Source organism: Brachycentrus maculatus, unplaced genomic scaffold, assembly GCF_059751285.1.
Source record: "Brachycentrus maculatus isolate JH-2025_06_01 unplaced genomic scaffold, ASM5975128v1 h1tg000040l, whole genome shotgun sequence".
Taxonomy (NCBI): Eukaryota; Metazoa; Arthropoda; class Insecta; order Trichoptera; family Brachycentridae; genus Brachycentrus; species Brachycentrus maculatus.
The window spans coordinates 880,115-952,203 of NW_028280794.1; the positions used below are offsets into that span (position 1 = coordinate 880,115).

General features: G+C 30.5%; 1 protein-coding gene across 1 annotated transcript; it reads left to right on the top strand.

Moving 5' to 3' along the window:
• Nucleotides 1–5,751: 5,751 nt before the first annotated feature.
• LOC148312442 (ethanolamine-phosphate phospho-lyase-like) lies at nt 5,752–38,879 on the top strand. Its single transcript, XM_088277285.1, has 10 exons — nt 5,752–5,813; nt 6,861–7,160; nt 8,200–8,318; nt 20,724–20,958; nt 23,514–23,607; nt 25,243–25,457; nt 26,463–26,682; nt 33,720–33,964; nt 34,849–35,038; nt 38,741–38,879. The coding sequence occupies exons 2-10, from the start codon at nt 7,099–7,101 to the stop codon at nt 38,819–38,821; spliced, it is 1,461 nt and encodes a 486-aa protein (XP_088133411.1). The 5' UTR covers nt 5,752–5,813; nt 6,861–7,098; the 3' UTR covers nt 38,822–38,879.
• Nucleotides 38,880–72,089: the final 33,210 nt, after the last annotated feature.

Sequence of the window (72,089 nt, forward strand, 5' to 3'; positions counted from 1 at the left end):
ATATCAACATAGATGGAAGTAGTATATGGAAGTCTATGACATGTCATAGGTTGGTTAAGTGATCACTTTACACACGTGTAACATTCACCATTCTACCCATGATTGACAAGAACACTACTCAAAATTTTCATGACTCATGGAACTCCTTCATGACAAAATCACTTAGTCCAATCGTCGATATATGTATGTATTTACAAATTGATGATGAAAAAACAAATAAATGTATATAATTTAAAATGTAAGTATTAGTTTGTTACAAATCTTAAACCTTCCAGAGCTTTTCACCGATTGCTTTGAAATTTTGCCGCATCGTTGCATTTGAATATGCGCGTGTTTTTATATGCTACTTTCTTTTCTTTTTCTTCATTAAACTAGACTGAGCCACAGCAACGCGTGGCCTTAATGTTTTAGAATTTAATAAACCCTGATGATGACAAGGATCATGTCGAAACCGGTAGGTTAAAGTGTACTAATAATAAAAAAGTGGTTAAAACAAAATTGTTTAGTTTTATAAAGTTTATAAAATGTGCCACAAAGTATCTGCGAAAAACATTCAAGAAAACAAACATAATTTATTCATTTAGAAAAATAAATAATCGAAACATCTTCTTCGTTTTTCGGTACCATGACCGTATTCAGATACTGTCGTGACCCAAGTGCTATGTTTTCGAGTTTTTTATTTGTATTTTTTTATATATTTTTATTTATGGATATTAAAGCTATGAACAGCCTGAATTATTTGTATCACACTTATCGCAGCTATCATACCCCGAAATTTTTGTAATGTAGATTATGAATCAATGGAATTTGTCAAATAAAAGAAATATTTTATTTTTTACTAGAGATTTTATTCAATTAAATTCCACATAACCATTTTCTAATCCTAAAATGATGTAATAGTCAACAAATGCAAATCTAAAAAGTTTCACTTCAAAAAAATATGCGTAAGACTTTAACCCTCCCTTCCCGGTGTTGTGTACCTTGTACACATTGCTTCTAATAACCATAATATCTCAATAAATATAATAAATACAAGGCTAAGATTTTAGGTATTCGTCCTTAATATATTTACGCATTGATTTAAAAAATAATATCAATAATAATCTTAGATGTACAAACCATTCCTCAATGTGAATGTATATTTTTGTAAACTAGTTTACGTGGAAAAAAATAGAGGCACGCATAGATATATAATATAAAGATACAAGACTCAAAATAATGGCTCTTAAAACTAGTCTTGTTTAGATTAATATACTCAAAAATGGTCTTACACAAGTGTTTTATTTTTAAATATTTCAATCAGGGCTGTTCATACTGGATACGATCCTGGACCAATCCAGAGAATTAAATAGATTGGAGGGCCGCAAAAACAAAAACAGGAAGTCATTGTTACAATACGAATAATTAATTAGAAAAATAAGATCATTAATAAATCTGGAATGATATAAAATAAAATGTTCTACAAAATAAATTTTCTTAAAGGAAAATTTTCATGTTGACATATCAACATAGATGGAAGTAGTATATGGAAGTCTATGACATGTCATAGGTTGGTTAAGTGATCACTTTACACACGTGTAACATTCACCATTCTACCCATGATTGACAAGAACACTACTCAAAATTTTCATGACTCATGGAACTCCTTCATGACAAAATCACTTAGTCCAATCGTCGATATATGTATGTATTTACAAATTGATGATGAAAAAACAAATAAATGTATATAATTTAAAATGTAAGTATTAGTTTGTTACAAATCTTAAACCTTCCAGAGCTTTTCACCGATTGCTTTGAAATTTTGCCGCATCGTTGCATTTGAATATGCGCGTGTTTTTATATGCTACTTTCTTTTCTTTTTCTTCATTAAACTAGACTGAGCCACAGCAACGCGTGGCCTTAATGTTTTAGAATTTAATAAACCCTGATGATGACAAGGATCATGTCGAAACCGGTAGGTTAAAGTGTACTAATAATAAAAAAGTGGTTAAAACAAAATTGTTTAGTTTTATAAAGTTTATAAAATGTGCCACAAAGTATCTGCGAAAAACATTCAAGAAAACAAACATAATTTATTCATTTAGAAAAATAAATAATCGAAACATCTTCTTCGTTTTTCGGTACCATGACCGTATTCAGATACTGTCGTGACCCAAGTGCTATGTTTTCGAGTTTTTTATTTGTATTTTTTTATATATTTTTATTTATGGATATTAAAGCTATGAACAGCCTGAATTATTTGTATCACACTTATCGCAGCTATCATACCCCGAAATTTTTGTAATGTAGATTATGAATCAATGGAATTTGTCAAATAAAAGAAATATTTTATTTTTTACTAGAGATTTTATTCAATTAAATTCCACATAACCATTTTCTAATCCTAAAATGATGTAATAGTCAACAAATGCAAATCTAAAAAGTTTCACTTCAAAAAAATATGCGTAAGACTTTAACCCTCCCTTCCCGGTGTTGTGTACCTTGTACACATTGCTTCTAATAACCATAATATCTCAATAAATATAATAAATACAAGGCTAAGATTTTAGGTATTCGTCCTTAATATATTTACGCATTGATTTAAAAAATAATATCAATAATAATCTTAGATGTACAAACCATTCCTCAATGTGAATGTATATTTTTGTAAACTAGTTTACGTGGAAAAAAATAGAGGCACGCATAGATATATAATATAAAGATACAAGACTCAAAATAATGGCTCTTAAAACTAGTCTTGTTTAGATTAATATACTCAAAAATGGTCTTACACAAGTGTTTTATTTTTAAATATTTCAATCAGGGCTGTTCATACTGGATACGATCCTGGACCAATCCAGAGAATTAAATAGATTGGAGGGCCGCAAAAACAAAAACAGGAAGTCATTGTTACAATACGAATAATTAATTAGAAAAATAAGATCATTAATAAATCTGGAATGATATAAAATAAAATGTTCTACAAAATAAATTTTCTTAAAGGAAAATTTTCATGTTGACATATCAACATAGATGGAAGTAGTATATGGAAGTCTATGACATGTCATAGGTTGGTTAAGTGATCACTTTACACACGTGTAACATTCACCATTCTACCCATGATTGACAAGAACACTACTCAAAATTTTCATGACTCATGGAACTCCTTCATGACAAAATCACTTAGTCCAATCGTCGATATATGTATGTATTTACAAATTGATGATGAAAAAACAAATAAATGTATATAATTTAAAATGTAAGTATTAGTTTGTTACAAATCTTAAACCTTCCAGAGCTTTTCACCGATTGCTTTGAAATTTTGCCGCATCGTTGCATTTGAATATGCGCGTGTTTTTATATGCTACTTTCTTTTCTTTTTCTTCATTAAACTAGACTGAGCCACAGCAACGCGTGGCCTTAATGTTTTAGAATTTAATAAACCCTGATGATGACAAGGATCATGTCGAAACCGGTAGGTTAAAGTGTACTAATAATAAAAAAGTGGTTAAAACAAAATTGTTTAGTTTTATAAAGTTTATAAAATGTGCCACAAAGTATCTGCGAAAAACATTCAAGAAAACAAACATAATTTATTCATTTAGAAAAATAAATAATCGAAACATCTTCTTCGTTTTTCGGTACCATGACCGTATTCAGATACTGTCGTGACCCAAGTGCTATGTTTTCGAGTTTTTTATTTGTATTTTTTTATATATTTTTATTTATGGATATTAAAGCTATGAACAGCCTGAATTATTTGTATCACACTTATCGCAGCTATCATACCCCGAAATTTTTGTAATGTAGATTATGAATCAATGGAATTTGTCAAATAAAAGAAATATTTTATTTTTTACTAGAGATTTTATTCAATTAAATTCCACATAACCATTTTCTAATCCTAAAATGATGTAATAGTCAACAAATGCAAATCTAAAAAGTTTCACTTCAAAAAAATATGCGTAAGACTTTAACCCTCCCTTCCCGGTGTTGTGTACCTTGTACACATTGCTTCTAATAACCATAATATCTCAATAAATATAATAAATACAAGGCTAAGATTTTAGGTATTCGTCCTTAATATATTTACGCATTGATTTAAAAAATAATATCAATAATAATCACAATTAATCGGGTACATCGGAGGTATTTTGTGAATATCGGAAACAAATTCGCGCATAAACAGCGCGTGAAGAGTGTACGGGAACCGCGACACTATTTTCGCATCTCACTCTTGCATACATTGTGTAAGCGTGAGGAGCTCAAAGCTCAATATTCTCTGGCTAGCTAGCGAGTTAGCGGCAGTCGCTCTTGAGCTTTCGACAAGAGTGGACCTATGCTTGTTCCGTGAGCGTTGCCAGATGTGTTTTTTTTTAATGTTTTCAGCAAATAAATCTAAATTATTTTTATTTTTTACTTCATTTATAATTAATTAAGGGGATTAGTTATGAATGGCCGTATTTTTTCAATTTAAAATCGTTTTTTATATTATTGTGTAGTGACTGCCCAACACCGGGACGCGCGTTTTATTTTAGCACCGGAAGGGAAAGGTAGCAATGACTGAGTAATTTATCATAATGATTAAAGAAAACACTTGTTTTGTACCACTTGAGTTTTATTAAAGACTACATGATAAACATAAACTTCCATCATTCAGGCATGTATAATAACTAAAATATAAAATATAATAGAGTAATATATCCATTATGCAAAATGGACAACACATAGGTACAAAGCATTTGAGGTATCGAAGCCAAATCCTTGGTGACAGACAAAAAGGTAATATATTACTTAGTTTTATGAATGCACCACTAGATATTTCTATCTTTGCAATAATTGTTTTAAAATACAATAGAAAAAACTGTTTTTTTTAAATCCATTCATTTACAGGGAAAATGTCAAATGAAAAAAATTGATCCTAAACATAACTATTAGTACTACTGACTCTTATCTTCACGTATTGGTGCTAAAGGCACTGCATCTAATGAATGCAATATTAAGATGGTCGTCAATTATATGAAGGCGGGTAACCAGTTCGGCGTCACAGATACCAGTCCAAGGTAATATTAAATAAACAATAGAGTGAAAAAACCCAAATACATATATTAAGGATGACCGAGGAAAAATAGGCATGATCGAATATTTCAAATACTTGAAAGTTATCAGCTCAGGACTCGGAATAATCGGCGTCTACATGATGTATGAGAAAATGTATGAATGTAGAAAAGGCGAAGCTTGTGTCCAAAAACAGATTGGTGTGGCGTTGTATTCTCTCTGCTTAACCCCGTCGGGAAGCGGCGTGATGGTTATTTAGTCAGTTATTTTAAGATAATAAAAAAATGCATAATGAATTTAAATAAAAAGAGAATATGTATTCAATAAATTGTGTATTCAGAGTATGTGATAATTCGATATCCCTCCTGACTGATTTTCGCAAAAAAATATGTTCGCTTCTATGGTATGTATGTTACATAATTCGTCATTTTATCCAGCCAACATTTCGGCAGTGCGTGCTTGTATTATTCCACGACATTTTTTTGTTCTGTTGTGTATCTATGCAAAAACGTATTTTTCCATTAACACCGCATGACGCACTCGAATGTACGAAAATGATTGGTCAATTTTTACTGACCCCCGCTGTCCACAATTTTCCTCGGCGCGCTCTGATTGGCTGCCGCGCGTGACGTAATTGGCACGAATATTTTCTCGAGCTGTTGTGGCGAGCAGTATAGGTACTGTCAATTAGTTGGCTCAGTGTTCGGAGTTGTCATAGCTCATAGCACAAGCAGCGAGAGAAGTTCTTATCAACGGCAGCTTCAAGTCACAGTAAGGTGAGAAATTGTTATTGAAATTTTCCCGCTATTTTCACACATTCGAATCGATTCGAATCACATTCCTCCAGTTCTAAATTTGTATTTTTGTTTACCACTTTTCACATTCGAAATGATTACTTTTTAGTAATTTGGCGGAAGTTGTAAATATATTTACGTATCACGAGTTGAAATATTTTTATTTTCAACGCTATAAGCATCCAAAGATCTAACAATAGTTGCGTATTTCAACCGGGATTACGTTATGTATCAATGAAATATAAATGACAATGTCAAAGGAAGGAGAAAATTGGCGGGAGATTTCCCGCTCTAAATTCAATCTAAGGCAAACGGTTTTTGTAAATAAAATATTTTTATCATAAAAAAAGTAATCCCGTTATTTAAAAAAAGTGTTCACGTATTCGGAAAATAAAAAATATTTATATAAATACTTATTTCATTAATATTTAAACGAGTAGAGTAGAGTAGGCTTTAGTGGTGGTTAGCACGTTTAATTATCATTACAGAGCCCTGAACTAAATTCTTAAATAATTTGACACAATATTTTAAATTTGATTGAATTTTTGTTTGCAAAGTTTACATTATATTGGCAATTGAAGCGCAAGATTGGCGAATTTTCGTTTATTTATTTATAACTAAGAAAGAGGTGCTCTTCCGATGCCATTATAAAAAAAAGATTTTCAATCACTTATATAACAGTTTACTACGCAAAAAACTTAGGTTTTTTTTGTTATTTATTGATTTATTTTTTATCTGATTTAAATTAAGAGAATTATATAACTACAACTTTTTGACTCAGACGTATATAATTAATTATATTCAAGATTTTTCTATCTTAAATTACATATTTATTTATAATATATAAGACCTTACAATACATTTCTAGTTTTCAAAACTATATATTTATTTCGAAGAAAAACTTATTTTTTCAATTCAAAAACGATATTTTAAGTAAAAAATTAATAACGTCAAATGTTACCTGGATTTAAGGATAATTAAGTTGCGATTTATCGTATATTGGGCCTTAAAGACACCCTTTCTTTTCAGAGAGATAACACATCTTCGATTACAAATGCCTTTCAATTGATACTCCCCGTCCGACATCCATCTCAGGTTTTCCCATTTCCTAAAAGAATAGTCCCGTTCGGTCGGAACAGCCGTTTCCGCTCCCGTCTGAAGGTCCTGTTTCCCTAAAAGGGTCCTGCCCCTAGAACCGAGTCCCGTCCGGGAACAACGGAATCCCATTTGCCACTATCCCGAGGGAGCTAAGGAGCCACTCGCCGAGATGACTTCACTGGAACAGATGTCCAAGGATGAGACCATCAAGCTGAGACACGAGCACATCGGGTAAGTGGACCCTCGGCTTAACAGATTAATATAAGGGTACTAGAAACTATTGTTCAGCATCTTACGAAGACAGATTATGGAAGTTAAGACGTAATCCACTTACTATGCAAATTGATTAGATGCTTGAATCATTTGTAACATACTTTTTAATTTAAATTTTGTTTGGCAGTCACCCAGTGAAACGACGTTTCTACCAGTGTTAAGTCTTCATTTTATTTTGAAAAAATCAAAATTAAAAAATAAATAAAAAATCGTAGTTAAAATTCGTTTAGCTTTATCATATTAGAGATTTTAACCGCATCATCACGGCGCTTCTTAGAGAGAATAGAACATCACACAACTCTGTCTTTGCAAACATTCTTTGCCTCTTCCACATTCATGTCATCTCCTCATACATACCATATGATTCCTGATCATCTGTCTAGTTATTAAACGAATGTATGCAAAATTAAAAAAAAGCGTTTTTTAAACTATCCAAATTTACAACATTTCGAGTGTGTGAAAAAGTATTTGGACACACTCAAAATGTTAAATTAATGTTAAAATAAATTAACTGGTCAAATTATAAGCTTAAATAATAAAAATGAAAATGATATTTTCTGGCGTTTCTCATACGTGTGATTACGATCCAGGATTCGGACCTCATACACTGATAAAAGAGTCTCTGCTCAGTAAAATCTTCTTTTTATCTCACCAATAGATGTCTCTAGTGAAGTTTTAATGATTCAAGAACAACGTTTCGGAATTGGTTAATATATATAGAACTTCAAAGAATTTGAGAAGTGTGGTGGTCAATGATGGGTAGATTGGTGAATATTACACGTGTGTATAGTGATCACTTAAACCAGCCCATGACGGTCGTCAGCCCCGTAAATGCCCAGACTTCCATATTCTTCTTCATCTTTGATGAGATGTCAAAAAATACTATCCAAATTTATTATTATTTATATTATTCTTTTGTGTAAGTAATTCTACTCAAATAAAGATTTAAATTACTGTTCATTTTGGTTGTTTTTTAATCATTGTCCTTTTTTTACAGTCGTTCGTGCAAACTTTTCTTCAATTCTTCTCCCCTGAAGATCGTGAGAGCTGCCGGGCAGTTCATGTACGACGAAAATGGTGAAGAATATTTGGACTGCATCAACAATGTCGCTCATGGTATGTAGGACAAGTTATTACCTCCCTTTCAACCATTTATTTGACTTATAATTGCGCAGTGTGAAAAATATGAGGGAAAATAAAATCTATTTTTAAATATACAAATTATTATTTGAATAAATTTATACAGCGAAAAAGAAAATACACCATTTATTTACTTAGTATTAACTTTTTGGAATAATATGATGATTGGAATTGGAAAAATAAACCACTTATTTGAGACCACTTTTGAGTTTATTAATGTAGATACGACTATTTCTTAAATGTTTTTCGCAGATACTTTGTGGCACATTTTATAAACTTTATAAAATTAAACAACTTTGTTTTAACCACTTTTTTATTATTAGTATACTTAAACCTACCGGTTTTGACAAGAAACTTGTCATCATCATGGTTTATTAAATTCTAAAACATTAAAATACTCATAATTAATTTACATTTCCTTACCAAAAAAAGTGTGTGGAAGTTTTTGGTAAGGGAATATAATTAATTATGAGTATTTTAATGTTTTAGAATTTAATAAACCCTAATGATGACAAGGTATTTGTCGAAACCGGTAGGTTACAGTGTACTAATAATAAAAAAGTGGTTAAAACAAAGTTGTCTAATTTTACAATTAAACACGACTAGTTTTAAAAAAAACTATAAGTGTTCTTATCAACAGATGAAAATACAAACTACGTATGTATTTTAACTTTGTGATGAGAACAACAAAGAAAAAGAGCAGAGAAACGACATTAAAATGCAATTCCTTAGACGAATGTGTAGTAAAATCGATGTATGATAGAATCAAAAATGAAAATATTAGAAAAGAATGTATGTAAGTCTGAGTAGGGATAATTGAAAAGATTGAGAGAGACTACTGAATTTGGATATGTGGAGCGAATGGATGACAAAGGTGTGTCTTAGAAAATATATTTGGCAAACGTGAAAGGGAGAACAGAACGAGGACGGTCAAGAAAGACTTTGCATGATCAAATCAATCGGAACATAAAATCTGATTTTCTTAAAAGTCTACATAATATTGTAGTACCACTGGATGTATGAGTGTAGAGGAAACTAGTAGTGCATATCAGGACAGACGAGTATGGCGTTTTATCCTCTCTGCGGAGAAACAGCGTGATGGAAGTAGTAGTTATTATTCTTAACATTTTATATTATATTATTCTTTATTGTTCTTTCACAACATTTCATGAATTTAAGGATTTATTTAATAAGTTTAGGGATTTGACATAATTAAATAAATAAAATGAAAAAATATATACTCGATTTTCGACAAAATATTGCGATGTTTATCGTTATTAAATATAAGTAACATAGAAAAAATATTATAATAATTATATAAAATATCATCAAACGTACTAAGAGGTAAGAAATAATATTTATAATTTAAAATATTTATTTGTCCGCCTCCGTAGTGTAATGGTCAGCAAGCTAGGTTACCGTTCTGGAGGTCCCGGGTTCGATTCCCAGGGGGGGGGGTCAAATAAATGCAATTAATTTTTTCACTCCAATATTTATTCAATATTACCTGAAGCAAAGGGCTGATCACCTTTCCTTCATGTGTTAACGATCAAAATGACACTGCGTTTATATGATGCAGTGCCCTATGCACTATTGGTGTGCGGATAAGGGGTTGAAGAATATTTATTATTTTTACTATGTCAAGAGCATGACGACACGTGTGGATAAAAATACAAACGTGTGATTTTCCAAGTACAATTATCAAGTATCATGTGTTATCGCACACACGATATCGTATAGATTCATTTTCATTTCATTCTTGTACTGAATGAAAAACAAGACAATCTTTGTTTCATTTTAATTAATCGACGTATTGTTTAATATATTGCGATAGAAAAATGACGCATTTGCAGTATTATTTTAAATGGTTAATAATTGTTTCGATCTTAGAAAATGTCGATGGAAAGATCAAAGGGGTCGAATTAAAAATTATATAATTATTTAACCATTAAAGTGCTTTCATAAATATGAACGCTAAAATTGCTGAAGATTTTTTTGCAAAAATGTTCGATATTATATTTGGTGGACATTGTAAGGGCGAAAACAATAGGGTTTTCCAAAAAAACATTTATATTTTTCAATAAAAATTAGTAATTTTTTTTATTAGTGAATACTAATGGACGTTGTAAGTACAAAATCAAAAGGGTTTTCCAAAAAAACATATTTATATTTTTCACTAAAAATTAGTCAATTTGTTTATTCGTGAATACTAATGGACGTTGTGAGGGCAAAAACAAAGGAGTTTTCCAAAAAAACATATTTCTATTTTTCACTATAAATTAGTCGATTTGTTTATTCGTGAATACTAATGGACGTTGTAAGGACAAAAACAATAGCGGTTTCCAAAAAAACATATTTCTGTTTTTCACTAAAAATTAGTCAATTTGTTCATTCGTGAATACTAATGGACGTTGTAAGGGGAAAAACAAAGGGGTTTTCCAAAAAATCATATTTCTATTTTTCACTAAAAATTAGTCAATTTGTTTATTCGAGAATACTTATGATGAATACTAACTTAAGAAAAGGATACACTTCGACACGACACCTCAGGTCGACCGCCAAAATACACTAACGTCATCGTCGGTATATCGACGGCGCGGTTTTGGCAAAGTATACCAAAGTTGATATATCGATTCTTAGAACTTAACGGTTAGTAATATAACAGAATTCGAGAAAAAGAGATAAGTACATGTTTATTCGTAAATCGGCTTATTTTATATATTTTTCTTATAAAATAGATGAATATTTGTGTTGTTATTATTTACTAAAATACTTCAATTTCATACTATTTCTGTGAGCCTAAGCGGCTCATTATTAGAAATAGGTATCAAATTACGATAAAGTGGGTTCGAACCGAGAAACTCTGACTTAAGAGTCCGCGACACTAACCACGGGACCACAACCCGACACTTGGTAAAGAGAAAACGAGATCTTGACACGAATAAATCAGATTTTTTAAACTATTCGTGAAGAGGGTAAAAAATATAAATCAAATAAAATCAAAACAAGTAGGTACCAGTATTATCAATAGAAAAAAAAAGTACATATATACATTTTATCATGTAATAAATTGGAGTACTTTTCATTACTATTATCGCTACGGAAACGCGATACAATAATAGTTTTATTATTTTGTGTTCAAATAGTTAAAGGCTTGCGTGGGAGTCTAGATAATAAGTTCAATTTATGGCAACATCTTTTCCGGCGTGAAAAACAGAACGGAGTAAAAAGTATAATTTTAATACAAAAACAACACTAGTTATTTCTAACAAATTTATATTTTGTCATCCCTTTTTAAGGCCTTTGTCAAAACCAACATTTCTTAACAAGATAAACTGAAAGATTTAAATATTAAAATTAAACACTTGAATAAGACCACTTTTAAGTTTATTAATATAAACACAACTAGTTTCAAAAATTGCAGGTGAAAACACAAACGAAAAAAGATTGCATTTTTATCTATTGATGAGAACATGTGTAGTTCTTGAAACAATAAATTAAAAATTAAATAGTGGGTCTTATTCAAGTGTTTTATTGATATATTCAAATCAACATATTACTTAACAAAATGAATGCCAAATCAACGAATAATGCCATATGATACATTTTCAAAATAAAAATAAGACTGAAATCAAGGCTGGCCTTTTGCCAACGTTTTTAATAGTTTTTAATTAATTTAACTTTATAATATTCACGTCAAAAAATTATTGTAATTTTAACATTTTTTTCATTGAATCCAGCTCAAATTTTGCGGTGTTTACAACTTTTGAGGGTGTTGTAATAAGAAACAATGTATGAGCAATTATATTTATGGAAACCACGAACGGTAGACTTACTAACGTCAACATATATTTATCGTTTGACAGTCCACAAAAATTTATGATTTTAAATTAAAATTACACTTAGAATATATTACAATTTCTTAAAGTCTATTGCGAAATGTGTTTCAAAACATTCCGCATCACTTTGAAAATCGGTAGATGAAAAGTTGATTATTTTGCATCTCTATAAGAGATAACAGTATCCCTTATAAGTGTCTACAATATGTTAAAGAAATACAATTATAATGTAATGTTTTTAGAAGATGCGTGATCAATATACATTTAAAAATATATTTTGAGATAACAGATCTCATATTTTCGTTTAGAATTTGGTCCCGGGTCGTGACGACATTTTGTTTAATTTCATAAGTATTGTATTTTCATAAAACTTATTATTATGTACGAAATTGCTAAGATAATATCCAACATATGAAAGTAAATAAACCAGTTGATGTAATAAATTTATCTTTGTTGAGTAAATAATGATGTTTTATTAAATATTTGTTCTTTATCAAACAAAAGTCATGTCAAATTTAGTTTGTACCGGAATAATCTGGAATTTGAGAAGTTCGCTTTATATTACAATCAACAGCTGTGTATTGTTTTTGGATAATAAACATAAATTTCTCGTATATCCATTAGAATCGACTTGAACAGAGCATCAACACAGACGAATCGCTTTTACAAGGAGTGTCAAAAACTTATAACTTGTATAAAATAAACAGGCGTGTTTATATTGTACATAGGAATAACAAATTGAGATGAATCATGTATCGTTTTTTTTTAAATGAAAAAAGATGGGGAAGTCCGAGCATCCCAGGGCTTACGATCTGGCATTATACTGGCTTAAGTGATCACTTTATGCACTTGTGTAACGTTCACCATTCGTGGCGAGTTAATGTTTTTGTCTTCTTTTACGGCCCGAGTAACTTCAATTAATATTAATGATATCGTAAACTGAATACAAAGTAACTACTATTCTTCCTCCATTTCCTTTTTTCGTATTACAGAAGTGCCCTTTCTCCTGAGATAATATAATTAGGTCACTTGTATCCTAACAATTAAATAAATAAAAAAATTACATTTTATTTTATTCTACACGTCTTGATCATTTTCTTTTGAAGGTTTTATTCTGCCATTTTTTGGTGCTACATTGAATAATAATGAAACAACATCCATTTCTTTTCCACTTTTGTTTTATTTGACCACCGACCGGGTATCGTCGTTACCGACATTCTTAAGGCGTTTGTCCACTACACGGGATTTTACCGTCCGGCACGTCAGTTAGCGTTTTAAAACGATGATTTGCTTGGTTGGCTTGTGCTTTTGTCCGTCTTTTTTCGGATCGGTGCGTGGACACGTTGCACGTAAATTCGATCACGCTAAACTGTCGTAGTCGCTTTCATTTTTCAAAACCGTACTGCCGGACGGTAAAATTCCGTGTAGTGTACAAACGCCCTTATTGTTCACTCTTGTAACCATCAACTCTTCATTTTGGGTGAAGCGGGTATCATAGTTGTGTACTAGAGTATTTTTATACTTACTAACTATGATATCCATCATATTCCAAGTACTGGAAGTGACTTCATATGGTTATATATATATATATATATATATATATATATATATATATATATATATATATATATATATATATATATATATATATATATATATATATATATATATATATATATATATATATATATATATATATATATATATTGTGCATATACACTCATACGTTTTACGTTTTTATTATTTTCTAAGAGATACTCAAAACTGGGTAGCAACCGTTTTGATTCAACTCTAAATAATACTAAAATTTCAACTTTATCTTTTTGCAAAAATTATGACAATAAAAGAATACATATATGATACGATAACATTTTTATGCCTAGTCATTATTTTCTTTATCACAATAAAAATAGCTATAATTTATAATGTGTGAATTTAATTTGTTTAATTTAAAAAGAAATAAACTCATAGATAACGTTAAGTGCAGAAAACACTGATTTACAATCGCTATCTGAATAATATTTGAATAGTTTAAATTTCATAGTAATGTTATATTTTTATTTTATCTTTGGGTAGTGATACGATTTTTAAAGATTGCGTTATATATAAAATCGCTGATGGAAAGACTTTTTTTTATATAAATGTTTTTTTATGATATTATAAGTATTCGCTTACGTAATTATAAAAATAATAATTTGGATAGATTACAAAAATACTTTTTAAAGTCTAAATTTTATTTAATTTTTAATTTTTTTGATATTTTTATTATTATTTGGGTTAACAACAGCAACATATGTAAAACAAAACAATTAAAAGAAATACATTAAACAAGCCAATTACAGTTAACCACAGAAACATAAAGATTAGTACAAAATATTTAGTCAAAATATTTATTTATTTACAAACTAATTACTGAACGTTGGAGATATTTTAACTAAGGAAATATTTCTACAAGGAATGGTTTGTTTTTTTCTGCGATTAGTTGCTTTTAAATATTTACCATTCAGCCTAAATATCGAATCTGCCAAATTTTAAAATTATTTTAAATACGGCTCTGAAGATGGCATTTAAGAAATCTTTTTTAAATCTGGCTTTGATTAATACTACAGCTGACCCTTATCTGCACCCACTGGTGCATAGGGTACTGCATCAACTTGGTGTCATGTTGATTTGATCGTTTATTACATGAACGTAAGGAGAAGGCAATCAGTCCTACCCTTCAAGTACCAGTTCAAAGTATATTGAATAAATATTAGAGTGAAAAAACACTCATATTTATTTTGACCCCCTGGGAATTGAACCCAGAACTTCCAACTGTTCTCGCCACTAATTTATGGAGGCGGACAATGTCTAGTTAAAAAATCAAATTTTCGTTTTATGAATATTTTTTAATTTTGTAAATTGATTCTGCAGTCATTTTATGGTAATTAATATAAATCCATTTTTAACATTAATTTCACTGTTTCTTAGAACCTATGGTTACTCGTGTTTCGATTTTTTTCAAATACCGAGATACGGTTTTTGAAAATGATACGGAATGCATTAAAACACAATGGATTTTAAGAAATAGTGATATTTACCAAATGAAGTTAAAATTTAAAATATGGTTTAATTTTAAAAAAATGAGTCATTTGTTAATTTGGTATTTGAATGTGATGCGAGATGCATCAAAACACAATAGATTTTAAGAAATAATGACATTTAACAAGTGAAATTTAGAATGTTTTTAAAAGTTAAGTACAGGAATTTGTAAATTCATTTGTAAATTAGAAAATGATACAGGATGCGTCGAAACACAATAGATTTTTGATGTTTACGAAGTGAAATTTTAATGAAAAATTATTTTTAAAGTTAAAAAAGTAGTGGCACTTGTAAATTCGGTATTTGAAAATGATGCGTGATGCGTCGAACGCATTAGATTTTTGATATTAACGAAGTGAAATTTAAGTTAAAAATTATTTTTAAAGTTAAAAAAGTAGAGGCACTTGTAAATTCAGTATTTGAAAATGATATGGGATACGTCAAAACACAATAGATTTTTGATGTTTACGAAGTGAAATTTAAATGAAAAATTATTTATAAAGTTAAAAAGTAGTGGCACTTGTAAATTCGGTATTTGAAAATGATGTGGGATGCGTCACAACACAATAGATTTTAAGTAATAGTGATATTTGCCAAAGAAATTCAAATCAAACATATTTCAAAAGGTCAAAAAACAGAAGCATTTGTAAATTCGGTATTTGAAAATGATGCGTGATGCGTCGAACGCAATAGATTTTTGATATTAACGAAGTGAAATTTAAATTAAAAATTAATTTTTAAGTTTAAAAAGTAGAGGCACTTGTAAATTCGGTATTTGAAAATGATGTAGGATTCAGCAAAACACAATAGATTTAAAAAAAGAAGTGATATTTACCAACTGAAATTTAAAATATTTTTAAAGGTTAAAAAAGTAGAGGCACTCGTGAATTCGGTATTTGAAGCAGAATCCATCAAAACACAATGGATTTTAAGAAATAGTGATATTTACCCAGTCAGATTTAAAATATTTTTCAAGGTTAAAAATCTAGAGACAAATGCGTAAGAATACTTTGGAGATACTGATAAAACACGTTACGCATAAAAATAACAAAAATATTTTTCAGTGTCTAATTGGTATTTAGTATGCTTTAATCCTTTGTGTATCTATAAAAAGTAAAAATAGGCAGAGGTTTCGCGAACAAACAGGGTAATCTTGCATACACAATATTATCACGGTGCTTGGCACTTGGCGGTAGTATAAATAGACTTGTATAAAATCTGGTAAGCGGGATCACAATGTTTGAACGTACTTTCAGAATCAACACACCGCTACCTAACTGTAAGCAGTAACTATGCAGAATTCTTATAAGTATGTGCTGGAATAATATTTATTTTCAGAATATTCTCTATAATTTATTATGTTTTGCTGACAACGTATTTAATGTATTCTTGTTTATAAAAGCTTAAAACAACTTGATGTACTCTTATTGTGTAGATATAATATATTATGCAAACATGTTTAGGACCCGGCGCCTTAGTACAGTTATATTTATTTATTTATGCAATTTTGTCCGCCTCCGTAGTGTAATGGTCAGCACGCTCGGCTACCGTTCTGGAGGACCCGGGTTCGATTCACAGGGGGGGTAAGAATAAATATAAGTGATTTTTTCACTGTAATATTTATTCAATATTACCCTGGACTGGTACTTGAAGCGGGGGGCTGATCACCTTTCCTTCATGCGTAAACGATCAAGATAACGCTGCGTTTATATGACGCAGTGCCCTATGCACCATTGGGGTGCGGATAAGGGTTTTATTATTATATATATATATATATATATATATATATATATATATATATATATATATATATATATATATATATATATACATATATATATATACATATAGATATATATATATATATATATACATATACATATATATATATATATATATATATATATATATATATATATATATATATATATATATATATATATATATATATACATATATATTTATATATTTATATATATATATATATATACATATACTCGTATATATCCTTTTACATCAAATATAATAAATAATTAAATGCATTTTCAGTTTTTCAATTTCATTTGCAAAAAGTTTTCACAAAATCATGCAGGATAGTGTACACATTTACATATAATAAGCTTTCTAAATTTATACTACAAGTTTCGCGAGTTTACACGTTTTAGGGTTGTAAGTTATACTTATATCGTTCAGAAATAAAATATGCTTGTATAATTTTTTAATAAGAATAAAACTAACTTCGTAAGGTAAGTTCTGCAATCTTCTTGTATGTTTTCCAACAGGATTCTGGTGTTTAGTCGTAAGTCTGTACATTTAGTAAACTAATTAATTTTTTTATTTTACAAAAATCCATTTAGTTTTTTATTATTATTATTCATGTGAATTATCGTTCAATCGAATCAGATAACACATTATTTTAAGTAATGGATACTTCATTTATATGCATTTAGATTAAGATGCATTTAGAAACATAAAGAAAACATATAAATCGGCTTGCCTTTACATACGATGTTTGATAATGATATTGAATGCAACAAAACTCGTATTGTAACAGATTTAAAGAATAAGTGAAATGTACAATGATTAAATTTAAATAAAAAAATGATCGATATTACTACAAAGTGACTGCCAAATCAATATATACTAACATAATCTTTTTAAACCTAATGAGTAATAAAAGGTATATATTTTTTATTATTCTGGCATTAAATTCGTAGCGTAAATAGATGATTTAAATATATTAAACACTTGTATAAAACCATTCTCGATTTCATTATAAACACGACTACTTTAATTAAAATTTACCATTTTAAAACACTTTGGAATGAAAAGAAATATGGATATGAAAAAAAATATTTTAAGAAATATGTAGTGATATTTACAAAGTGAAATCGAAATATGATATTAACCAAGTGAAAAAATAAATAGATATTACCACAAAGTGACTGCCAAATCAATCAAATGAAATTAAACATGTCTAGTTTCCAAAACAACATATATTCTTATTAACCGGTAAAATACAATCTTAATTTGTATTTTCACCATTCAAAATATTAAGTTCTCAAAACTTGAAGTTTTTAAAATAGTAAACTCAAAAGTGATCTTATGCAAGTGATTTATATTTGTATTTAATAAAAAGAAGGTAAACTAGGGTTTACCTATAATATCTTTGTAGGCAAAGATATTATAGTTAACACAAACATATGTAGATAGTTATTTGTTAATGACAAAACACAAATTCAATTAACATTTATGGTATGTAAAACATAATAATGCTTTTGCGTCAGTAGGCTTTGTATAATAATATAACAATGTCATCACACCGATATTAAATAATAACATAACAATAGATAACACTTTATTATTGTAACAGCGTAAGCAGGTCAGTATAAAGCTATGATCATAAAGAAAATCGACTTGTGTCGTTTCACTAAATTAAAATGTAATAGTCACTTCAATAACAAGATCATTTTATGGGAGCAATTTAACCTCAGATTTAACATAAATTCTGAAAGTGCAGTTACCTTCGTAACGATTTAATTCCTTAGAAACCTGAATGAATGAATTACCGGTATTGTATAAGACCAACCATCGATTATGTAAGTACATATCTAAGTATATATATTTACATATTTATATATGTACCTATATATATATATATATATATATATATATATATATATATATATATATATATATATATATATATATATATATATATATATATATATATATATATATTTATATATATATATATATATATATATATATATATATATATATATATATATATATATATATATATATATATATATATATATATATATATATATATATATATATATATATATATATATATATATATATATATATATATATATATATATATATATATATATATATATATATATATATAAATATAGGAGTTTAAAAAACTAAGTACTATGGTTGTCAATCATGGGTAGAACAGTGAATGTTACACGTGTGTAAAGTGATCACGTGAATCAGCCTATGACAGGTCATAAGCCCAGTAAATACTCAGACATCCATATTCTTCCTCATTTAAGTTGAGATGTCAAAACCTTTTACATTATTAACCTAATCAGAGCTTATAATTTGATCGCACTTGTCCAAGATTTAATTTCACGTTCGCCATTATTCTATTGGCCAATAGTGCTGCGTAATTTCACTCTTAGCCGTCAGAACATGCGATGTACCGAACTGTCGGAACGGGAAGCTGCAGTAGGTATTTGGAATTGATGTCGCAGGAAGGGATCAATGAGATGAGTAGTGATGACGCCATCCCAACACATAAAGCGCTGAGGGGTGGACAAATCAATCTATTGTCTTGGATTGGGGATATGGATGATTGGAGTATACCCAACACTGATTTGTGGACCGACAATTCTCGGGTATTTGCAACTGTGTATAGTGAATAATAGCCTGTTTTGAAAGATGCTTGATGCCTATTCAACAAGTCTGATAATAATTTACAACGTTATCAGCATATTTAATGCAATAGTTGTATCCTTTTTTAGGATTTTTCGTGATATTGATTTAAGTATTGAATACATCTAAATCTATTTAGGCTTGTATGGTTATATATTAAAAAAAAAATCACATTTATAATACCACTTAATTGTATAATATCACTCATTAAGTGGTATTACACAAGTGTTATATTTAAAAAAAATAATCATCATGCCATTCCACAAAGTTTATGCCGAATCAATAAATAATATATATTATTATATGAAATTCTAAAAATTGGGACTGACCGGAGCATTTCGTCGTAACGTAACATTCGCGGAAAGCATCCGACGTAACGTGTTACTTTACGACGAAATGCTCTGGTCAGTCCCCACCTTTAAACTATCTTTTAACACCTATATCTACGATATATTTCCAAATATTTTTATAGAAGTGAATGTTTACACATTTTTTCTTGTTGCTTTGATTTATCTAAGCTTTGATTTATCAAGCTTTGATTTATCCACATTAATTTTTATTATACTCTTTTTTTTCAAGCTTTGATTTATCCACATTAATTTTTATTATACTCTATTACAGTATTATAATATGTATTCATCTTCGACAAGTACAAAGTATTTGTCGAAACCGGTTTGAATAAAAGTACCAAATATAAAAATGGTTAAAACAAAGTTTGTCTTTTATAATTTTTTAATGTTCATATAATATGCGAAAGAGTATCAGCGAAAAAAAATTGAAACATCAAATAAAAATAAAAATGTATTTGCTTAAAGATAATCAACTTGCGGAAGAACTTAAAAAAATCCCATCAAGAGAACAACTACACATTTTAAGAATTGGGTTAGATAATTCAAAGTGCATGTAGCAATAGAAGTGATCATCATCCTAAACCTTGAGAGTCGTGAATCAAAGAATTAGTCTTAGGCATGTGTTTTTTTTCAGTAATCTAATTAAATCCTTTTATTTGCAGTTGGACATTGCCATCCTCGCGTCGTCGAGGCTGGATGCCGTCAGATGTCGCTCTTATCCACCAACAACCGCTTTCTGCACGATCAAATGGTGGTCCTCGCCCAACGTCTGGTCGCCACCATGCCCGAGAGTCTTTCCGTCTGCTATTTCGTAAACTCGGGGTCCGAAGCCAATGATTTGGCTCTCAGGCTCGCCAAGACCCACACTGGCCACAAAGAAATCATAACCCTGGACCAGTGAGTAATTTTATAAGTCATTTTTTGTATTTTTAATCTAGGGTCGAGATCGAAACCTTTGGGAACACCAAACGACACTTGGACAACCTAGGTATTTTGATTGTTTATGCATGTGTGTATGTGTAGATGGTGTTGTGGTGTTGTGGTGTCGCTTTTTTTATTCGCCATTTACAAAATGCAATAAAGCATAAACGTAAATATAAAGTTATACGCTATGTAAAATACGTTTCCATGTCGCATGTTTCACATATAGAAGCTGAACGGCTACATTTTTTCCGTTTTAACAGTATGTATGTATTTTCAATTTATTTTATGATTTAATGGTTAATTTAGTACCTTCATTAAAATCTTCATTTAGTCGTAAACTTTGTTATCCCTCAATTTCAAAACTACGCTAGGTCAAATAAATGACTTATCTTGATTTGGAACTGATGTTTGGTTAATGGTACCCGGATGTTTTTTAATATAAATGTGAAGTAGCTTAATTTGACGTTGCGCGACTAAATGAAGGTTAAAAATAATCAAAGAAATATTGACAAACCTGACTGTAGTAACAGGGTATCATAAAATGGATATATAACAACTAATAATTACCCCTGTTATGTCAAAATCACTTATAATGTTACAAATTAAGTGACATAACTTTGCCCCAATAAAGCATTAATGAACATTTAAAAGTAGGTACGCAGATTACTAAGGCTTGTCATGTTACACTGTTATTAATGATCAATGTGGTTTGTAATCATAATTATGTTTAGTTCTTTAGAAATAAACCAGTGTGGTGTTAAATGTGCAAAATTCATTCCAGTCGATCTAATGGCGTTGTTTTTCCATTTATTTCTTTCAGCCGATAACCTACACATAAACACAAAACATTTGCAACGTTGGAGCCTGCGGAACCAGGTATGGCCTTTAAAAGGGCCGTTGGGCCTTGTAAGGGCTTGTAAGGCCTTGTTAGGGCCTCGGTAGGAGACATCGCCACTACGAGCTTCTCGACATTGATTTAACTTGTATTGCTTTGACCAAAGCAAAAGTATCAGGCCAAGCTTATATCAAAATAAACTAGGCTTCATGTCTAAATGTTATTTTTAAAATATATCCACACCTATTTTACTTTTGCTTGAGTCAATAGCGAACATCTCATCCGAATCTAAAAATGTGAACCATGTTATAATATGAACAGTTGTGTTGTTAGTTGCTTGTGATTAAAATGTGTGTTTAAATATTTCAAATACTTGGTATCAAGAATGAAGAAATCCGTCTACTCAAAATGGTGTCAACAAGAGTGCCGTAGTGCCGTGGTAAAGATAACTAATATTATTTTTCAGTACAACTGCATTATGTGTTATTTATAAGATTATCACTATTATTCTACATACCGTGTGTACAACGTACAAGTGTGATGGCGTCACATATACTTAAAAATCCAAAACCTTTTTTAAAACTATAAACACCAGTTGTTTTAAACTGCCTTCCCCCTTTCCATGAATCGTTTTCCCTTTCGTCCAACACATTAAAATAATGCGATTTCCGGAGATCCATTTTAAATTAACGTTGTTTATTAAAAACCCCGTTTCTTTTGATGTTTTGTACACGTGTGACCCCTTAACGTTCACTGGTAATACATTTCATGATACATTAGGTTCACTTGATTAATTTTATTTCACTAACAATATTTCAAGATTTTACAAGAATAAAATGTTTGTGTTAGTGATATAAATATTTAGCTACTCATCGAGATTTTAATATACCGGCTTAAGGACTCACGCGGCACTTCATCAGAACAATTACAATACCACCATGTAAACAGCACTAATAAGGTCTACTACAGTACTACTCACATACTGACAATTGACTCGGACCGAGGACCAATATGCAATAAGGGTAGCTGTCAAAAGGAGGTCGAGTAATTGTGGGTTAAGGAGAGTGACACTTTTTAAGATCACTTTTTAAGAACTGACGAAGAGATAGATACGTTTTGAGACTATGTAGTTTACTTGAATCTACATAGGTGAGGTGTTGTATACTACAACAACTAACATTTAGTTAAAATGTCTGACCACTAGGATAATGCTTTATTTTTAACATTGTATTCATGTGAACAAACACACACACACACACACACACACACACACACAAACACACACACACACACACACACACACACACATACATTTTTTTGTCAAACTCACCAACATTCCAATTACTTTCAGGGTGAATTTACCGGTATATAATTTCACTATCAATCAACCCGTTTTTGCATATAAAAATCACGAATTATTGCTTGATTGAACACGAAATAGTAATCTATTAAAAAAAACATGAATTAATTTTCCATTATACTCCTCGGAATTTTCAGATTTCAACTGATGGCAGTTTTATGATTCTGAAAATTATTTATATGATTGGGATATCGATAAATGGATTCCTTACAGTTGGATGTTTTTTCCTGATTCTCGGAGGCATCTTATAGACCTGTCAATATTTGTGGATGAGTGGTTTATATATACATGTAGAGATTTAGGGATGGATGCTATCTAAACTATTTGTTGCAGTGCATACCATGGTCATCTTAATACAATGATAGACATCTCTCCATACAAGTTTAAACTTCCTGGAGGTCCACCTCAACAAGACTGGGTTCATGTGGTAAGTAATTCAAAATAATAAATTATTTTCATATTATTTTTATTATTATTATTATTTTATTTTTTTTACATCTCATCAAAGATGAAGAAGAATATGGAAGTCTGGGCATAAACAACCAATGACGAAACCAGCCGATGACGGTCGTCAGCCCCGTAAATGCCCAGACTTCCATATTCTTCTTCATCTTTGATGAGATGTCAAAAAATAATATGAAAATAACTCCTGTAATTGGAGATAATCCAGATTTTGTGAACAAGTATTTGGACACACTCAAAATGTTGTAAATAAATTATTTTACTTTACATTTATTAAAATCTCAACAAAGGCGAAAAATATGTAAGAAGAATATGTAATAAGTCTGGGTATTTACAGGGCTTATGACGTGTCGTAGGCTGGTTAAGATATCACTTTTGCACACGTGATATATTTACCAATTCTACCCATGATTGACAAACACTACAATTTTTTTGGACCTAATAGTTATATTGATCAATTTCATGACACAGTTTGTGTGAGTTCACAACAACCATTTGTGTTGGATGGAGGAAAGTTTTTATTAAGCAAAGACTCTTTTCATTTGTACGCAAGTTCTGAATCCTGGATTATATTCACTCACTGAGGCCCGCCTGAGAACATGATTTTAATAAAAATTTTGTTTTTTAAATTTTTTTTTCTCAAATATTTAGAAAATTTATTTATTAAATTTTCATTTTTTATTTTTATTTTTATACTTTTCACAATTGTGTTAAAGTTTTCACAATTCAAATATTTCATCATAATTTTAAAAAAACAGCAAAAGTAAGAGATTTAGCTTTTCTTTAATTTCTTATTTGAAAATAATCTCTTTAATAATTTTAAGCTGGTATTTTCGCAAATTAAGTGATTCAACTTCTAAACCTTCTAAGGATTATCCGCTAAGATTCTACTTAAAAGGCTTGTAGGTAGGTATCACAATAAAGAAAGGACTGAGAGAATTAGTAAGAAATTAAATCAGGTTTATTTTTTCTTTAAAAAATACCAAATTCTTTAAATCAGGGTCTCAAACATGAATACGTTGATAAGTCTTGTCAAGCTTAACGTACTAGTTTCTGATATCTTAACATGGATGAAAAAATAATTTGGAAATCTGGGTATTTACAGAGCTTACGACCTGTCATAGGCGATTATTTTTCTTTTCCACTAAATCGTATTTCAGGAGTTATTTTGATATTTATTATCTCAACACAGGTAAAGAAGAATATCGAATATAAAATATAATATAATATTCAAGAACAAGGTTTCTAAATCGGTTCATATATATAGAACTTCCAAGTATTTCAGTAGTGTGGTTGTCAATAATTTGTAGAATTGGTGAATGTTACACGTGTGTAAAGTGATCACTTAAACCAGCCTATGACGGTTGACAGCCCCGTAAATGCCCGGACTTCCATATTTTTCTTCATCTTTGATGAGATGTCAAAAAATAATAAGAATATCGAAGTTTGGATAGAGAAAAGAAGTCAGGATTAAGTGACACACAAGGTGGCTTGGTGGGTCTCTGCAAAAATATTTTAAATATGTTTATAATTTCTCTTTTAAATAAGTGTACACAATTTATGTGAATAAAAAAAATAATAAAAGTAAAATATTGTCCAGGCGGCAGTGCCGGACTCGTACCGCGGCAAGTACCGCGCGCCCACTCACGGGCGCTCTGAGCGCGAGCTGAGCGCGCTGTACGCGGGCGACGTGCGCGACCTGTGCGCAGGGCTCTGCATCACCGGGCGCCCCGTGTGCGCCTTCATCGCCGAGAGCCTGCAGAGCTGCGGCGGACAGATCATCCCACCCGAGGGCTACTTCCAGAAGGTGTACGAGTAAGTACCACTAGTCCTCCATCTTCTTCTTTTTTCTGTGCCACTTCTAACGAAGATGGGCGATCATCATGGTTATCTTGAATTTTGATGCTGCAGCTCGGCACAGTGATTTGGTGCTTCCGCCAAACCATTGTCGTAGGTTTTTCAGCCATGATGTCCTTCGGCGTCTTTGAGTTCTTCGCCCCTCAATCTTACCTTGTATGATTAGGTGGAGAAGATGATATTTTTCATTTCTCATGACGTGTCCGAAGTACATCAGCTTTCTCTGCTTGATGGTCCTCCATTTATAACTGCTAATTAGCACAAAAAGGTGTACGAGTGAGTACCTCACTGCAAACTGCTACTCTTCCGTCTGTAACTGCTAGTCAGCACAAAAAGGCACTTGAGATTCTAACTCGAGTTTAACTAACTGCCAAATGTTAGAATTTTCGTAAACTGGACAGAAAAAAAAACTTTGCTCACAGCCTGTGCATCTCTACAAGATAAAGTGCGTCACATCACCATATTGCGAATATGGACAAGATATAGGGGATGCAAACCATACGTTCTTTCACTGTCCGCTCACAACAGAGAAGGAGAACATTCAAAATAGCTTAACGCAGGCAGAAATTCAACTTCCCACCCAAGTATCCACCCTTCTTTCTGGACCTAATTCTAGAATTGCAGTCATAATTTTTAAAATGATAAAGCTAAACGCATTTAAACTATGATTTTTTATTATGAATTGTTATAATTATTTTATTTGTAAATAAACATAAAAAATTAACACCGGCAGAAACATTCTCTAACTAGGTAACTGTTGAGTAAAAAAAAGTAAAGAAAAAACCTTCCGGAAGACTTTCGACATTCTAAGTAAACTACAATAATATCCAGTTTGCCTCCTAATATTTTCACTAATATTTCCATATCAGCACAGGGTGTCAATGAGCTGTGTGCGGCTCAGACACTTCAGTTTGACGGCTTCTAGTTGAGATAAGTTTTTATATGAGAGCTTATAATTCCCAGGTATGTAAGGGCAGCCGGTGGTGTTTGCATCGCTGACGAAGTACAGGTTGGATTTGGCAGAGTTGGTAGTCACATGTGGGCCTTCCAGACTCAGGGAGTCGTGCCAGACATCGTGACTATGGGCAAACCGATGGGCAACGGGCACCCAGTAGCTGCAGTAATCACCACTAAGGCCATCGCTGCCAGCTTCAGGGATACTGGCGTGGAGTACTTCAATACGGTAAGAAAGAAAAAAAAACACCACTTTTAACATAGACTTTATTCTTATTTTTTTCCTTTTTTCTTCTTTGTGTGTCATGTAAGGTGTCCCCGACGTTGACTATCACTTGAGATCATGTGTTTATGTCTTGAGCAGGTCTAAACAGCTCCTCATTTAATGCGGCTGTTCTAATCCTTGTCCAATTTCGTATATTCTAGAGCCAGATCTGCTTTCTGTCCACACCTCGTCGACCCTCTATTTCACCTTTTATGATTAGGTGCAATACTTATACTTCTCTCCTCTTAGCACATGCCCCAGGTAGGACACCTGCCGGACCTTGATATCAGTCAGCAACTGTATCCTTGCTCTAGCTTTTTGGAGAACATTTACGTTGCTGACCGTATTGGTCCATGGGATGTAACATTTTACAATACAAACACATTTCGAATTCGTCTCATAGTGCTGATCTTGAAGGTCTACGATTCAACTCCGGATAAAAGCATGGACCAAACATGGCGACTAATCATTCTTTGCCTCAGATTGAGATTATAATTACAGATTTTTTTCCAGTATTGATTCATAACGTATTGTCGATTTTATTGATATTTCGATTAAATTTCTTCTCCTTACGATCAGATCACCATGAATCAAAATTAATCATATTGCTGCTATAATTTTCATTGAAAAATAATTTTAAACGTTACTGATATTTAAACATCAAATAATGATGGGTTTTCATAAAAAGAATTAATACATAATATATAAATAAAATACAGGATAAGCATATACATTTTTTCTTCCTTTGTCTTTATAATATCAGGCTTCGTTTGAATGTTTTTTATTGATTACTCAAGTACTTAATATGGGTCAGAGTCTATGTAATTAGAGAGATTAATAACTTATCAATTTAATTGATATCGCTAAATTTAATTAAGTTACTTAAAATATAAGGTCAGTAAATACACACATGCACACGTACATACATATATGCCTTTATATCCTGAGTATTCTTATCCGTATGATATACCACTCGTATATGTGTAATAAAAAAGTACGGTATTTATGACATTTTATCCTTCTATTTACTATACTCGAATAGCTCTGCCTATAAAACGATAAAATATTACTGGAGAGCGCCTGTTTGCCAATATAGTAATACGTTTTAAGTACATCAAATATACGTATTTTTGAAGATAAGTAAAGAATATCCAAAGAAATTATTTCAAGTCACACTATGGAGGCGATTTATTTTTCAAATGTTCGTATTATTAATCAAGTTGTGGTGGAGTGGGTTCGAACCTTGAAACTCGGACTCAACAGTCCACGTCACTAACCATAGGACCACAACCTATGTATATTTAATTTATAAAGCGTATATTAAGATTTCATTAATAAATCACATTTTTAATTTAATTTTCACTTGGTAAATACCAATTTTTCTTAACATCTATTGTGAAACATCGCTCACTCCTTTCAACAACGTCAAATATCAAAAATCGTCAATTTCCAGTTGTGCATTTTTTCTGAATGCCCAGAAAATGCACTATATCCCAGCAAAAGTGGCATATTTTTAAATTAATATTTACCCGCTGCAGGGCACAATGTGTTGATTTTGCATTTTGAAGAAAATGTATTGTTTAATTATTTTTTTAAATGGAGAAAAAACATTTAGGTTTTACCTAAAAAGATGTGTTGCATAGTAAAAAGTTAAAAAAGTGGCTTGATATTTATTTTTAATGCATTTTATTATATTCTTCAACTTTGAAAACGATCACCTGAAAAATCAAGTTTTTTGATATACTTATGACGTTGTTGAAGGGAGTGAGCGACATGTTTCGATGCATTCCGCATCATTTTCACACCCCACACAGTGTTTGAAAATGACGTTGAATGCATCAAACACGTGCCATAATAGATTTAAAGAAATAGTGGTATTTGCCAAGTAATTTTTTTATAAAAAACGTATTATATTTAGAGACCATACGCATGTTGGAGTCCAAGATAACCTTTGATATGTAAGTGAGTTAAGTGAACATAATATTGACGCAACGATATTATGATTGTTTTTGCATGCTGAGTGTGCACGATGAATAATTTTACAGGGCCGAATCGAACACAATAAATATGTGACGCCTATTTTAAAAATCCGCCAGATCCAATTTTATAAGATTTTAAAATAAATACTCTATCAGAATGCCGATTGTGGGTTTTATTGTTTAAAATATTTTATACTTGAAAACTCTGCTTAAAAAATACTTAAAAACAGCGTTTTATTTCAAACTCCGCTATATTCATGGAACTTGCCATCTGACCCATATCGGCCAATCAGATAGCGGGGATACGTAAAAAATTAAGATGACTTCATTATCGGTTTGTGTCTCTTGTTTTTTTTTTAAATCTGAAATTTTTTCTACAAAAATAGGAAAATTCTCTAATTCATAATATTTAATCTGAAGATAGACATCTTTTTAACATAAATTTTGCTCGGAGAATTTAGCATTTTTTGTAAAATCGACTCACATGGATCTGGCGGATTTCGAAAGTAGGTGACATAAATATAATATAATATTTTATAGTACGTTCGCCTCCGTGGTGTAATGGTGAGCGTGTTTAGCTATTGTGCTAGAGTTAAATTTATGAGGCGAATATGGTTAATAATAGAAGCAGAGGAAGACCGAGGAAAACTTGGCATGATCAAGTATTTAGTTAGTTTGTTAACTTTATGTTTTCTTAGTTGTGTCTGGATCATAAAGAAATAGTAACACTAAAATTATTTTCTCATTAATTAATTCGGCAGTAGCTTTGTGGTAATATCTATCTTTTTTTATTTAAGTTTTACTTGGTACCAATACTAAATAGTGGTATAAACCAAGTAAAACTTAGATTAAAAATTGTTTTTACCGAAATCATCATAATGCCGCCCGAACTCTAAAGGGCGCTTGTCCACTACCCGGAATTTTACCGTCCGGCAGTCTGGTTTTGAAAAATGAAAGCGACTACGACAGTTTAGCGTGATCGAATTTACGCGCAACGTGTTCACGCACCGATCAAGAGCTCCGATCCGAAGAAAGACGGACAAAAGCACAAGCCAATCCAAGCCAATCATCGTTTTAAAACGCTAACTTACGTGTCGGATGGCGAAATTCCGAGTGATTCCGTGTAGTGGACAAACGCCCAAAGAGTTTAAAATTCTCGGTTTTTTTAAATGAATTTTTCGGCCCAATATCCTCATGTTTTAGAGCCGGCTCTGCGCGCACGCGATCATCACGCCTGTATCCACTAAGTGTCATTAAACTCTGGGTATTGATAAGCATGCAAGGCTGTTTGTTTGTTACTGTTTACTCGGAGATATTCGTATTATTGTGTTGACATGTTCTGTTGCTGACTCAATGTATTCGAATGTTACATATATTGCGATAATTGATGTTATCTCAATTTCATAACGCGTGCTTTTGACAGACCTACATGCACAACGCGTGGGCTCTAGGAGCGCGCATCTCGTGTCGATATATAACATTTGTAATTTTTTCAATTTAAATTATCTCCTACTGATTATTTAAATGAAAAAAATGTGATTGTTATGTTATACTTATATTCTTTAGAAAAAAACATCAAAGTAAATTCTTCTATATCCAAATCCTTCTTTACAATCTGGGTTTCTCCGATTAAGAATTATTTATACATTTTGACATCTCAACAAAGTTTAACAAGAGTATGAAGTCTGAACATTTACAGGGCTTACGACCCATCAAAGTGGCTGGCTTGAGTGATCACTTTAAACATATGTAAAATTCACTATTCAACCCAAGATTGACAACCACTCTACTCAAATTTCAGTAGATTTGTGTGTAAGATCACAACATTACTTTTTTTTTAAAAAGAGAAATATTTTTGTTTTTATTATTTACACAAATATTTCAATTTTATACTATGTGTGTGAGGCTAATTATTAGAATTAGGTATCAAATTGTGGTAGAGTGGGTTCGAACCGAAAAATTCTGACTCGAAAGTGCGCGACACTAACCACGGGTCCACAACCCGACAGTAATTTTATTTAGTTTTATTCCAATTTAAAATCGAGATCTATAGAATGGAAATCATCCTTATAAATATTCTATTATTTAAACTCTACCCTTACCGTTCTGAAAAGGAGGCTAACACCATAAATAATATAACCAGAGCAAACGAAGTTAGTCAGGATAATGCATTAGGTAAAATCTACCGCAAAGATACTTCAAAGTAGGAAAATTCTATTCGTCGCGAAATATTTGAAGATAAATTTACTTTCGCGGGAACTAAAATTAAATCTAAGTTAAAGTTTCCCGCCGGCGCAAAGTAGCCCCTTCGTCAGATCCACCGCTCTTCTGAAATCGCGAAATGCAAATATGAAATAATGAAGTATGCAAGTTTATTGTAATGAAGCCTTGGCAGGGTTCTCGCTAATTGCTTTGTTCAATCCCACCCTTGGGGATGCATGGGACTGCTATGTCGGTGTGAGCTTTATACTTCGTTCCTGCGATGCGAGCGGCTGAAACGCGAATTCAAGAACGCTGATTTTTTTATTGTCGAGTTTTGTATTTGTCTTCATGGCGTCGTTTTAATTTTTCGCGTCAGTGTTATTTGTGTTCATTAACATGTAAACTGTTATACTGCTATGAAGTTTTAATTATCCATGAAAACAGTATTTATATAGGTATATATTGTATATATATATATATATATATATATATATATATATATATATATATATATATATATATATATATATATATATATATATATATATATATTTATATATACATATATATATATATATGTATATGTATATATATATATATATATATATATATATATATATATATATATATATATATATATATATATATATATATATATATATATATATATATATATATATATATATATATATATATATATATATATATATATATATAAATATATATGTGTGTGTGTGTGTGTGTGTATAGATATTTATGTTAATATATTTACCAAGTAAGCTTTAATTAAAAATGCAAAGTTTATTATCACAAAGTGACTGCCGAATCAATTAATGACAAACAATTTTACAACATTTTGAGTGTGTCCAAATACTTGTTCACAAAATCTGGATTATCTCCAATTACAGGAGTTATTTTCATATTTTTTTTACCGTAAATGCCCAGACTTCCATATTCTTCTTCATCTTTGATGAGATGTCAAAAAATAATACAAACAATTTTAGTATTAATATTTGTGCATGATCCAGATAAAATTTACAAACTAACTAACTATCACGTTGCTTCTTTGCTGGGGTAGACAAAGAGTTTAGAACGCCAAACCAATCTGTCTTTGCAAACAACCTTTGCTTCTTCCACATTCATGTATCTCTTCATACATACCCTTCGAATATTCCGACTCCTGACCTGACCACTTTCAAATATTTGAAATACTCGATCATGCCTTATAATCCTTTTCCTTATAATCCTCTTCTTCTTTTACCAACCACACTCACCTTATAACTTTGTTCAACTATTCTTTATTCACTTATTTTATTCACATGTCCAAACCATTTCAACACACCATATATTACCACCCTCTCGGTAATTATTTTAATCAATTACGGATAAAATGGACATGCTCAAACAATGTTGAATCCTTAACATAGCCAATAATTGTCAATATCAATTATCAATTCAAGTGCCTGTCCACTTAGACTCTGATCAATATACCAATTTGACATACGTTAGCTGGTGAATTCTAAAGGCAATCCAGAGAACGTTTCACAAAGTGTTTGTGGGATATTGAACGACAACAATACGACGAAACAGACGTCATTAGAAAAGCTAAAATTGGTTTGATGAGAACACATTGAAAGCTCCGTATTCCAGGATTTGATACAGAAGCTCTCAGCTCTTTGTCAGACCATTTACTTATATTTTTTTCATGAACTTATTAGCAATATTATAAGAAAGTATCAAACAAAAATTTCTCCCGATTTAACTGTGGATTTACATTTAACAGCTTTCAATGTCCTTGTTACTAGCAATCTAAATAAATACAAATTTTTAAAACTACCACCAAGTTTCTAGAAGTGCCCACGTATAGGTGGAGAGTGGGATTACTACATTATTGTAGTTAGTAAGTTCAATAAGTCAGCTAGATCTAAGTTCCAACCCGACGGTAGGTTCCAAGGCATTTGCAGAAAATGTTCAGTTATCGCATTTACCACTCGACTATTACTCTCCGGCATTCTATGACAGATCCCTTTAAAAAGTTTTTTTATCGGAAGAGTAGGGAGAGAGAATAGAACGCCACACCACTCAAATACTTTTCAAACATTCTTCACCTCTTCCACATTTACGCATCTCCTTATACATACCCGCCGATTATTCCAACTCCTGACCTGACCGAATTGAATTATTTGACGTACTGGATCATGTCAAGTTTTCCTTGGTCTTCTTCTGCTCTAAAATTTGTTTAACTATTCTTTCTTCACTCATTTGTTCTACACCACTCTTTTATCGGCAATACTTATTTTAAGTTTTTCATTCTTTCCTTATTTCACCATTCCAACATCGTACACCTTTTTGCCGCACATTTGTCTGTGAGAATGGCATTTCGATTGCGATCAGTCCATTTCTATCCTTATTATGCCAATTTGATGCTTCACTTCCATAAATATTTTTTTCATGAAATAAGAACACCTGATGTGTGTTTATTAGGTTAAAATCTTTTAAAAAAAATGTATTAAAAAAGAACTCCACCGACAAGACACACAAGGTGGCTTGGTGGGTCTCTGTAAAAAAAAAGTTCTAAATATGTAAAAAATTGTGATTTAAATAAATGTATACAAATAAAAAAAATAAACACATAATCACGAACCTAATATACTTTTGAAATCACAACCCTAATTCACAACCTTGTACAATATATTTACTACGACATAGAAAGACAACAACACAATGAAGACCTTATGTAAACAAAATACCCTTATTATGCACCGCAGTAAAGCAAGCAATAAAAACAATTATTAAAAAGATAAACTATTTATTTTTCAGTATGGCGGTAATCCAGTGTCATGCGCCATTGCGAACGCAGTTTTAGACGTCATCGAAGACGAGCAGTTATTAGACCACGCCCAGAGGGTTGGAGGATACTTGCTGCGCGCTCTAGAAGTACTGGGGACTAGGCATCCGCTGGTGGGTGACGTCAGAGGACTAGGGTTGTTCTCTGGAGTCGAGCTGGTGCTAGATCGGGAAGAGAGGACGCCTGCCACGCAGATAGCACAACATGTCGTGGCAAGGTAAGTTAACATTTATTTTTATTTTTTAAAAATCAAAAATTTACCCTAAAAGAAAGGTATTAAGATGATATACATAATACATGGTCCAGAGAAACAAGGCATTGCCAGCATGTTAGTTACATCTGTCGAGTAGTGAGAAGATTTGTCTTTGCTGTAGAAACAAGTTAGATTACTAAAATAAGACATGTAATAGACCACTTTTTGGAGTTTATTAGTACAAACACGACTAGTTTCGAGAACTACAGATTTTCTCAATAACACCTGAAAATAATATTTTCACCCATTAATGAGAACATTTTACAATGTCGAAATAGTCGTGTTTACATTTATAAACTCAAAAAAGTGTTATTAAGCAACTGTTTTATTTTGTATTTAAATCATCATGTTATTATACAAATGTAATACCATGCTATAACTTTCAGTCGTTAAACTATACATTTGGTCGTAGAGAAAAGGAAGTGTTTTTTGTTGATGTAAACACCACTAGTTTCGAGAATTGGGGAAATAAATTACGAACTGTATTTTCAGCTGTTTACATGAATAAACTCAAAAATGGTATGAAATTAGTGTTTTATTTTTAAATTTAAACCATCATATTTTACACAAAGTTTGTTTCGAAAAAAATATATGTTTGATTGCATGTAAAATAGCTTATTTTAATTTAATTTTTACAAATAAAAGTAATAGTAGATACAAAATGTATTTTCCCCTGTTGATGATAATATCTGAAGTTCTCGAAACTCGTCGTGTTTACATAAATTTACTTAAAAGTGATCTTAAACGAGTGTTTTATTTCTATTTTGGAATCAAAAACTTGAAAATTATAAGAGTAAAATACTCGTAAAATGTTCAGATTTTTTTTATCTCTTTTCTAATTTGAACAGGATGAAGCAAGAGCGCATACTAATCAGCAACGATGGACCAGACTGCAATGTGCTGAAGTTCAAGCCTCCCATGGTTTTCTCCGAGCGAGACGTGGACAGGCTGATATCGCTGCTGGATTCCATTCTTGAGGAAGTCGAGATGGAGATTGGGATGCGGGAAAGAGTGGAGCCAACGCGACTCACACTTGAAGTAAGGCCTTGCTCAATAATGCTAATAATATTATAAATAACTGAGACAGGTGCTCGGCTGTTCAAAACACAGTTAGGGACATTTTTTATAGTACGTTTTTTTTTGCATTTTTGGACTAAGTAGAATCTACTTAGTCCAAAAATAAATAAAAAAACGTACTACAAAAAAATGTCCCTTACTGTGTTTTGAGTTTGGACAGCCGTGCTGTGGCGTTGTTAGGTAGACGCTCGACTGCGAAACCGGCATCGCGGGTTCGATTTCCGACAGTTGCAAAATTAATTCAAGATATATTTATTTTTAACGGATCTGGGTGTTTTGTGATATATTTTTACATTCATCTTCCCTAGACTCACTATCCTACCTGCAAACAAGCCTCCTCTTAAAAAAAGGCTTTGCTGGTTATTCCTTTAAAAAAAAAACTAGCTAACTAACCAACACGTCACTTACTCGCAAGGAAATAAAACGCCACACCACTGTGTTATTATATATAATTCGCCTCATCTCAACACGCCTATCTTAATTTTATCGAAAATACTTATCTGAGACTCGCATTTTTTCACCATTTGAAATTCTATCATACAGTAAACTTTCTTTCTTATTTTGTCTACTCCATAATTCATGTTTACTTTTAAACATATTTTATTTTATATGGTAAGAATATAAAATATAAAATTACAAATATAACTCCATACTTTATACATACTGCTATTATTATTTTTTTTTATGGTGAAAAATATGAAATTTTAAAGCATAAATTAAAACAACTTGTGTTCACGTATCTTATGTAGTAGATTGTACCATGGAGAATTTTAATTTCGTTATTTTTCGAATACTATAGAGTATGGAAGAAAAAATGACTTTCCCTTGGTGTATCATCCCAAAACATATAAATTCCCTGTCGACTAGTATAATGCAAACTACGACATCTCTGGACGAGTGAAGTTTTCATCATATCAGTCGCGAGATGAGGAAATAACGAAGTTGACAATTGTGCAACTTGAGCGAAACGGAGAATTGTAATCTGCTTCTCATAATAAGATTTAAGACGCCCGTAGACAACTTCATCCGACACAACTAACGGCGTCACAGCTTCACCAGCAAAAGTATCTCCCCCCGCAAAAAGTATGGAAGCACAGTTCTTCATGGTTTGAAATAATGACGTTTTCGTGAATACTTGAAAATCGTTTAATTCATAAATAAAAGGATAATTAATTAATGTGTCATTTGAAATATTACAATTTCTCGGATTTTTACAGTCTTTTGGAATTGAGCCCCATAAAAATATATCTGACATTATGTACACATATCGCTCACTCCTTTCAAGAACGTCATAAATCAAAAATCGTCAATTTTCAGTTGTGCATGTTTTCGAAATGTCCAGAAAATGTACTATATCCCAGTAAAAGAGGCATATTTTTAACTTAATATTTACTCGCTACAGGGCAGAAAATGTTGTTTTTGGATTTTGAAGAATAGGTATTGTTAAATTATTATTTTAAAAATACAAAATATTTTTCAAATGGAGAAAAAAACCTTCAGGTTTTACCTAAAAAGATATGTTGTACAGTAAAAACTTCAATAAGTGGCTTGATATTTATTTTTAATACATTGTGTTATATTTTTAAACTTTAAAAACGTTCTCCTGAAAAATCAAGTTTTTTGATTTATGACGTTCTTGTAAGGAGTGAGCGATATCTGACAATTATATATTCTTCTTCTTCTTCGTCTTGGTGTAGACCTTATGGCCATTTATATATACACAAAAATATATCTGACAACGTTTTGAGTGTGTCCAAATACGTGTTCACGAATCCACATGGGAGTTCTTTTTTTTACACGTAGATAAAGAAGAACATGGTCAAAGAGTCTTAGTATTTACAGGGGTTATGACCTATCAAAAGTGATCACTTTACACACCTGAAACATTCACCATTCTACCCATGATTGAGAGCCACACTACCTACTCAAATTTTTGGAACTCTTAGATAAATTATGATCCATCTCATGACACAGTACATATGAGTTCACAAGAGCCATCTATGTTGGATTGGGAAAGCTTTTATTTAGCAGAAAAAGCTTTTATTTAGCAGAACACTAGATATTTTTTTCATGTTTCGAAACGTCTGAAGCGCCTTCATCTATGTTGAAATGTAAAAATGTAAAAATAAGTGAAGAAAACGAAGATTTGTGAACAAGTATTTGGACGCACTCAAAATGTTGTGAATACATATAAGTTTAAACTCAAACTTTTTTTTAAATTACCTAACGTCCAAGTGACTCTGAAATCTAGCTACGGCTTATGCAATACCGCTTATCATGTCCCTACTCAGGCTTCAACTTTATAAGTTTCATAGCCTATGCCTACTCATGAGTGGATTTACTCTTTATGTTTAATGTTACTATCATTTCATGTAATTCATTAGTGAAAATTCTATGCAAAAACACTCGCTTTAAACTCACACCCTTAACGAGATAACTGTTAGTGTTTTTGCCTAAAGTTTTTTTACTCAAAAATTGCATGAATTCAAAGTAACTTTGAACATAAGAAATAAACCTACTCACACTTGAGACAAGGCTATAAACCTTTTAAAGTTGGAATCGTTTTTTCTAGGTATGTTAGATAGTTCAAAAACCCAATTTTGAAAGGGGCGATAGTATTAATTAAGGTATTTTATAACACAAAAAGTTCCAAACCCGACAATATCATTCGGGAAGCACTTACTACGCTCTGGTACATAATAATGCTAGTACTGGGAGATGCGATAATCCAACTTCATATTCATATCAGATAATAAGGGAAGTTCTTAACATATTTTGTTATGCCGCAACTATGCCGCAGCTTGGGAGTTAAAATTTGTCTGGCAAAGTCTGGTATCAACTATGGACGAGTACCTACTCACCCTGGAAAGTTGCCGAACTGACTAGAGCTATTTCAATATTTTCCTAGTGTTAATATTTTAAAATCATGGCTGTATCGCGTGCTAAAAATTGATATTTTAATACTTTATTACTTTTTGAATAGTTTTTTAATTGAAAAATGGGAAAATTAAAAAAGAATTGAAAAAATTCACACCATTTTTGTGCCTCAAAATTTATGTATTTTTTTAAATCACTTTTTAAAATTGTAGAATAGATTTCTTAAATTGAAATATAGGGAAATTAATGATGAATGTCATGAAATTCACACTGTTTTTATGCCTTAAAATTTATATTAAAAATTATTACTTTTTAAACTTAAAGAAAAGTTTTTTTAAATTGAAATATGGGGAAATGAATAATTATTTTCAAAAAATTCACTCCATTTTTTCCAATTTTTTTCACAAATCTGGATTACTCCACTTAAGAATTATTTTTACATTTTGAGATCTCAACATAGATAAAGAAGAAGTCTGGGTATTTCAGGTCTAATGACCTTTCTTCAGCCGGTTAGTGATCATTTTAACACACTTTTACACTTGAGTGTCTAAAAATATTTTTTCAAACAATGATTTTGCTCATATTTCAATTAACAAAATGTATTTTAATTAAAAAAAGAGAAATAAAGTAAAAATTATTAAAAAAATCTAGTTGAATAAGCTGCGTAAAATTGAAAGTCATGTTTTCAGGCGTATCCCAGTATATAAAATTATCCGGTTAGGATCTTGCGTACATCTTAATGAAATCAACCCCTCTTATTAATTTGGTGTTTTCTTCTTTTTCTAGGTTTCTGTCACCAAACTGGATACTGCTCCATCCCAAGAATCTTCAAAACTTTGCACAGATCTTCCATTGAAATCATCATAATTGAACATACTTTTATATTACCGTATTAATTAATATAAAACTTATTATAATTTCAAAACTATACTTGTAGATATTTTACTACTTTAAAATTATTAGAAAAAATGAAATACATACCAAAATATAAAAATTCACATCTCAAAAAAAATCACCGATATAAAATTTCCTAAAAATATCAAATACATTTTTTTAAATGTATAATATACATAAGTTTGCCGATTGAAAGTTATGCTCACAAATTTTGCTACTTTAGCATAAGAACACATTTTTGAGTTTATTAATATACAGACCACAAGTCTCGAGAACTAGAAAGTTTTATAATGAAAATTTTAAGAATTCAGTTATCATAATATGTAGGAAAAAATATTTTATTTTCTTATACTAATGTAAGTATTTGTGTATATGTGTATATATATATATATATACATATATATATATATATATATATATATATATATATATATATATATATATATATATTTATATATATATATATATATATATATATATATATATATATATGTATATATATATATATATATATATATATATATATATATATATATATATATATATATATATATATATATATATATATATATATATATATATATATATATATATATATATATATATATATATATATATATATATATATATATATATATATATATAAATATATATATACATAAATATGTATATTCACACATAAGGTTAATTTGAGGTTAACATGAGAAAACTACTCACATTTTCCGCAAACAATTACCATTTACGAAGTAGGTTTGTTGAAATCTAATATTGAAAAAAATGTGTTTACGCGTATTTGTTTTAAATAAAAAAAGGTAAATTGATAAATTTTGTCGAGGATCATTGTTAAAAAATAATTATGTAACTTATTTTAAGTATTTTTGTCACATTCGTAGAATAAATGGTAATTTAAAATTGTAAATTATTGTATCTAGGGAATAGTAAAAAAGTAATGCAAGTAATTTTAAATATTTTTAAACACATTTTTTAAATTATGAAAAAAATATTAGTATTAAGTTTTTTAAAACTATACATACACATGTGCCTTATTTCTGCAGATAATGATCTGTTTTATTTTTATGTACTAATCGAATAAATTATTTTAATTATATAAACTATTTTATTTTCCTTTTATCAGCCCTGTGAGTGAGTGAAAAAAATGAGTTTATTTTTATTTTTTTTATCATACACAATAATTACGAATTTAAAATGTGCCTTTACCGAGTTTTTCCATGCACAGGGCATAATATCAAACGTAATAAATATTTTTCGAAAATCATCTCTTTAAATATTCATAATCTTATTCTGAAATGTATTGTAGATTTACTGTACCTATACTTTTTCCGCTATAAAAAAAATATTGTTACAAATATTAACGATTTTTTGTTACTGCCCTATTTGCGCTTTGGAATATATAATTGTAATTTCTGCATTGTTTTCTCAACCAACTTTAAACATTTCTAAGATGTTTAGATAAAAGTATTACTGATTCACTAAGATTATTCATTCTATAATAATTCATCTTTCTTAAAAATTGTTCATAAAAAATATCATTAATTCATTTATGTTTTTCATTTTTATATTGTGTTTTAATATATAAACTAATTTTATAATATTATAACACTGCGTTTATAAGACACAGTGCCCTATGCACCATTGGGGTGCGGATAAGGGTTTTATTATTATTATTATTATAAATATATATTTATTTATGTAATACCCTGATGATGTGTGGAAATGTCGGAGAATTACATAGCCTCGGGGAAAATATGTCAACCGTTTCGAAATGGAGTCACGCTCCTTCCTCAGGGACCCACAAACTCAGACCAAAATAAATAGAAACCGAAACTAAGAGCGTATAAAGAAATATGATGATATTAAATTACGTACAAAAGTAGTATAAACGAAAGAAATAACAAGTCAAGCTAGAACTGGTAGAAACTATTAATGAAAAAACTTTCCATTCCCGGCGGGTTAAGGAGGCAGTCTATGATTAAAACTTCCTACAATATCGGTATTTTAATATTTTATTAAACTTTATTGGAAAGGTTTGAAAAATATTGGCAGTAAAGTATGTTATTTGATCGATGTTGATTATATACTCAATATTATTTTAAATCAAGTAGTTAAGATGTGAGATAAGCCCATTGAGTAAATGAAGGATTTTGATGAAAAAAAATACATACATGCTTGTATTTTACGTTTGTCCAAAACTTTGTTCACATATTCTTAGTTGTTATTAATTATCAAATATGTCCCTTAAGAAGTTTATTCTGTAAAAAAAATATCGTATGTTGTTATTATATACAACTCTTAGAAATTTCAGGAACATAATTGTCAATAAAGAGTAGAATGGTAAATGTTACAAAGCGTATAAAGTGATCACTTTTATTAGATAAAGACAGGTCACAGTCCTGTCAATGCCTAGACTTTCATATTCTTTTTATGTTTGTTGAGATATCAATGAGAACTCTTTTTCAAATTCAATTATGCCTTTATATGATTATTATAATTTTATAAATAAAAAAAACTTTTAGTATGAAAAAAAACAGAGAATAAAAAAAAATACTCAATTTTCTTTGAAATTAAATTGTAATTTCTATAAAATAAACCACATTTCAATTAATTAATGGGCATACTTTGCGAAACCAAAGCACGAAGCGCGTGATTGAAGACTCCCCCCTTGAACGGGAAAGAAAGTATGGCTAAACCGCAGTGCAATTCATTATTGAATTGTTTTGGAGCCAGTTCAGGGCGATTTAATATGAAACTTTTGTCCGAGTGTCGAGGCTTTCAGAATTTTGACGCGGCGTGAGAAATGCAAAAAGTTTCAGAGGAAAAATAGCCTACTACAAAATACGGCATGTTCCAAAAATATTATACACTTATAAACACTTTACTGTTTATTTATTATATTGTAAACAATAATTTACACACAATATTTTGAGTGTAAATTCGTTTTGAGTGTAGAGTCCAAATAGTGGTCACAAATAGGGTTTCTACACTTATATGTTATTCATATTGATATCTCAACATAGATGTAAAAAAAACGGAGATCTGTGTTTAGTTTAGTCTGTCTTTGTCTGTGTACAAAGTCTGGGACTTGTCATAGGCTGATTTATTCACTCATGATAATTTGACAACCACATTAAAATTACTTAAATTATCGAAACTTGTACATATCCTCTAATTATCACTTTCTTTCACAGGTTAGTTCTCGACAGCATCTATGGTTGAGTTTAATAAATTTTTATTTACCAGAGATCCTTATCAATATCCTTGATTTTTAAGTATAACATTATTTTATTAAAAAAAAATATCCTTTCATTTCTGTTGAATTAATCTGATTCTCAAAATAGCAAATAACTTCTTTTTGTTTACTTAAATGAGCTAAAATGTTATTTATTTATAACAAAGCAATGTCGTTAAGTTTTTGCATTCGCACCTTCTGTGTTACAGCTAATTTAAATAATTAACAAAACAAAAAAAAAACATTCGTTTTCTATTGATCTTAGCATTTTTGACGTCAAACCAAAAGTGTTGCTTAGAAAATAATAATTAATCATGCAGTATATGTAGAGTTCTTCTTTTAGAACAAGTAGAGCCCTATAGTGCATGATTCATTCTTATTTTCCTAGCAAGGCTTTTTGTTTGACGTTAAATAATGCTTAGATTAATAGAAAATTAACCTAAGCATTATTTGACGTAGTTTAAAAGCGTTGCTTGGAAAATAATAATGAATCATGCACTATAGGGTTAATGAGGAGAAAATAAATAATTCTTACTTGGGACGGAGGAAACATAAGAACTGGTTTATAACTAGTTTCCGCCATTTTCCGCGTTTGACAGTTTAATAATCTATTTATGGCGGGAGCGCGACTGAGTGTTGCCAGGCGGAGAATGGAAATTATATGGAAGCATCGGAAGTTAAGAGGAATATCGTGTTCCTCGGCTGAGCAAGTACCTTCTAGATGGTGGAATAATAAGGAAGAAGACGGTAATAATAATTATGATCGTAGACCCATTCATAGTTGTTGTTGTTGTCGGTTGTAGAGCGAGGGGTTCCTTGAGAACTTTCAAACGAAGATCGCTTGTCATATTGGAACTTACTTAGAGAGTATCTCTTGTATTCGTGACATTGTGAAATATCTTTAAGAGTATTTTTTTGGCAAACTTATCTGTATAGTCAACGAGGGCTCCTTTTACTTTTATACTACATTTTGAGTATGTCCAAATACATTTTGAGTGTGTCCGAATACTCGTTCAAAAATCTGGAAAATCTCAAATTAGGAGTTATTTTTATGTTGTCAATAATGGGTAGCAATGGTAAATATTACGCGTGTGTAAAGTGTGTCACTTAAACCAGCTTATAACCGGCTTATTATATAAATTTTTGACTTTCATATTCTTTTTCATCTTTGCCGGAATATCAAAAAAATATAAAAGATGTTTTTTTTATATAAATTATTTTTAGCTTCTTCTTCTTTTTCATGGACTTCTTCTTCTTCTTTGACCTCCAGTGCTGGATACAGGCTTCTCCCGTATATTTCCATTTCCTTCGGTCGGTTGCTGCTTGCAGCCATTTTCTACACCCCACAGCGATTATGTCGTCGGACCATCTCTTTTGGGGTCTTCCGATGCCTCTTTTATTCTCCCAAGGTTTCCTTTCTCAATTTTTTTGGGGTCCATCTTGTGGTGTCCTGTCTTACAATATATCCTGTCAATTGCCATTTTTTTGTTAGCTAAATAGATACAATTTGTGGTTAGAGCATGGGACGTGATAGTCAAAGATCCCGGGTTCGAGTGCCAAAGAAGACAGCTACTCTTTTGTGAGATTTGATTATTTCATGTGTTTAAAGTCATTTCCTCTGTATTTTTATTTTTTATTATCAAACTGCTTTATTCGCAGATAAATATTATAAAAAAATTGAAATATCACAAATTTGTAAAATTTTAATACTCAAATATATGAGAAATATAAGATCCACTAAATTTATAACTCTATTCACATGTTGAGTGTGATCAAATACTTTTCACAAATTTGGGTTTCTCCATTTAGGCATAATTTTATAATTTTTTGACATCTCGACATGGATGAAAAAGTCTGGGTATAAATGCAGGACGTTTGATCCGTCAAAGGCTGGTTTAAGTGATTTCTTTATTTACGTGCAAAATTCACTGTTCTACCTATGATTGACAACCACACCAATCTAATTTTTAAAATTCGTACGTACGAGTTTATAACAGCCATCAATGTTGGATTAAGAAAGCTTTTATTTAGGAGATACCCTTTTTTTTTGGGTCTATGCAAGAATCGAGCCTCGGATTATTTTTACATACTGCAAAACGCTTGAAACCGAAAAATGTAATAATAATACGACATTAATTTCAAAATGCTTGTGAAGTACTGATAATATTAAAAACCTATGGAACAACATTGCAATCGAAAAAAAAGAAAATCGTAAGTGATGGCAGCTGTCAAGAAGCACACTGTCCGCCATGTAAAATATTTAGTATTAATAGATAGCGCTGCCATTGCGGTGAAATAAGGTACTTTAAAAACAATGTGTTTTACCTGTCACAGGTAAAAACCTCTTTAGGAAAATTAAGATTGTAGAATTTTAGGAGATTTGAGATTTTGAATTAATGAACATTTACATTTTTATATGCAAGTTATTTAAATCAAGTTAAAAGATATCCATTTAAATTAATTAACTGCTTTTTTAAACAATTGTTTAAAATGTGAATTGCTTCTTTAAAATAATTGCATTCAAATTTGAAAATTAAATTCAAAGCTGAATATTAAATTAATGGGGCAAATCTTAGCGAGCTTTTAAAAGGAAATTCATTAACGTAATACCGGTTAAGTAGTGCTTAATTACTGCTTATTAAATAGAGGATATTGTATTCCGTATATTGCCGGGAAGTTTGAGCAAATCTCTACTACACTATTTTCAATCCTAAAAGCTTTGTAGTGTTAATTAATAGGTAAATATAATAGATTATTGATAACATTGTGTCTGCGAGCAAAAGTCACCTAAATTAAAATCGATGTCGATACGAGGGTACGTTAGTAACAATTGACAAAGTAAAGTGGCCATTTAGTCAATACGAGGGGACGTTAGTATCTTCGTTGGATTTTTAAATCGTACAAAGACACTTTTTAAAGTAAAGTGTTATCTTTATTTGATAGTATCTTCATTTGATTTTAAATATTTTGAATTGAAAATAATAAACAAACCAATATTTTGGAAAGATACTATCCGTGATAAACTACTACAAAGACAGTTTATAAAGTAAAGTGGCTATTTACATCGATACGAGGGTACGTTAGTATCTTCGTTGGATTTTTAAATTTTTTAATTAAAATTTATAAACACGAGCATAGTTTATAAAGTGAAGTGGCCATTTATTTCGATAAGAAGGTACGCTAGTATCTTCATTAGATTTGAAATATTTTAAATTGAAAATAATAAACAAACCAATATTTCGGAAAAATACTGACCGCGATAAACTACTACAAAGACAGTTTATAAAGTGAAGTGGCCATATATGTCGATACGAGGGTACGTTAGTACCTCCGCTAGATTCTTAATATTTTAAATTGAAAATACTAAACACACAAATATTTATGAAAAACACTGTCTGTGATTTACTACAAAGACACTTTATAAAGTAAAGTTGCCATTTATTTCGATACGGGGGTAAGTAAGTATTTTCGTCGGATTTTTAACATTTTAAATTATTACGCAATATTGCGGATCTACGTCATTGAATATAAGAATACATTTCCATAATCCTCTCGTTTAGATGCTGTATCGTTCGGTCAGACGTAAGATCAACAAAGATGGCGTCTATAAAATGTGCGCAGGGCGGAAGAAGCGACGAAGTGACACATAAAACCGCCGTAACTGTCTCAGACATCGTTGGGATTTGAAAATACGACTGTCGATTCAAAACTCTCTCAAACCTTCACGACTGGAATCACTGACGTGAAAAAATTGACACCGGAATTCATTAAAAAAGATTTCATTTTATTGCTCTTTAACCGTATATAAAATTGTTTTATTATTAAGGAAGATTCTGATATTAATACTGATAAAATAATCATTTTGGATTTTTTATTTCACTCCGCCTCCGTAGTGTAATGGTCAGCACGCTCGGCTACCTGTACTGGAGGTCCCGGGTTCGATTCCCAGGGGGGTCAAATAAATATAAGCGATTTTTTCACTCGTATATTTATTCAATATTACCTTGGACTGGTACAGGAAGCGGAGGGCTGATCACCTTTCCTTCATGTGTTAACGATCAAGTTAACACTGCGTTTATATGATGCAGTGTCCTATGCACCATTGGGGTGCGGATAAAGGTTTGAATGAATTATCTCACTCCGCCTCCGTAGTGTAATGGTGAGCACGCTCGGCTACTGTACTGGAGGTCCTGGGTTCGATTCCCAGGGGGGGCCAAATAAATATAAGCGATTTTTTCACTCTTTTATTTATTCAATATTACCCTGGACTGGTACCTGAAGCGGAGGGCTAATCACAATTCCTTTATGTGTTAACGATCGAAATTTGAATAGCGTGGTTGTCAATCATGGGTAGAATTGGTGAATGTTACACGTGTGTAAAGTGATCACTTAAACAGCCTATAACGGTCGTAAGCCCTGTAAATGTTCAAACTTTCTATATATTCTTCTTCATCTATGTTGAGATGTCAAATAATATGAAATAACTCCTATAATTGGAGGTAATCCAGATTTGTAAACAAGTATTTGGACACACTCAAAATGTTGTTAATAAAATATAAAATGCACTAAATCGATCCAAATTCCAATTTTTCGCTGTCTACCACTTGACTAGACTGTCCAAATAATATTTATTTTTAAAACTACGTGTTCCGTATTGTTCATCTCTGGAATTTCTTTAGCTGGCTACGTTCTACGACGTAAACCTCTCTGGAAAACCACCCACGATCTTCAATGAACATACAAACGTTCTCTCGTCCATTCACCTTAAGCCTTAAAGTAATATACTCACCTTGCAATTCAACAAATGCATTTAAAATCCTTTTTTACATTTTACCACTTTATCAACACGAAAACATTATTTACTAAATCGTTTAGTATTATTAATTGATTTGGAATTAAATATGTTGATTTTTAAAATCAAACATTATTTATTATTAGACCATTAATTTAGATTTATTTCACACGACTAGTTTCGAAAACTACAAATGTTTTCATTGACAGGTGAAAATAAAAACTAACGAGCGAAAATCATTCTGGTATTGGTTAAGGTAGGTGGGGAACAGGGGGATAAGGGATGGAAGTTGGTTTAATGTTGTGATCCCGTGGTTAGTGTCGCGGACTCTTATACCAGAGTTTCTTGGTTCGAACCCACTCTACCACAATTTGATACCTATTTCTAATAATGAGCTGCTTAGGCTCACAGAAATAGTATGAAATTGAAATATTTTTGTAAATAATAAAAACACAAATATTTCTATTTATTTAAAAAAATAATCAAAAAATTATTTTTTATGAAAGAATATGGAAGTCTGAGCATCCCAGGGCTTACGACCTGGCATTTAGTTGGCTTAAGCGATCATTCATAATGGGCAGAATGGTAAACATTACACAAGAGTATAAAGTAATCGCTTAGGCTTAGTAATCACCTACACTTAGGCCAAATGCCAGGTCGCATGCCCTGGAATGCTCAGATTTCTCATAAAAAGGAAGAATGATACATGTTTCATATCAAGTTGAGACACATTTAAATGGACATCTCATCCGTAGGGTGAATAACCCAGTATCTGATTTAAGAATAATCTTAATATTCATATATTAAATGGTAAATCAAACACAGATATTTTGAGTCTACTAAGTTTATTTAACATTTAAAATATAAATTAAAATGGGTTTCTACACATTAAACGCCAAAAAATCTTTAAATATTATTAATATCATCATCATATCAGCCCGTTGTAGTCCATTGCTGGACATAGGCCGCCCCCTTCCGCCTCCATTCCTCTCGATTCTTATATTATATTGCGATATTGATATTGCTAACACAAATTTCAATTAAATTATGTATTCAGCTAAGACAAAAAAAAGATTAAAAATGTCAAATTAACTTAAAGGAGAGGAGTAGAGTCCACGATACTAACAATATGATTTTCAACCCAACTCTTATATATATATATATATATATATATATATATATATATATATATATATATATATATATATATATATATATATATAGCTTTTGATTTTCCGATCAGAACGTTATTTATCCGCCGACCTAAAGGTAGATCTCTTGATTTGTAGTTTTAACATCCACCTCACGTTTTACTTTAAAGAAGAGGGATGATATTTTTTCCGTTCGACTCCCACCCCTTGTGAAGTTCAGATCAAAGCAGGCATCGTCCCCGATCGAGTGCCATGAATGAAGGTTGACGCCATTTAAATGCCTCCAAGACAAATAGTTTAACAGTAATTTGTGAAAAGGCTGTGAGATTTCAATAGAATATAAATGACTTATCCTCCTTTTCGTTAATTAATCTTCACTTGCACAAAGTAAATTTGACGAATGATTAAGATTTGTCAGTCTTTCAATTAATTATTTACAAAAAAATATACTTAAAAAAATCAAATATAAAATTATGTTTTGAATTATCTGGGAGCTTGTTCATACCACATTATAATAATTTTAATGTGTTTAAAAACGTTTAAATTCTAAAATTTATTGTTTTTGTTGTTATACTATAGTAATGAAAAATCATCTATTAATTTCAGAATTTTAAAACTTTTTTAACGAATTTTTTTGACGTGTCAAAAAGAATATGGAATTTAAGGTATTTAAATTGCTTGTTTAAAGACCTGTCATAGGCTGGTTAAACGATCACTTTACACACGCGTAACATTTACTATTCTACCCATGATTGACAACCATACTAATAAAATTTTAGAATTCTAATATATATGGTTTGATCAATCTTATGACATTCCGTGATTGAGTTCACAATAGCCATCTTTGATTCGGTTGAGAAAGCAGAGACCCTTTTATTGAGTACGCACAAATATTAATGAAGAAGTATTTTAAACAAATAATAAAAATTCACACATTAATTCGGCAATCACGGTAATATCTATGCATTTTTAATTTATGTTTTATTTGGTAAATACTACTATTTCTTATATATCTATAGTGACACATGTTTCAATGCATTCCATATCATTGCAGAATGCATCAAAACACGCGTCACGATTGATACTAATAGTGGCATTAACCAAGTAAAACTTAAAATTAAAAATGTAAAATATAATTTCTTGAATGTTTTTCACAGATACTTTGTGGCACATTTTATAAACTTTACAAAATGATACAAATTTTTTGAAATTATTTACACTTTTTTATTATAAGTACACTTTTTAACCTACCGGTTTCGACAAGAACCTTGTCATCATCAGGGTTTATTGAATTCCAAAACATTAAAAACATTAAAATACTCGATTACATTTCCTTACCAAAAATTGGGGGGAAGTTTTTGGTGACAATGATGACAAGGTTCTTGTCGAAACCGGAAAAAAGTGTACTTATAACAAAAAAGTAGTTAAATCAAAGTTGTTTAATTTTATAAAGTGTATAATATATGTCCGCCTCCGTGGTGTAATGGTCAGCGTGTTTAGCAACCGTGCTGGAGGTCCCGGGTTCGATTTCCAGGGGGGGTGAAAATAAATATTGGTGATTTTACACTGTCATATTTATTTAATAATACCCTGGACTGGTTCCTGAAGCGCAAGAGTGATCACCTTGCCTTCATGTAAGTAATGATCAAGATAACACTGCGTCAATTCGATGCAGTGGCCTATGCACCATTGGGTGCGGATAAGGGTTATAAGTATGTAAAACATGCGATATTTTCCCTACAGCGATTAGACTGTAGCTTTCTACAAAATTAAATAGACTTATACCATTCCTCGAATTACTTTAAGTATCTGCATAAAGAATGTCGTCACGATTCTGTGCCTTCAAAGTTCGACTAACTAAAGATGTAAATAACGGATTGAGAAGCCATCCGGCTATCAACTTTAGCGAGAGCTTGGCACGTTTTTAATTTACCGTCGCAGTTCTCAGTTCCCCGTACATCTGGGCCTGACACCCTCCTCAGGCACTTGAAACTCAATTACCCTTTGACGGAAAATGACTTACAGACTGATAAAGCTTCTTATAGGATGAAGACACCAGCAGCTAAAAGCTACACGCTGTACGCTGAAATGTATACATCCTGATGCACTTACAAATAACAATGCACTCTTATACAGCTCGATTGCAATCATTTTACATCAAAGAGCTTTTATTATTTATTTTATCAAAATTAAACACATGAATTTACCACTTCAAAGAGTTTTATTTATTTATGCGACTAGTTTCCAAAACGACAGATGTTTTCATGTTATGGTACAAATTAAAACAATTAATTAATTATTAATTGTTTTAATTGTTTTAGTACCAGAAAATGAAAACATCTGTCGTTCTCGAAACTAGTCGTATATAGAAATGAAACTCGTTAAAGTGGTATACTCAAGTGTTTAATTTTAATAAAATAATCATGTTATTCCACAAAGTTAATGTCCAAACAATAAATGGTATATTTATTATTTATTTAACAACAGTATTTTTTATATTTATTCATTTGAGTTAACAACAGTAATACATATAAGACAAAACATTAAGGAATATACATACATTTAACAAGCCAATTATAGTCAACTACAAAATCATAAAGATAGTCTGCATTTTTATAAAGTCTTAAAGTTTATATAAAGTGTGTATTTTTAACAAATAAGCATTCAGTGAAGAATTTTATTTTTTTATATTTTATCATACGCATAATTGAAAATTTACAGTTTTACAGCCTTCAGGGAGTTTTCCCGTGTTTAGAGTACATTTTACGATATTTGTTTATAAAACTAATTTAATGAACATTTTTACAAATACGACATAGCAGAATGATGCAATCTATTTCAGGTCTACTAACCTCATTTATACATTTATGAGTAGCCCTTTTGTACTTTTTTGTCTTCTTAGTTTATTTTTTAAGGACTTTATAGATAGTGAAAGCAGGTTGTATAAACAACTTTGTTGATAAACTTTGTTTTGCATGATAATTAAAGTTTTTTGGACCAAAAGAGATACGTATACGAGTAAGGTTTTGTTCAATTATACTGATTCATATGATGCTTAAAATGTGAAAAATCATATATTTTATTTACTGCTTATTCTACCGTCACAAAAGCGCAGTACCACTCATATTGCCATACATTATTAAAAAATAAATTCAAATCAACATTTCATAATAAACAAAATTCTCTTACCCTATACTGCACTGATATCAATAATTTTCTTTTTAAACACAGTTTTACAGAAATACTTTAAGCACAAAAAATACTTAATGAAAAGAATAACATTCAATTTACTAGAAATTTATTTAAAAATAAATTAATGAAATAAATTTCAAATAAGTGAATTTGATTAAATAACAACAAATAAATACTCTTATCGTTTTGACAAATAAGTAATATTTCGTTGTTTCTGGACGGGAATTATTTATAGGTTGAAAGGACAAAACTTAATAAATGTAGAAAAGTTCTCTAGTACTCTTTCTTTAAGTATCCTGAATAACTTCACCCATTCGACGGTATTGTGTTTGAAGATTCCTTAGACACTGTTCAAAAGGTTTTAGAACTACTCCGGGATATAAAATAGAACTATCAATATACAAAAAAAATATGCAAAGAAAAAAATAAATATATCGATACTTGATAATGAACTGGCTCCGAACTCTATCAAAATTTAAACTAAAGCAAATTGCTTATTTCATATTTTTTTTAAAATTTTATTAATATTTTAACAAAGATGACAGGGAGAATAGAATAAGAAACGAAGAAGTCTATTTTCATGTACATAGGTACATATGTATATCTATAGTTTGAATAAACCTTTTTCAGGATTAGTGAACATAATTGGTTTTAATGCCCTGGTAATGTAGACTGGAAGGATATTTAAAGATATTTACAGAAATTTTAGAATCAAAATATATTGATTAATTTGATAAGTTGTACTAATTTGAATTTATTTGTCTAAGTGGTGAGAAAATAAATAGTGAAAAACAAATATTAAGCTGTATACTTCTGTTTTCTATTTTGTTTATCAAGATAAGGGTAAATTTAAGAAAGGGTAAGAGTGATGAAGGGCGGGGTTGCGGTCGAATAGGGTCGGAATAAGAACCCCGATACTTTACGGTAAATCTAGGTCACATATTAATTAGGGTATAGTTATTGCACAATAAATGGTTAGTCCACAGTTAGGTCAAGGAATTTGACTGAGAATATCTCAAAATTAAGCTTGTGGCTAAATTTATTAGTTGACTATATTATTCGATTATTGTAAAATTAGTAGGGGTAGTAGGTTATATATATATATATATATATTTAAAAATTGTAGGCTTAGAATATAACGACATTCTATCAACGATTTAAATAGACTTAAAAAATATTTCACTTCAGAATGATGTATGAAAGTTGAATTTTTTATTAGTTTTTTCCTTCATAACCATTTTTGAAAGATATGAAATCAATGGATACTGGAGGCCAAAATTAAAATACTGCCGAGGTTCAAGGATGGGTTTGGAGATGTCGAAAGTATTTTTTTAATTTAAAAAATAATAATTGCAAGGTTAAATTTAATAGTGGATTTATGTTTTCTTGCTTATTTTTAATAAAAAAAAATACGTGTCTTGATCAATTTTAAGGAATAAATGGTATCAAGTAAAAATAGATATATATTACTACAAAATGACTGTGGTATCAATTTACAAAAAAATAATACCTTGTACTTTTTGTCATTTCGTTTAAAATTGCAACCTTTTGTGTTTCTCTTCAATTTGATTGATCTACATTGTGTTGTATTATACAAATAAAATACCACATTTAGACATCTCAACACAGTTGAAGAAGAACATACAAGTCTGGGTTTTTACAGGGCATATGACCTGTCATAGGCTGGTTAAGTAATGACGTGTAACATTCACCATTCAACTCGTGATTGACAACTAAAAAGCGGACCAAGTGGAAAACCACTGGAAATAGTGGAAAATGACTATGTGGGTAGGCCTGATTTGTGAACAATGGTTAGACACAATGTTGTGAATTTATAATGCTAACTAAAATTATGAAAAGTAAATTTTAGCATAGTAAAATGATAATAAAAAAACATGAATTCTTTCGTTTCCAATTATAGATTCCATCATTTTTTTATTTTAAAAAAAATACTGTTTGGTTCTCTAGTTTAATTTGATAAAAAAGGGCATTGTTAAAAAAGAGCGCTTCTTCTCATAGAACCTTTTGAAGGCTAGTGTCCATGGCAAGGCTTTGACGCTCATTCATTATTTCTCATTTTACTGCAGTGCCATAAAGGGGAGAGTTCTACCCGTAATGTCATTAAAAATCACAGCTGATTCCGGGTTAAGGGTGGCAATTAAACTAGAACTAGGGGGAGGTTTTTATGATCAGATAATATTTACCTACATTACATTATACTAACAAACTCCCGACCTTTTAATTAAAATGTGCAATGATATTATGGTAATTATGTGTACCATATATCGCTCACTCCTTTCAACAACGTCATATATCAAAAACCGACAATTTTCAGTTATTCATGTTTTCGGAATGACCAGAATATGTACTATATCCCAGCAAAAGCGGCATATTTTTAAGTTAATATTTACCCGCTACAGGGCAGAAAGTGTTGTTTTTGCATTTTGAAGAAAAGATATTGTTTAATTTTTTTTTTTTTATATTTGAAATATTTTCCAAATGGAAAAAAAAATTCAGGTTTTACCTTAAAAGATCTGTTGCAAAGTAAAAAGTTCAAAAAGTGGATTGATATTTATTTTTAAAACATTGTATTATATTTTTAAACTTAAAAAACGATCTCCTGAAAAATCAAGTTTTTAGATATATGACGTGTTTGAAAGGAGTGAGCAATATATATGTATAAACATAAATATAAATATAAAGATATATATATATATATATATATATATATATATATATATATATATATATATATATATATATATATATATATATATATATATATATATATATATATATATATATATATATATATATATATATATATATATATATATATATATATATATATATAATAATAAAACCCTTATCCGCACCCCAATGGTGCATAGGGCACTGCGTCATATAAACGCAGTGTTATCTTGATCGTTTACACATGAAGGAAAGGTGATCAGCCCTCTGGTGCATAGGACACTGCGTCATATAAACGCAGTGTTATCTTGATCGTTTACACATGAAGGAAAGGTGATCAGCCCTCCGCTTCAGGTACCAGTCCAGGATAATATTGAATAAATATGACAGTGAAAAAATCACTTCTATTCATTTTACCCCCCTTGGGAATCGAACCCGGATATATATATATATATATATATATATATATATATATATATATATATATATATATATATATATATATATATATATATATATATATATATATATATATATATATATATATATATATATATGTATATGTATATATATATATATATATATATATATATATATATATATATATATATATATATATATATATATATATATATATATATATATATATATATATATATATATATATATATATATATATATATATATATATATATATATATATATATATATATATATATATATATATATATATTTATACGTATACATATATAATTTTTGCCTTAAAATTTATTGGACGCCCAATTTCTAAATATCGCAGAGATTTCCAAAAAATAATTTTTGTGTTGTAAATTAATATTCCTAACAAAACTTTTGTATTTTTTTGCAAGAGTAAATTGCTATGCGTTTTTTTAACAGATGACTCTTTCTCTTTCTTTCTTCTTGTCTGAATATGTTTTGTCTAAAGTATGAAATATTTTCATTGTTTAAATATGGATCATAATAAAATTAACTCAATCATAGATACTACCAATATACTGCACATATGAAACAAATTATATATTATATGATTTATTTTATATGTCTGTACACATACAGTAAATGAGTTCCAAAATTTGAGTACTGCGATTGTCAATCATGATTCACCATTCTGGTGAATTTTTAACGTGTATAAAATGATTACTTTAACCACCTTATGACCGGTCAAAATCCCTAAAAAATACTTAGTCTCCCATATTTATCTTTATTGATATGTCACATATAAATAAATATTAAATCCCATCCGTTAAAACAAGTTTTTCGCAAAAAACCCTTTCATTCCTTGCGCCAAAGATATTTAATTTGCTGCCCGTAACCATTGAGAATTCCAGTAGTGATCGTGTCTTTAAGAACAGCGTCCGTCGATGGTTGCTTCTTGTTGGAAGGGGTAAGGTAGAAAGTAAGTTAATTAAAATTCAGGTGTAATTATTTTATTGTAAAAACCTTTATACTGTCAATTGTTATTTTATCTATTGTATATAATGTATATATGGTTATCTAATAATAATAAAAAAAAATAAAAAAATAAAAATTGTTTTAACATTTAAGTATTTCGGCTCAACACAGGCCACGCCTAAAGAGCCGTAATACATATAGTAAAAAATGTACGTTTCTATGAAATAAAAAAATATATAAAAAAATAAAAATCCTTTGTGGAGAGCCCAAATTTGTGAACAAGTATTTGGACTCACCCAAAATGTTGTTTGAGAGTGAGATGACATTGTAAATTTCATAATGTTATATTTCACCCTGTTGCGCAACCAATTTTTTGTTGTTGAAAAAAAAATTTTTTCAACTAAGTTGAGTTACAAAAGTTTGTTTGTCCTTAAACAAAGGCGTCCTATTTTCAAAGGAAATATCTTCAGAGTAATAATTAAATTTGAAAATAATGCCTATATTTGTGCAGAAAAATCTTTCTTTTAAATAAGAACGTTAGGTGATGTTTTGTTACTGTACTTATGGATTAGAAAAAATGTTTTTAAAAATCATATTTCTGTTAGTACGTTGTTATTTTTGCGAAGGGAGCGATATGTGTATACCCACCAAAAATAGTGTAAAAACAATGTCATATTACAATTATACCATAATCGATATATTTTAATTCTTAGCACACACGCTTCAATAAACTGGTATGTATTCTTCATCTTTCAACATTTTTCCGCACCCAATGGCACATGGCTGTTATAACTCAAAATGCAATCAATAGATACATTTATCTAGATTTATTTATAGAAAAGCTTTTAATGAAATCGGGTGTAAAAATACGAGCTGGAAGGGATGAACGGTGGCGTTTTCCCATTTTGACATTAATTAATATTTAAGTAATTTATATGAGACACTGTCTTGAATGAGTGCTTTGAATTTAGGAATGAAAAATAAGTTTTTAATTAAAATTGTATTTCGAAGATTTGTTTTTGGAACAATTAATTGCTTTATTGTTCCACTGTCAGTCCTTAAACAAAGGCGTCCTATTTTCAAAGGAAATATCTTCAGAGTAATAATTAAATTTGAAAATAATGCCTATATTTGTGCAGAAAAATCTTTATTTTAAATAAGAACGTTAGGGGAAGTTTTGTTACTGTACTTATGGAATAGAAAAAATGTTTTTAAAAATCATTTTTCAGTTTGTACGTTGTTATTTTTGTTAAGGGAGCGATATGTGTATATCCAACAAAAATTGTGTAAAAACAATGTTTTATTATAATTATACCAAAACACGTATTTTTAACGCACATACTTCTTAATAAACTGGTATAAACGAGTATTCTTCATCTTTTAACCTTTTTCCGCGCCCAATGGTGCATAGGACACTGCATTGTATTTAGGGAGGGTCATATTGATCGTTACTTACATTTAGGCAACATGATCACTCCTGTCCAGTCAAAGGTAATATAAAATGAATATAAGAGTGTAAAATCACGAATATTTATTTTCATCCCCCGATATAAATCAAACCCGAGACCTTCAGCACGGAAGCTTAACACGCTTACCATTTCACCACGAAGGCGGACTAAAAAACGTGTTTTATATTTATATTTATAGGTACATTTATTTAATTGAGTTGGTGAATAAATAATTATAATCTTTATAAATAAAGATGTAAATATTCCAACTAACTTAAAAAACTAGCTAACCATCTTGCCGCTTCTCAGAAGGGGTAGGTAAAGACAATAGAATGCTACACCAATCTGTTTTTGTAAAACAATCTTTGCCTTTTCCATAATCACGCATACCCGTAATATGATCACTTAAACCAGCTTTTGATAGGTCAAAAGTACTGTAAATACCCAGAATTTCATATTATTCTTTATCCATGCTAACACATCAATAAAACCTCGCTACTCCGGGATACTTAAAGCTTATAAAAACCCTTTTAAATTATTTATTTTAAAAGCATTAATGTAATTATTTTTGGCGTTACAAAGGGTAGCACACACCTTTTTGATTATCTAAAGTGTTGGGCAGAAAGGTTTTTCAACAGTCGTAAAAGTATTTCATATCACAGCTTAAAGCTGTAGTATTATTCGCTTAAAATTACAGTTACCGCGTTATGGTGCTAGGTACATAAATTGGGTAAGTACTGAGACTACGCCAAAAAATACAACGCTGGCCGAAGAGACAGAACACCGTAAACACGAACCTTTATGTTTCGCGTATTATTGCGAAAGATAATCCTATATTTCTACTCGCATAATATTAATATTAATGAAGTGTTTTAAAGTTTTTTGAAGGTTTTAGATTTACTACATACAAGATATTTAAGGATAAATTTTTATGTTAAAAAATTGTATTCCAATATTCATATTTGTTCTAAACCTTGAGATGAACTTAAATCTATAAGGTTTAAATGGCATACAATGAAAAATAAAATATGCACTTTTATATATGCAAATATGTACTTAGTAACTAAAAATGTTTTGAAAATTAACGTTTATTTTGAATCAACTGGATTAGGAATGGTTTAAATTGTTTGTCCAAATATTGTTGTTTAAAGTATTACACTAACTTACCATCACGCAGATTCAACACAGGGGTAGGCAGTGAAAATAGAACGCCCTACAAATCAGTTAAAAAAAGGAATAACCCGCAAAGCTTCTACTTTTAGAGGCTTATCTGCAGGTAGGTAGTAAGGATAGGGAAGGTGAAAAATACATAACAAATACCCAAACTAATTGAAAATAAATCTTTCTTGAATTTATTTTACGCCACGGCGCCTGTCACTTTGCAAACAATCTTTGCCTCTTTCTCATTCATGCATCTCCGATACATACCCTCCGATTATTCCGACTTCTGACCTGACCACTTATTTTAAATACTCAATCATAGTAACTTTTCCTTTGCCAAAGAAACGTGTGTCGTGATAGATTTGAAGAAATAATGGTATTTACAAATACCATTATAAAATAGATAAATAAATTTGAAATAAAAAATAGACTTTAATTTAAATATGCTTTACGGGAAATAATTATATGGAACGATTAAAGACAATAATTATATTCGTCAGCAAAAAGAAAAAAGAAAAATAAAGCATGTTTACTTATCTTTGATTCAAAAGTTTTATCGTTACAAAAATATGGTTCTACACTTCAGACATAGGGTTAATTAAAAAATAAACAGAGATCGTAAATGTACATATGTGGATACTTAGTCATAAAAATATAAATGCCAGTATTCACTGGGTACGTAGTGTTCCTGTTTTTTGTGGTTTTAATGATATCCTAAGCCATCCATAAAAATATTTTTCATTTATAATACAATTTTTGTATTTTTTTACACGCTTAAAATACAAGTCCACCATCTTAGTGTAAGGTCAGCCCATTGGATTTGATTAGTAGGGACTCTCAATAAATATGAGGATTTTCGTTCTAATATTTATCTAAAATCATCTTGGACTGGTACCTGAAGCGCAGGACGACCTTGCTTTCATGCAATTGACAATTGACAATATCTATCTCCAAAAAATACTCATATTATCATTTCGATTTACTGCTTCGTCTATGTTGAGATATCGATTAATATCTTGATATAAATTAATCACAGTAGAGCAAATCCAGCATTTGATAACAAAATTCTTGTTTATTTTTTACTGTTGTTCTGACTATATCTGTATTCCACTCTTTGCTTTTGCTTTTTTACGTATCTTATTTACTTTGTTTTAAAATGTTATTATTTTCGTAGGTACCTTGTAAACCTTAATCCTAAAATAAGTAATGGAAATTACTCATTGTGAATATTTTATGTGTTATTTCTATGCAGGGATTTTTTTCTAAACAAAAAAGGTCCCGGAATTCACTTCATGTCAAGCTTTTTACTAAAAAAAGTATATTCCAATATCATTCCAATATTCATAACGATACCATATTTTATCATTTTGACGAATTATAAAAAAAGAAATTGTAATGACGTAAGCGCAAATGTTTTTTTGTGAAATTGATTTCGAAAATTAAAATATATATATATATATATATATATATATATATATATATATATATATATATATATATATATATATATATATATATATATATATATATATATATATATATATATATATATATATATATATATATATAAATATATGTATATATTTATCTTTGAAAAAAGGTGCCGGAATGCCATTCCACCGCGTTACATGGAAAATAGAAAATGTATATATCGCTCACTCCTTTCAAGAACGTCATAAATAAAAAATTGTCAATTTTCAGTTGTGCATGTTTTCGGAATGCCCTGAAAATGTACTGTATCCCAGAAAAAGAGGGATATTTTTAACTTAATATTTACCCGCTACAGGGCAGAAAGCGTTGTTTTTGCATTTTGAAGAAAAGGTATTGTTTAATTATTTTTTTAAATATACTAAATATTTTTAAAATGGGGAAAAAACCTTCAGGTTTTTCCTAAAAAGATCTGTTGCGCAGTAAAAAGTTCAATAAGTGGCTTGATATTTATTTTTAATACTTTGCATTAAATTTTTAACTTTAAAAACGTTCTCCTGAAAAATCAAGTTTTTTTTATTTATGACGTTCTTGAAAGGAGTGAGCGATATGTAATATTTTTAAAAAAAATATTAAATTCTCAAATTTACAGACTTATTCATCTATGCTGAGATGTTAAAAACATTGTAGAAGGATTTAAAAAAATGCTTTCCTCGTGTATGTGTTCGTATACAACGTTTTGGGAGCACTCAAACAGGACTTTATTTCACAGCACCAGAATACAGAGCACTGCGGAGCGCAGAACATAAAAGAGTAAGAGGATTTGCGGCTCTCGCAAGCGCTGAAAAACTAAAATTACAGCTCCAACTATTGGGTCAAACGCCCCGCAAGCAAAGCAAACTACAGTACTCCGAGTTTCCTGGTATTATATATCCGTTCGTGGGTCTAATCGCGACCGCCTGTAATCCGTAAAGTTATCCGAAATTTTGTTGATCTTTGGAATAAGTGACCAACTGACCGGGCGTAAAGTTATGGATCATCGGTTAGCGTGCCGGAGAGGATTTCAAAGTCAATATTTAACTGAAACTAGTTCTAGTTTGCTGTCAGCTGTTCAGCTGCCCAAGTTAGCAACTACTTTTGCACGATTCAAAGTGTGGGGACAAACTGTGTACCAAATCAAAGTTTTGCATTACATTTTGATATTTAGAATTTAGTATTTCTAAATTGGTTCATATATATAGAACTTCCAAGAATTTGAGTAGTGTGGTTGACAATAATGGGTAAAGTGATCACTTAAACCAGCCTATGACGGTCGTCAGCCCCATAAATGCCCAGACTTCCATATTCTTCTTCATCTTTGATGAGATATCAAAAAATAATATGAAAATAACTCCTGTTATTGGAGATAATCCAGATTTTGTGTACAAGTATTTGGACACACTCAAAATCATGATGAGATTTAATTTAGAAATTCCGAAAATTTGTCTCGCTGCAACGTTTAACACTGATTGCAGTCGAGTCATTTTGTTCAATCAGTCATTATTGACGATTCAAAACCAGGTGAACGAATTCAACTATACCTTATGACTGCAAAAATGATTTTTACCAACGAACAATAAAAAAAGCCTTACATACAGCCCCTGTTCAGTGCTGTAAGGCTTTCTTTATTTGTTCTTTAGTAAATAACATTTTTGCAGTCATAAAACTATGGCCGATAGTTTAATACTCTCAGTACCGAGCCGTTTTCACTATATTTGCCTCTTTCAAATCACAAAGTGGTATTTAGTATTTTGACCAGAGGTCATCTCAACGCCTACAAACGCCTAAATTCTATTTAAGTAAAAATGCCCACATTCTGATCATCTCAATACATACAAAATTCAGATGTTATACGTTTATGTGAATGTGTATTGGTACATGCAGAGATGGATTTAATTTTTCATCAGAAATTATGCGCAGGGATAAAACGTTTATTCATTATACGATATGATGTTTGAAAATGAGAGTATTAAAAAAACATACCCCTATCCACACCCAATATAGTTATGGTGAATACGGCACTTCATGGAATCGTTGAAATGTTCTCTTGATCGTAAATCCTATGAAGACAAGACGATGAGTCCTGAAAAATAGTAAATATTAGTGCGGAAAAATCGTTACATTTACATGAATAGCCATGGGAATAAAATTTTACCATGAAACCGAAATATAAAAATTAAATCATCGTTCAAGACTACTATTTTGAGTATATAAATGTAAACACGACGAGTTTCAAGACCTAAAGATGTTCTCATCAATAGTTAAAATACAAAGAGTTTGAATTTTTTTTATTATAGATGAGATCTATCTGTAGTTCTCTAGACTAGTAGTGTTTACATTGATAAATTTAAAGTTTGATCTTTTGCAAGTATTTTATTTTAATATCAAATTTATCATATTATTTCACAAAATTAATGGTAAATCAATAAATACTATGATGAATAATAACAAAATTTTTGACGCTTTTTACATATGTAATATTTATGGATAAAAATTTTATTTAAAAAAAAAATAAATAAATCTTTCTTTAATTTATCTTGCGATCGATAGGAATCGAACGCACAACGCCAGTTTCGCATCTAGGTCTATCCGACTACGCTTAAACCAGTGCCTGCCATCAAATGTAGTACTTTATGAAATATGCAACAGTAAAATAATTTTATTTACAACATTTTGAGTGCGTATTATTTTTTGTTCACAATTCTTAACAGGTCATAAGCCTTGACTTCTATTTTCTTCTTCATATTTTTCGAGAAATCATTAAATGAAAAAAATCACAAAATTTATCGAATGTAATTTGAAGAATGGCTGTTCAAATTTATTTGTTTCATTTAAGTTTCATTTGGTACCTATTTATTACTTTTTTTAAAATCTCTTGGTATTTACCAAGTAAAAATTGTAATGGAGCGATATTACCACAAAAATACTGGAAAATCAATTAATAAAATTTGTTTGACTAGAAAAAATGATGGCAGTTCCAAAAATATTTTTCATAATTGGCCCGGAGATCCTTTTATGATGAAACTGAAATTCGTAGAGCGCCACTCGAGAGTTTATATCACAAAGCAAGTGTTCAGTGAGCATCTCTTGGATCTGAAGAACTGTATGAGAGTTTTCAGCGTCCTGCGCCGATAGCTTCGATACGTTACAGTTGCCCGTATAAAATGGCAAATAACGCAATTCAAGTATAGTTTGGCACAGCGCTATGCCTTCTATGCAGAATTTTTTGAATAGAAAAGATAAAAATTAAATTTTTTGAATGCTTTTCGCAGATACTACTTTGTGGCAGATTTTAAAAACTTTATAAAATAAAACAACCTGATGATGACAAGGTTCTTGTCGAAACCAGTTGGATAAAGTGTACAAATAAAAAAGTAAAATTTAAATGTAACTTTGTTTTAAAATCACTATAAATATTTTATTATGACTTAATTATAATGTCTACCGGTTTTGAAGCCAACCGCTTCTTTATCAAGAGTATTAATCAGTCAATTTTAAATCACAAAGTAATTGCTTCAAATATAAATTATACAATAAAAAGTGGTTAAAACAAGGTTGTTTTATTTTATAAAGTTCATAAAAATTACAGTCTATAGCAGTTAAACCGGTGAGTGGGAGAATCACTAGATGAATAAAAATAAAGCAATCAAATTCTCAAGTAAATACACTTTTTACATTTTTTTTATATCTCATCATAAATGAAGGAGAATATGTATGTCTGGGTATTTACAGGGTGTTTGACTTGTAAATACTATAGGCTAGTTAAGTTTATACACGTGAAATATTAACCATTTTATCCATGATCGACAACCGCACTACGCATTTTTTTGGAACTCCTAGACGTATCATTAATCTCTTGACACAGTTCATGTGAGTTTACAACAGTGAATGATTTGAGATGTCAAAAAAAAAAACTCCTCAATTAAGAAAACCCAGATTTTTTAACAAAAATTAGACACATTCAAAATGTCAAGAAAATACACTTTTTTATATTTTTCACATATGATTGTGTATCAGTAATATTATGATTAAAAACAAATCCGTATTTTACGGACTATAAAACGCACTTCAATATTTAAGGATTTTTTTAAAAAATTAATTAATTTTTACAAAAATGTTGTTACCACGGAAATTATCTCGTAGAATTCTTGTCGGAGTGGGGAGTCTTCGCTTTAGAAAACATAACATTTCACAACTATAGTGTTTTTTGTGCAATACAAATAAACGTGTGGTGAACCACAGTTTTATTGTGCAATTCCCATCACTACGATGTTGCCAGATGTAGATGGATTTCTCGCGGCATAGAATATATCGTAGTCATACAGGAGAACCAAGTGAAATTTTTACAAAAACGTGATCATTCACTATTTGATATCTTACTAGCTTAATATTGCCCTGAAAAAAATCTCAAAGGATTTTAAACTTGTAAGTATAATATATTGACTTGTAGAAAAATACTAACTGCATTGAATTTTATTTTCTTGCCAAGTAAAACTGGCTTAAATGGCCCTCCTGAATATTTTACGTTTTGTTAGTTGGTCATTTTCTCCTGTACGACTACGATATTGCTATTTTTAATACTAATGGGAATTTTAAATCAACCACTAGACATTTTTATATTAATTTTGAGTATAAGATGCACCTGAATTTAAACGGCAGTTTTTTTAAGAAAAATGAAGGTTAAATACGATCAAATAAAACAGAGGTTAAGAAGGGAAAAATTGATAAAGAATTTGCATAATCAAATGTAAAAATGGGAAATATTCGATACTCACCAATGCTTTAGATCACGTTCATATATAAAAATTAAACACTCGTTTAAGACCACTTTTTGAGTTTTAGTTTGAGTAAACACGACTAGTTTTGGAGACTATATTTAAATCACCATATTTTTCCATAAATATGAATGTCAAACTAATCATTCATTAAATCACGTTATTTTATTTCAAAATGTTATGAAATCTTAATTTTAAGTAGATAAATTATTCGATCATTTGAGTCGCAATACTCACAAAACTGTATGTATTTTATTTCTTTTTTTATATTTATAATACAAAATAGGTTATAAATGGTTATTTTAAACATAATAACCACATTTTTGATTGACAGGTTACTGTAATACACTTATCACTTTGAAAAGTAAACTTGTATAATTCTCATAACTTAACAAAATATTGAAAAAGTTTATTTTTAATTAAAAATATAGTTGGTAAATACAACTATTCCTTAAAATCTACTGCGATCCATGCTTTGATGCAATCCGGATCATTTTCAAACACCGTATGCGAAGCGAAGTCTAAATTTTAGTGTTGTGTCCTTGGGCGTTGAAGGACGAAGAGGGGGTAGGACCTGTTTCTTACTTTTAATTTTATATTAGTGGGGATATGGACAATAGGGGGAGGCTTAAGTCGTTGAATATTGTTAATTATAGATTAATTTTTATTTTAATTTTATGAATTTCTATTGTTTAAAAATGTTGCAGCGCTAAACATTTAATAACATTTTGAGAGTGTCGAAATACATGTTCACAATTCTGGACCATCTCCACTTAGTGGAGTTCTTTGATTAATTTTTGACATTTCAACAAAGATAAAGAAGAATATGAAAGTTTGGGCATTTACAGGGCTAACGACCGTTAAAGGCTGGTTTTAGTGATCACTTTACACTTGTAACATTCACCAATTCTATTAATTCAGTGGGTAGAATCAGTGAACGTTACATGTATGTAAAGTGAACACTCAAACCATCCTATGACGGTTGTAAGCCCTGTAAAGTCCCAGACTTCCATATTCTTCTAGATCTATGTTGGAATGTCAAAAAAAAAACATTTCATAGATGAAAATCACATATTTTATAATAATAACCTAAGAATCTCTAAAATTATTCACTAGAAAAGTCAAAAATAGAAATTTTGACACAATACCTGATCATTTCTCTTGCTCACGTAGCAGTGATGCATTTGTTCTTTACAAACAAACCACCACGCCGCTTCCCCACAGGGGTAGGCAAAGAGAATAGAACGCCATACCACCCTGTCTTAACAAACATTCTTCGCCTCTTTTCATTCATGCATCCCCTCCCCCTAAATATAAGCAAAAAACTTGAAAAAGAATACTTAATCATTTATTTAATTTCCAATTAGTAGATGGTGGCTAAATCAGTGGAACGCCTGACAGCATTTATGAATGTCAAACCGGAATTAAGCTTCCATTGTTCCGGTTCTATGTGACATCCAATCTAGTAATACCCTGATGAGATCAGGATTTAAATTCAGTTAGAGGTAATGTTATTAATTTTCGTGCTTGTACCATTTCCCAATAATTCCTTTCAGCTTTCGACCCATTGTCTGTTCGAGCCGGCGCTGAAATAGAATCAAAGCTCCATCAGAGAATACCTGAAAGCTTTGGTATACAACCTATTCCCGGAAGGCTATCACCAGTGCTGGAGTCAAGTGAAGGAAATTAATCTGGATAGTAAAACAACCACATTTAAAATAAAAAGATCATACTTTAAAAAAATCATATAAAAATAAAATACTTTTCAACCGCTTCCATGGTATAGTAATTAGCAGTGGCGTGCACAGAGAATCAATTTGGGTAGGCAGTAAAGGTAGGTAGTAAGGTAAGCTTGTACTAATTAGAAAGAACTTACCCACGTGACATATAAAAACACAACAAGTACCTACCCTACCTTACTAAGTAGTACCAGCTTACCTTACTACCTACCTCTACTGCCTTCCCTAAGTAATACCTAGCTTACCTTACTACCTACCTCAGTAGTAGGCATTAGCATACTCTAATTTATTATCTGTGCACGCCACTGTAGTGTCCTATGCACCATTGGGTGCAGATAAGTGATAGTAGTAGCATTAATCAGTGCCAGATTTAAAACTAAAGATTTCTTACTGATTTTTTAAATTCATACAGGTGGTAAATGATTTGATGGCTTCGGTAGTGCAATGACTAGCTTATTTAGCTAATCGCGATTTAAGTCCCAGGTTCGAATCCCATAAATGGTCAAAATATAGGATTTTAGGCTGATGACAAATTAAAATACTATATTTATCATATTTTGTGGAAAATTCAAAGTTTATTATTATCCTGTATTAGTTACGTATAAAAAAACATATGCGCTCCCTATCTGGAGCATATGGAGTCCACAAATTGTTTCCAGGCTTTTCTGTCACCTGCCAGCTCCCTTGCATCCTTCCAAGTTAGGTCGGCGTCCCGAAGCTCTGACAAGAACTGCCTACGAACATATAACGAGCATATATATAATTTTATAATATTATCAACAAGAAATTAATTAAAAAAATTATATAATTTTATGTTATGTTATTTGGATAGTAATTATTATAATTATAATTGTTTTATAAATATAAATAAAATACCTAAGAACAGATTTTATTAAATAAATGTAGTGCCGACCATCACATTGTGACAGTCGGTAAGGCAGATCGCGCAAATCAACCACCAGACGTCAGGCATGCGCCGCACTGGGAAAAACAAGAGACGTCAGATAAAAAAATATTGTGTTTCGTGAACTTTCTTTAGTAACAAAGCAACACATTGTTTATTTTATTATTCTATACCCACTAATTTACAAAGAAAAATATTACCACGTTATTTGTATATTTATTATTCTGTATTATTTAACTAAATAACCAATTTATTTATACAATATGTCCACTACTGGCTTGTTCCATTAACGGGTTAATACTCTTATTTGTGTGGTAGATCATTGGACGGAGAATTAGTCATGATATTCTCTCTCGTTTACATCAAATTCTATTGTTATGCAATATTTATCTGAAGCCTCTTAGATATAAAATAACATGTAATTATATAATACAGTGATGATAAAAATATTATTATAATTATTGAAACATTCTTTTTTGACATCTCAACTCAGATAAAGAAGAAAAAATATGGAAGTCTGGGCAATTACATAGCACGCGACCGTCATGGGCTGGTTTAAGTAATGATATTATATCATTAATCAAGTATAAACAATAAGAATTGAGTGTTAGTTCCTCTCCAAATACAAGTACAGACTGCACTTGTATCTTTTAAGGAGATACTTCAATATTCTTCTTTATCTAAACTTACGTATTTATTTATAGTTTTAATATATAATATTTTAAAGTATATTACTAAAATAAATAATTATTTGTATAAATGGTACACAAAACACTCCTCTTATTAATTCATATTTATGGCGGACTTTCAAAAATTTTAATGCAATTTCGAGAACTTTTAACACAGACTTGTTCAAAAATAATCACATTAGTGTGCGGCGCTTGCTCTCCGAATAATGGTTAATTGTGCATATGTATGTGTTTGTGTGTGTGTGGGTGCGTGTTTGTATATGTGTGTAGTGTGTCCATGTGAGCGTATGTGTGTGTGTGTGAGTGTGTTTGTTTGCCAATGAATATTTGTTACATACCATGTATCTATTTGGCTTTGTTATATACCATGTATCTATTAAAAGACCTTTAATTGGCTTTGTGTTAACTGTTTTGTTTGCTGTCATGTATTATGCTGTTGATTTCCAAAAAAAACACGTTTTAAGGATGTTTTTGTTAAATTCTGTAAGGTATTTTTGAAAAAACTAACTAAATTTCCCTCTCCTTATTTATATAACAACTATATATTTTATATTTTAGTTACTGTACAGACCTGAAAGATGGAAGTTTAACTCCCGAAACATGTAGTCTTTAATAAAACTCAAGTGGTATAAAACAAGTGTTTTCTTTAATCATTGTAAGGTATTTATGAGTCGATTTTTTTACTGAGATTACACATCTACTCGTACATTATGCATATGATATATTTTTAACGGAAAATATACCAATTTAAGCAGAACGAGATGTGAAGTACCAAGGGAGTGGGACTTAAAAGATCTCAGGTGATATTTTCCCCACGTGCGACGGATTCATCCTTGAGTCCTGGTGCAGGTGATGTCGGGAATTGGGCACGTACGAGGACAGGTCTCTCGCTACCCCTACCGGTGTGAGGTTCAACCCCCCGGAGGGCGACAATTCCAACTGTAGGGGGTAGGTTATGCCCCATCCCTAGTCAGGAAGGCTCTCAGCTGAGACTCTTAGAATTGCATTGCACGGGTTTATAGCGGCGTGACAAATTATTCAGTTGATTTATTTTTACTATTTTACGGCTCAAAAATTATTAATTTAGACACAATATTTGAGTGTGTCCAAATACTTCGTCACAAATCTGGATTTATCCACTTAAGAGTCATTTTTTGACATTTTTGACATCTTAACATAAATGAAGAAGAATATGGAAGTCTGGGCATATACGGGACTGACGACCGTCATAGGCTGGTTTAAGTAATCACTTTACACACGTGTAACATTCATCAATTCTACCCATGATTGACAACCACACTACTCGAATTCTGGGAAGTTCTATACATATATTTATGATCCAATTTCGAAACATTGTTTTTGAATCACTAGAATTTTACTAGAGAGATCTATTGGTGAGATAAAATTCGTTTCATTTTCTTCATCATCCATATTGAGATTTATTTGGACACACTTAAGATGTTGTAAAATGTTACTAATTATAGAATTTATTACTTGTAATTATTGAGTCGTAATATTTTTTGAGACGGACATTAAAAGTATATCATACCTAAGGTATTTCAAGGACTATGAAAGTTCTCAATAAGTGGTGAAGTTCATCCGCGGTCCTGAACATCTGAAAGCTGTGAAATTGGAATTGTTGGGCATTACGAGCGTTCTACATTCCTTCCATCCCTTCAGGACGAGACGTCTGTGTCGGGAAGTCATTATTTATAAGGGAGATATCGACCAATGGGCGTTAAGACTATGAATACTATACTACAATTTAAACAACGCAAAAATAGAACTTTTTTTTTCTAGAATAATTATTTTTTGAAAAAATAAATTAAGAAATTGAAATATTGAAAATAGTTTATAAATATTAGAGATCGTACTTAACAGTATCGAACAGATTAATTTAAAAAAAAAAATTTTGTTGCATTTTCGTAAAAAGTTTGTTAATTTTTTATATCACAAATTAATATTTTATTCGATCTCATTTGGGCTCAATCAAAGATTTTACTCTTCTTGGCATCTATTCTAAAAGCAATTGGTTTTATGAGTTTGTTGATATTTTTAATATTGTTTATGTTTTTTAAATAACAAACTAACTGTTATACCGCTTCCCCCCAGGGTTGAGCAGAGAGAATAGAACGCCAAACCAATCCGTCTTAGCATCTTCAACATTCGTGCATTTACTCATACGTACCCGCCGATTATTTCAACTCCTGGCATGACCACTTTCAATTATTCAAAATACTTGATGCAACCAAGTTTTTTTCTGTCTTTCTCTAAATAAAAGTCGCATTCAAAAAATGAGTGGTGGGGTTGTCAATCGTGGGTGAATTTCATAAAGAATACAAAGTTGTCATCAGATTAGTCCAATTATAAACTGTAAAAAAAATTCAAAATCGTATTTTCAGGAGTTTCCCAGAATTTAAAAATAATGCGGGGTTCTGATCATGCATTAATCCAAAAAGGTCTCTGCTTAGTAAAAGCTTTCTTAATTCGTGATAGATAGCTCGTGTGAGCTCACATGTACAGTATCATGAGATAAATGTTATATGTAGGACCAAAAAGTTGTTGTAAGTAAAGTAATAATTTAAAGAGACTATGACAGGTCATAAGCCCTGTAAACACCCATAATTCTATATTCTTCTTCATCTATGTTGAGATGTCAAAAATGTATATAAACCAGCCTATGATGGGTTATGAGTTCTGTAAATTCCCAGATTTCCATATTCTTCTTCATCTATGTTGAGTTTATAGTAAATAAAATGTTTTATTTTTAACTATGGCATTTTCGCTAAATAAATCGAATAAAGTAAAATTAAATCAATTAAATCAACAAGTAGCAATAGAGGAATATGTCGTCAGCACCAACTAAATACCCTGAGTAAGCAATCACTCAATACTGATGTCCCAATCGGGACCAGCGCTAACTATGGGACAGGGGGTGATTTATCTCACCGGTGGGACACTGATGTATTGCCCAGAGGGTTGTGCAATTCTCACCTTCAGACTAATGGCTCCACCTATACTGGACAAAGGTACAGAGTGACAGGAATCGTGATTCCTTTCCAGATTTGAGGGGGATAATTTGTTCGATAAATATTAATAAATATGTCCGATAAATATTAATAGTATATTTTGTATATTAAAAGCATTAATTACTTTGTGGTATGGTAATAAAACACTGTCTTTGTCATCCATTGTTCACTTAGTGTGATATCACTTTTATAAACACATTCGTGACTACCGACATTTTATAACTAACTAACTAACCATCACGCCGCTTCTCCGCAGGGGTAGGCAGAGAGAATTTATACAAATATGAAATAATAAAAAAATCATTTTTATGTCCTAATGATGGCATGATTTTCCGTAACCGGTAGTCACAAATAAGTGTTTTTAAAAGTGGTATTATACAAAGTAAACAATGGATGATAAGAAAAGTGTTTTATTTACAATATTTTCTAAATAATCATTTGAAATTCTCTCCAAAAACTATTTTACAACGAATGATTCGAAATTTGATTTAATTCACTTATTTTCTATTTTGACTATAATTTTTTTGGTTTTTTATCCTCTTTGCCTGCCCGGGTGAAAAGCGATGTGATGTTATATTAGTTAAATCCATATAGAAAATAAATTAAACGAAATTGATGCCTTTTTTAATCGGAGCTCGATTTTCCCGTTCAAACAACCCCTTTAGTATAATTCTGGTCTGATTTTAGAGAAAACGGAAAGGTTTAAGGTTGTGTGATTAACTTCATATAATAATAAAAAAAACAAAATTTAATTAACTATCTAAAAAAACTTTAATAAAAACTCAAATTAATTGTTTCGATTTCTAACGTAAAAAATATTTTATACTCGTATATGCAAAGTTTCTTAATTGTAATTTGGGCTTAAACAAAAAATTATCATTTTTTTGTTCATTTTTGGTAGAAACATACTTAATAGTATTAAATTAATATTTATTTCTTAGTGTAACTGCTTATTACATAAAAATAAAACAGAAATTAAATATTTTCTTTCTATTTTATTTTTGTTTGACCAGCGACAAGGTTGTGTAGTTACTGACAGTCAGACTGGTCCCAGTCACTAATCAAATCAAGGAAAACAGGAAAAACTATTAAGACATTGTTTTATCCTTCTATAAAGTATTAAACTAAGAGAAGTATTACCTTTCATTATTTGTTTGGTATTTGTTTATGACGTAAAAATTAGCAATATTTTATTTAGGGCCTTTGAATTTAGGTATTTTTAGGAGAACAGTCAGTTATATCTCGAATTACGTAATTTTCTCTAATACAGTCTTAAAGACAATTATTCTGTAAGAATTCGAGGGAAAAGCCTTTAAAGGAATTTCATAGTAAGGAGAGATTACAAGCGTAATAAAACCGTAAATTCTAGTTAACATTTTCACAAATTCCCAATGATGTTAAACTGTACAAATTAATAATACATAAGTCAATAATTGCCGAGCTTTTCGTGGGGTGGCAACCCCGTGGCCACTGACATAGGTATTATATAAGGCAGGGATGGCGAACCGTTTTGAGATTGAGTGCCAAAAAAAAATATCGATAA

Coding starts and splice junctions, on each gene's coding strand:
- LOC148312442 (XM_088277285.1), top strand. CDS start 7,099: ATGACTTCACTGGAACAGATGTCCAAGGATGAGACCATCAAGCTGAGA. Junction 26,683..33,719: donor GCGTGGAGTACTTCAATACG/GTAAGAAAGAAA, acceptor TTTATTTTTCAG/TATGGCGGTAATCCAGTGTC. Junction 33,965..34,848: donor GCACAACATGTCGTGGCAAG/GTAAGTTAACAT, acceptor TAATTTGAACAG/GATGAAGCAAGAGCGCATAC.